The sequence below is a fragment of the Ochotona princeps genome, chromosome 17, assembly GCF_030435755.1.
Source record: "Ochotona princeps isolate mOchPri1 chromosome 17, mOchPri1.hap1, whole genome shotgun sequence".
NCBI classification, from domain to species: domain Eukaryota; kingdom Metazoa; phylum Chordata; class Mammalia; order Lagomorpha; family Ochotonidae; genus Ochotona; species Ochotona princeps.
The window spans coordinates 19,345,266-19,410,903 of record NC_080848.1 but is presented as its reverse complement, the minus strand read 5'-3'; the positions used below and the strand labels follow the sequence as shown (position 1 = coordinate 19,410,903).

Genomic DNA, 65,638 nt, shown 5'->3' with positions numbered 1-65,638 from the left:
GGGAGGACAGCCAAGTCCTCTGCCAGACCACCCTCTTCCAGCCTCCTTCCCTGATGGTCTGCTTTGTGTCCCCTCTCTTTGCCATGCACTGTTTGCCAGGGTGCTGGAAACCTTGCACCAGGTCAGAACTCTGGCCGTCATGAAAGTGGGGCTGTGTCCCTGCCGTGCAAGGGGCCCAGTGCCTTCTGAACCCCATGTTGGCATTCCCAGGTGCCTGAGCTTATGTGGAGCAGAGACCTCCACAGCCCTGTGCACATCAAGGTCCTCAGAGGGGTGTTCTGCTCCATCCCAGGGTGTGCTCATGGCAGGGCCAGGATCCTGGGAGGAAGAAGGGGAGCTGGGGTCCTGCAGGGTGGGCATGGAGGGGGCAGCGACAGGTGTCATCCAGAGAAAAGGAAGTAACATGGTGAAATCTGATAGGGGGCCGGATAAGAGGGTGGACGTTTACAGGGAGAGAAGTGGGGCTGGAGAGCCTGGTGAGGGGAGATGGTGGGAAATCCCTGGGTGCCCCGGGGAAGGATTGCAGCTTCACCCAGATGCCTGGGAGGCCATGGGGGATGGCAAGGGAGGCCATGGGGGATGGCAAGGGCTTAGGAATTCACACATGCATTACTGTTTTTTTTTTTTGTTTGTTTGTTTGTTTTTAATTCAGTGATACCAGAAAAACACCTGGAAAAACTTCTTCCTGGCCTAGAAAAAGGATTGTACCAGAGAACATGCAACCCAAAATGGCCAGATTAATACAGTACACGTGCCACAACCCTATTTCTTGAGAGGCCACATGCTGGCAGTCTGGATGATCAGGAGTTCTCAGGGGAGACTGTTGACTCTGATGCTGCAGGGAAACGCGACAGCAAAGGCACGAGAATCCCAGGTTCCGGCACGATAACCTAGTGGTCGAATCTTCGCCTTTCATGCACTGGGATCCCATATGGGCACCAGTTCGTGTCCCGGCTGCTGCACTTCCCATCAACTCCCTGCTTGTGGGCTGGGAAAGCAGTCAAGGAAAGCCCAAAGCCTTGGGACCCTGCACCCACATGTGGGAGACCCAGAAGCAACTCTTGGCTCCTGGCTTTGGATCAGCTCAGCTCTGGCTGTTGCAGCCACTTGGGGAGTGAACCAGCAGATGGAAGATCTTCCTCTCTCTGCCTCTCCTTCTCTCTGTAAATCTGCCTTTCCAATAAAAATAAAGAAGATGCAAGAATCCCACTCATCCCCCACCCTCCTTGCAGAGTTTGACACACCTGAGTCACGGGTTGTGTTCCTCAAACACAGGAGACAGCTGGGGCCAAGAGGCATGTTAGAGATCACTTCCTGTGAGGAGACCCAGAGGGAAGTAACATCAGGCAGAGGCGGGAGCCCAGCTGCCCCTGGGCCTGATGCAGCTTCCCTGGGGAAGTGACAGCACTGTTACTCCCCTAGCAATGGCCTACCCCAGTAGGGCATGCCCTCAGCAGAGGTGGCATCCGCAGCTGATGCCAACCTGGAAGGAGCTCAGGGATGAGCCAGACAGCAAGTTCTTCCTCGAAGGAAGGCCTGACCCATCTGGAAATCCAGACAGACAGTGGCCAAGTGGACCTCGACCTCCAGGGGACAGCTGCTGTCACCCCAGTATGCACACACACACACACACACACACACACACTGGAGGAGACCGGTAGGGGTCCCAGGGCGAGACCATCTGGAACCTGAGTGCCATCCAAGAGCAGAGGGAAGCCAGCTAGCCACATGCCAGGGCAGGATGCAATGTGAGCTCCAAAGAGGAGGGATGGGATGATGTGAGGAGGAGGGAAGGGGTGACACATCCCACACTCGCTCCGGAAGCCCCAGGCTCAGAACGCCAAGAAGGGGGCCTGGACGGTATCCCTGGCACCTCTTGAGGGACCCAGCCCTGCCACTTACTCCTTGGTTTTGACTCCCTGACAGTTGGATGGAATGTCTGCCCTCCCCCAGGACTGAGAGGAGGTGACTACTAAATTAATATTGGATATATCTGCATGTGTATATTGTCTGTATATATAGCATATATGATATATGTATATGCACACATACATATTTGATATACATATTATATATAATACACACACACATATATTTGTATTTATATAGGATTCTATTGGAAAGGCAGAGTTGCAGAGAGGGAGAGATAGATCTTCCATTTGCTGGTCCACTCCCCAAAGCCAGGCACCTGGAGCTTGGAGATCTCCCGCGTGGACACAGGCTCACAGGCGCTTAGGCCGCCTCTCTCAGGCATGCTAACAGGGAGCCTCATCAGAAATGAAACAGACAGGACTTGAATTGGCACCCTGACGTGGAATGCTGGCATCAGACATAGTGTTTTAACCCACTGTGCCCCAATGCCAGCCCCAGAATGCAACCTTTGCCTACCTCTGCCTATTTCCGGCTATGCTGGGGTCCCGCACCTGAGACCTGTCTTTGGCCTCACCTGCTTGTCCCCAGCAGTGCTGAGGGGAGCAGCTGCTCTTCTTTCCTTCCTGTTCCGAGAGGAATTTCACAGGAGCCTGGAGGGCAGCAACACGGGAAGGACGGATGGGATTTGTGACCCCATGGGTCCTGTGGCTGTCTCCCCCAAGACGACCCCCAGTCCCTGGGGCTCGCCTAAGTGAATGCTTTACAAGGACGGATTTATGAGGGTGTGTACAACCGCCTGTCTGCCGCCCTTGCATCTCACACTTAAATTTGTTGCAAGATGTCCTTCGGGTGAAAAATTTATAAAGCAGTAAAGTGCCTTGCGTGAGGGTGGGGAGGAATATTCATAGCTCACAGCCTTATCTTCAGCTCCTATCCCAACCCTGCTCCTCCCAGGGCCAGGAGATGGGTCTGACTTTCCAGATGGCTGAGGGGGTGGTGGGGGGGAGGGTGGAGTTGGAGTTGGGGTGATAGACTGGGGCATCCTGGTGGTGCTCAGGGAAGGGGGGGACAGCACAGAAGGACCCGGGGCTCCCGTGGTGTGGGGCTGGGAGGAGGGGCTTCTGCATTTCAGAGGCCAGAAAACAATACCTTCAGAACATACCCCTTCCAATACAGAGGGGAAAGGGGGACCTGGCCCCAAGTTCCTGCCCCCTCAGGCCCCTACGCTCCTCACCAGCCTTCTGCTCACTTTCCAATATCTGATCTGGGAGAAGTGGTTCACTCTTCTGGTGTCTTCTAATCCTGACACTAAGCAGACTGTGCCCTCTAAAAGGGACAGACCTTGGGACACTGGAGGCTGCCAACTCTGAGAAACAATGTCCTCCAGTTCGCCTTGGTCCTCAGCCAGGTGCTCCCCTAAGAGCAAGTTTCTGCAGCTAGACCCACAACAAGTCAGATAAATGGGTTTTCTCTCATAAATGGGTTTTACTCTTCCCTGCCTTGGGAAGAGTAAGACAGAGCAAGCAGCTGCGCTGAGAGCTCCCTGGAGGGGCAGGTGTTGTTGGAACACAGCATTGTGTATCGGAGTGCTTGGTTCAAATCCCCCGTCTGCTGCTTCACTCCCCAAATGGCCATAACAGCCCTGGCTGGGCCAGGCAGAAGCCAGGAACCCAAAACTCCATCTGGAGTCTTGCAGATGGGTAGCACGGACCCACATACTTGTTCCGTGGCCCACTTCCTTCCCAGGAACAGGAGCAGGAAGCTGGATCAGAAGCAGGCCAGTATGAATGTCAGTGTAACAGCAGTGACTTAACGTGCTGTGCCACAACATGGGCCTGTTTCTCTGTTTCTTGCTTACATTTTTAGACTTGTATTAAGCACTTGTCAGTCAGTCTGTGTCAATGCTGGGTGATTCTGTGCTCAAGGAGCTATAATTCCATAATCGAGGCAAAGTGGAGAATAGGTCATTATAATTCTATATGCATATGTGTATGCAAGTATATCTATATATACTTATCTACACACAATCATGGTAACTAATAATGTCTGAACAAAGGGTAGGAGTTGTAGCATAGTGGATAAAGCTGCTACCTGCAACATCATCAAATATGAGCACTGGTTTGTGTGCTGGCTGGTCCACTTTTTTCTTTTAGTTATTTTTTATTTTATTTTGATAATCTTTACATAGTTGATTAGGGCACAAAGTGTCAAGGGCTACAGGAAAGTGGGTAAGACCATTGTTTCCACATTATTATTATTTTTTTTCCTAGATCTGGGGTAAAGGGAGAGATAAAGGGAGAAGCCCCACCCAGCCTCCCACCCATCCCAGGTCCCGGATGTGGGCTATGCTCTGAGGGTCCTGCTCAAGTGGTTTTGATAATTCAATGGTTCTGAATTGCTGCCAATCTCACCATTCCATGCGCAATGAAATCTCTCCAGAATCCACTAGCTGACACAGTCTAACTTAGAGTCTCCATTAGCCCAGATGTTCACTTCTGATCTAGCGCTCTGCTCACGGCCTGGGAAAAGCAGCAGCAGATGACCTAAATGCTTGTACTCCTGTATCTACCTGAGAGACCCAGATGACGCCGCTGGCTCCTGGCTTTGACCTGACCCAGTGCTGGCCATTGTGACTAACTAGGGAGTGAACCACCAGATGGAGATCTTTCCTTCTGTCTCTATAATTCCAACTTTCAAAATAAATGAATAAACCTTAAGCCAATCAAAAAGAGGTATATGAGCTGGGGTCAGCGCCATGGCTCAACAGGCTGATCCTCCACCCTATGGCACATCCTTTTGTTTCTCCTTCTCTCAGGAAATCTGACTTTCAATATTGGAATTGGAATGGCCAGAGCTGAGCCAATCCAAAGCCAGGAGCCGGCAGCTTCTTCTGGATCTCCTACACAGGTGCAGGCTCCCAAGGCTTTGGGCCACCCTCTGCTGCTTCCCCAGGCTACAAGAAGAGAGATGGATGGGAAGCGGAGCAGCTGAGACACGAACTGGTGCCCATATGGAATGCCAGCGCTTGCAGGTAGAGGATTAGCCCATGGAGCCATCATGCCAGGTCCTGGTGTGTGTGTGTGTGTGTGTGTAAGAAGTATGACACTCTTAGAGGAAAAAGAAAATTCCTGGTGAAGTGGGAGGCACAATTCAGGTTTTGAGGAGTCTGTGTTTGGTTAGGGAGGCCATTTCCAGCAGGGAGCTCAGCCTGCCCTCCTTACCTCACCCTCTTAGGCAGCCTGGGCTCCCAGAAAGGCAGGCAAAGAGGGACCTTGTGTTCAGGAGGGTTAGGAGGGCCAAGTGGCCAGCAGAGGGAGGGCTGGGCCAAGTAATACGGGTCCCATCAAGGGCCCTGGGGGGCCTCTGAAGGGCTGTCCACCTAAGGACTCTCTCAGGGCAGAAACCTGAGGGGAGCAGGAACCCTAGTCATGCAAGACACGGGCCAGTAGAAGCCAGGGCTGCAAGTTGGGGGGCAGGCTTGAGGACTGGTTGTGAGCATTGACAATGTCACTTTCAGGGGGAGCCAGGGCAAAAGGGGTCCTCACATCTTTCTTCTCACCAGGACCCCCATCTTGCCTGGGAGGTGCACTTGCAGTCCCTGGGGGAAGGCAAGTGGCGGGGGCAAGCACGCTGGGCAGCACCCAGGGGCGCCAAATGTGCAGTTGCCCTTCTTCACATTACCCCTCTGCACAGTCATGCCCTTCAGAGTGAGGAGAAAGTGCAGGCCATGTGGGCTGCAAGACTTCCTTCTCCAAGGCTCAGAGCCGTGGGCAAGAATTGGCTTGGGCTGCTGGAGTGTTGGGCGCGAGCTGCAGGTCAGCTAGGACCATGCTCTCTGCTGTACCACGTGCCATCCAGCTCTTGTCTTCCTGCCTCCCCAGGGTCCCCCAGTTCTCCCTGTCCCCCTTAGAGCGTGCCCCAGTTTGCCCTGCTCTACCTTTCTCAAGAGACTGCTTTGTGGCTCTTCCCACGGAAGGCATCTCTGCTCTCACTTGTATACTTTAGCCCCGATATCAAGGATCCTGGGGGTCACCCTCAAGCAAGGAGGAGTAGGATGAGGGTGTTAGAGAGCCTGCAGGGCCACCCTTCAGGGCAGGAGAGAGCCCTAGCCCCTCAACTAACACCTGCCTCAGCTTTGAGTCTTTGGGGCAGGTGGAGCCTCTAGCCTGGGAACCGGTCTGCCAACCAGTTTAACCAGGACTGGTTTCGACTCAGGGCAGTTCAAAGGAAGCTGGGGTGCACCCGGTCTTGCCCAGCCCAGCAACGGGAGCAGCGGCCCTTAACCCTTTCTCCAGGAATGCCTTGGACAACCTAGGGGTGCTCAGTGCTGGAGCCCTATCTGAGCCTCTCGGAAGGTGAACTAAGTTGGGGGTGTTTCTGGCTACAGCCAAGGAGTGCAACCAGACACTCGAGAGTAGGAATACCCAGGAGAGAGGCACCCGTGCACCCCCTCCTTAGACATCCCTAGGGATTCTTTCCTCTGAGCCATGGGTCCCTGGAGTACCCTGGCTTCTGGGTGGATGAAGGGGCTCTGGGATTGGGTTTCCGGAGTCATGAATATTCATCAGCTTGAGCCAGCCTCTGCTTCTGTTTGCTTAGCCGGGAGGGGCTGGGTTTCAGGTTCACCTTGACTGCAGGAGCTGCCACAGTGCAGCAGGTACCTGCGCCTGCACCTGTTTCTCTGGCACCTGGCACGCAGCTGCTCCAACCCACCTCTGCCGACCTACGCCTGGCGCGGCACCCCGCAGGCACCCCGCCTCCCCGGGCTCTTGAACTCCTTCTCTAGGGAAGGTCTCGCCTTCTAGCCCCGGGATTACAGGTACAGGCAGTGGGCGGTGGGTGGGGAAACTGAGGCATGGGCCCCAGGCAGGGTGCCCAGTTCTGCATTCATGGTGGGAAGGAGAGCCCGGGCACTCTGTCTCCTGTCTACCTCACCTTTCTGGCCTCTTGGAGACCATCCAGGCCTCCCACCACGCTCCTGGGCAGCAAATTGGCCTCTAGACCACTTCCCGCTTCATTGTTTTGGATCATGGCCCACCCCATGACTGCCAGCATTTCTTCCTGCCCAGTGGGAACTTCTCCCTGTTCCTGCCCAGGGCACCTTGGTCTCAGCTATGGGTGAATGTCACTGGGGGCTCCCCAGCAGGATGGGGGAGGGGGCTCCGGGTTTTGTCTTCCACCACCACCACCACCACAGAAACTGACTTTCTCCCCCTGTACCTACACCTCCACCCGTCTGCCCCCGCCTCAGTCAATGGTTAACTTGTCCCAGCTCAGAAAGAGGCCTGGCCCAGTTTGGGCTATTCACAGAACCCAGCTGGGCTTAGGTGGTATGGGAGGGAGACTGTCCTGGGGCACCCAAATGTGTGCCACGGTCCTGACTGGCAAAGCTGTGGGGGGGTCTGGCTGTTCCCTTGGGCTCTCAAGCTGGGCAAACAGCAGGGGGGAGCTGACATCCTCAGGGGCTGATTTCCATGTCCCACGGATTACAGGGCCTGGGGGCAAGCACTCAGCCCTCAGCACGGCCAGTCTGTAGCCCTCCAGAAGCATAGGGCAGGGCCCACCACTGTCATCACTGCTGTGGCTAAATGCTGGGTTGATGCCAAATCCCAAGTTGCCTCCAGCCTTCTGTGCGCAGGCAGGGGCTTCTGGCTGTAAGAGATCCTGCTCTTTGCATTGATGGGTGTCTGGCAATGTCACAACAACCTCCTTTTGTGGAGTTCTGTAGATTTTGCTTTATTTTATAGGCTCACTGTTTAAGACTCCTACAGCTGGGTTAGTGTGTAAAGCTGAAGAATAGCCAGTGAGTTCCCCGTTCTGCCACGTCACATTTCCATATGTTGTGCTTCCCTAAAGAGGCTAACACTGGGGCTCTGATGTCCTCCCCGACGGGCAGGGAACATCCTGGAGACGCCAGGAGACAAAGGCCCCCTGGGAGGAGGCTCATGGACAAGGAACATAGGCTATTCTGACAAGTTCCTGGCAATCTGATCCATTACCCAAATGGAAAACCAGCCAGAGTCTTACTTGAGAGACATTGAAACAGGTGTATGATAAGCGGTACAGGGGCAGCCGTGGTCCTGTACAGGGCCGGGCATTGGATGGTTGGAGCAGGGAGCTGCCGGGCTGGAGCTTCTCTTCCTCCATCCCCAAGCCCATCGGCTGCGCCAGCTACGCAGTGATGGAGTAGAGTGCCTTGCCTCCGACCAGGCAAGCACCCGGGGCACCGCAGAACTCAGCTAGCCAGCACCTTCTCTTTCCCTACAACTCCTTCCAGAAGCCCATTCTGGAACACCAAGTTCTGTGCAAGGCTGTGCTAAGCTCAGGAGGGGCAGGCTGCCAAAGCAAACCTCTCAGGCCGCCCCAGGGCGCCCCCTTCGCCAGGGTGCTCGGGGATCTAGTTATCCAGCCACCCTCGCCCTCTCCTTCCCTCGCCAAGTACTGGCTGCCCAGGAGCGCCCCGGTTTCTTTGGCTGTTTGAGCTCAGATACAGGGATATAATGACTGGCCCCATGGGGTTTGCTTTCCCTGAAAAAGAGGTGAGCAGGAATCTAGGGTAGGGTGGACCCAGTAAATGCTGACATGCAACCTAGGCCTCTGTGTGTTGGTCTCCTCTCTTAAACACTTCATACTCATTATGACAATTCTGGAAGGCAGAAAACCAGGGTGGGCAGGAGACGTCCTGTCTGCCTCCTATATGAAGAAAACCTCTAAACATCACAGGGTCAGTTTGCTGCTGGGTGTTTTTACTGATTCTTTATTTATTTAGAAATATTTATTTGTTTTTATTGGAAAGTCAGATTTATAGAGAGAGAAAGAGAGACAGAAATATCTTTCATCCGTTGGTTCACTCCCCAAATAGCCACAATGGATAAAGCTGAACTGATCCAAAACCAGGAGCCAGGAGCTTCTTCTGGGTCTCCCATGTGGATACAAGGTCCCAAGGCTTTGGGCCTGCCTCGACTGCTTTCCCAGGCTACAGGCAGGGAACTAGATGGGAAGTGGAACAGGTGGGACACGAAGTGGTGCCCTTATGAGATCCCAGTGCAAGTAAGGCAAGGATTTAACCACTAGAGCCTCTGCTGGGTGTTTTTAGAAAACAGAGTGGGGACCACCAGTCCCTCCAGCAGTGATGGATTCATTTGCTGGTGCTGAGGCCAGCTGCCCACTCACCCAGCTACCTAATGCTCACTGCTGCTACAGGCTCCTCCCTAGAGCTGTCACAGCCACCCAACAGTCCTAGGAACTTGACTGTCAATCTCTCCAGGCCCCAAGTTGTCCTTATGGATCATCCCTCTGCCTGCTCCTTGCCTGATCTTAACCCTCAGCAGTCAGCTATGCCCAGCTCCTGCCTTTACCCGGCCAGCCCTCAGTGCCATCCAGGTACTGTCACCTCTCAGAGCTTCTGCTGGCTGAAATGACTCCTTGACAGGGTTCAGTGTGAGAGGGGGTTCTTAGAGTGGGCCACTCTGGGTTGGGGCACATGGCTCATGCGTGGAGAAGCCTGTGTGCCCTGATAGGAAGTGCAACCTGCATGCTACGGGGGCCACCGCCTCTACACTTCGCTCTAGGCCCGACCTCGCTCACTGTCTTGCAACTTCCCAGCTTCCTGTGAAACTTGTGACCTTGTGCAGCCTGTGTGGGGGAGGGTGCCATTTCTCAGGGGTCACTGCCATGCCCAGGAGCTCTGCTTGGTCAAGTGCGCCCACATGTCCGAGAACAGTGACTGACAGTGGAGCTAAATGATACACTGAGGCCTGGAGAAACCACCTGCCAAGAGGTCTCCAGGTTGCGACAGTGCCAGCCTGAGGTCCCCCTGACTTCCCATTTGAAAAAGCTCAGCACCCAACTTATTCTGCCGCCACCCCACCCCCCCACCCGAAAGTCTGTCTGGTATGGTGTTGTGGGTATCACAGATTCTGTTTAATTTTGTAATGGAGTCCAGGCAAAACCGCAGGATATGTCTGTCCGTGTGTGTGACTGCCTTTGCATTCCAGGCGGTGAGGCCTGACAGGGTAGTGGGGAGGACTCGGCTGCTGTGACTGTCAAAGGCCTTGATGCTGTGTGGCCTTGGGACAGCAGGTGCTCCCTCAGGCCCTACAACCCTGCTGTCTCTGTGGTGCGGCTGTCCCCCTGGTTCGGCAGATTCCCTGTCCGTGCTGCCCTTGGGGGCTCTTGCGCCAGACCCTTCTTTCTTCTTGCTCTCTCGAGAAATGTCCTGATTTTTGTTTTATTCATTTGAAAGGCAAAGTTTTAGAGAGAGGTGGGGAGAATCTTCTATTTACTGGTTTATTCCCAAATGACTGCAATGGCCAGGGCTGGGCCAGGTCAGTGCCAGCAGCCAGGGGTTTCCATGGGTCTCCCACGTGGGTGGCAGGGATCCAAATACTTGGGTCGCCCTCTGCAGTGTTCCCCAGGCTGTTAGCAAGGAGTTAGATGGGAAGTGGAGCAGCTGGGACATAAACTGGTGCCCATATGGGATGCCAGTGCTTGCAGGTGGTAACTTTATCTGGAATGTCATGGATTCAACCCCTTGTTTTCTTTATTTGAAAAGGATAGAGAGAGAGAGAGAGTAAGAGAGAGAGATATTGATTCTCCATCCATTGGTTTACTCCTCAAATTACTACAACAGCCAGGGCTGGGTTAGGCTAAAGCCTGGAGCCAGGGACTCCATCTGGGTCTCCCACACGGGTGGCACGGGCTCCTAGTATTTGGGCCATCCTTGTGGTTTCCCAGGTGCATCAGCAGGTAGGCTGAAAGTGGAGCAGCCGGGACTGGACCCAGTGCCCAGCTATGGGATGCTGGCATTACAGGCTGCGGTTGAACCCCCTGTGTGCCACAATGCCAGCACCCATTCTTCAGGATCCTGAGTCTACACAGGGCCTGCCCAGGTACCCTTCCCCTACTGACCCGTGTCTCCCCAACCTTGTTCAGCAGCAAAACCCTGCCTCCTCGGCTCTGGGAGCGCCATGACGGACGTCGGCTGGTGGAAACTGACCTTCCTCCGGAAAAAGAAGTCCACTCCCAAGGTGCTCTATGAGACTCCTGATGGCCTTGTGCAGACGGAGGGAAGCACTGAGCCGCCGCGGCCTGACGCGGACAGCCCCAGCAGTGACTTTAACAACCGCTTGGGGAAGATGGTGGACAAGAACACAAAGGGCAAACACGTCAAGGTCTCCAACTCGGGTCGTTTCAAGGAGAAGAAGAAGGTGCGTGCCACGCTGGCCGAGAACCCCAACCTTTTTGACGAACGGGAGGACAAAGGCCAATGACAGGGACAGGCGAGGATGCTGGCACCTCCCAGCCCCCTGCCATCAGCAGGTCTGAGGCAGGAGCTTGCCACGCTGGCCTCTGGGGTGGCGGTGGAAGCCTTTGGGGTGGTTGGTGCCTGCTAGCAGGAAAGTGTGCTGTTAGATTGGTGCTCCTGTACCCGAGCGCGTGCAAGGCCCAGGAGATCCCAACGTCTCCCCATCCTCCCCCTGACGATGACGACAATGCACAGTAGTATTCCAGTGCAAGGAGGCGGACCCCCCAACCCGGAAAGGAAGAGTCCACTTTAAACAAGTGGCAGGGCCCAACGTGGCCACAGCCCAGGGACTGGACAGCAGGAGCCAGCCAGACTCCGCCTTTTCCCCGGAGCACAGGGTCAAGGTTGAGTCTGAATTGCTGTTCCTTCTACCTTTTGTGCCCTGGACCAACCCTGAGCAGAAGCCACGTGATGGGGGCTGGTTTTCTTGGAGCCAGAGGTGGGAGGCGTTGAACTTGAGCTCACCTCCTAAGAGAAGTGGTGAACTTCCTGGAACTTTTCCCCAGGTGTGGAAGAATAGAGGATTCTGACACTCTGCAGGGGAGCTGCTGCAGAGCCACACCCCAGGCCCCATCTGTGACCCCACTGGAGCCCTCTGGTCACCACGCTGCAGGTGGCTGGTCATGCACCTGAGGTCCAGACCAGGGGGAGCAGTGGGGATGCTGTGGTAGGAACTAAAGCAGCCTGCCCAGGCCTCTCTTTCCCTTCCTTGTATTTAAGATGGATCAGCCCCAGAGATGAGTTCTGGAGCCTTGATTTTTGTTCTACAATAATGAATTGTAGGTTTCTCTCTTTATAATCAATGATGCTGCTGAAGCAGAGGCGCTTTATGCTTGCGTCTGGCACTATGGAGTTGTGTTTTGTGTCTATCCCTGCTTCCTGCAAGCGCACTGGGTCTCTGGGCTCAAACTGATTCCACAGATGTGACAGCAAAGCAACTGGGACACTAATTTGCCATCAGATTATGCCTGGGGGGGGGTGGGCAGGCAGAGGAAGGAGCCGGCTGCTTCTCAATGCCCAGTCCCCTCTGATTGGCAGAGAGGCCTTCAGGGGCTCCGAGAGAGTTGGGGAGCCCTTCAGTGAGTGACCCCAATGGCTCAGCTTGGCTTAAGATCAGGATTCAAATTCTGCCTCCACCCCTTAGGAGCTGGGTGCCTTTGGGGATTTTTTTTTTTAAGCAACTTTTCTATGTCTCGGTTCCTGGCGCTATGGCAAGGGCTTCACTGACTACTGTTTCACAGGGAGTGGGCAGTGGTAAGTGGCCCACAGGCAGCACCATAGCAGGTGCTCAGTGAAATGATGGCTGTCCCCCTTCTCTCACCAAAGGAACCCACTCAGTGAGGGAGGAGGATGCTCTCTCCCAAGATCTCCGCTCTGGTCTTTCTCAAGCCACAAGAGGCAGGAGGTAGAAGCAGCTGGCCACCTCTCTGGTGCCCGTGAGGGGAACACAGGGAGAGACCACGGTGGCCACCACACCCTGCAGTCCTGCAGCATTCACTCAGCTCCCAGTAGGCTCCGGGGCCTCTCCCAGGGAACTGTCGCTCAGGAACTCCATCACCAACACAAACAGGTGCACGCGCCTGACCCCTTGTTCGTGCCTCACCCAGGCTAGGCCTTCATTCAGAGGATCGGGAGGGGCAGAGGCCGTGTTCGTCTCCAGGTGGAGTGCTGAGGGTCTCATGAGTTATTTAATCCAGAAAAATCTGCTTGGAGGAGCCCAGCCTTCCCCCACACCAGCTACTCTGCCTGTGCTACTGGGCGCCATGGACCAAGCACTCCCAGGGCTCCTCATCCCATCATCTCAGCCCCTCCTGAGGCTCAGCCAGGTTTAATCATTTGCTCTAGGTGAGCCACTGGCAGTGGCAGAGACGGGACTAAAGCCAGAGCTGGTCTGTGCCTGTGGCCTCACTCTCCTGTCACACTGCAGAGTCTCACCTGCTGGGTGGTTGGGAGTGGGGGGACGGTCACCTGAGGCTGAGGCCACAGACACAGCAGGGGAGGTGGGGGGTGCTGCACCTGCTTCTCACATTTGGAGCCTGAGGAAATCTCACAGCCCCAAGGCTGGCTGTTCCCCAAGACCCCAGCCTGCAGAGAGCTCCCTCATCAGCTTGCCCTGGGATTCCCTCCCATAGGCCCTCGGCCACAGTGTCACATTCCTGCTAATACTGGCCCCACACTGCCACCTGCTCCCCTATTGCCATCGCTCCTGTGTGCCTTGTGTGCTGTTCCAGCTCACAGCCCAGAGTGATCCTCATAGGAATCTTCCAGGGACATTTCCCATATACCCATAAACAGGGTGCTGGGGAGGCTGCTGGCTGAGGTGCAGGCTAGACCCTAAAGGGAGGTCTGGCTGCCCAGGGAGTTGAAGCAAAGCAGCTACAAGTTTCCGGGAGATCCAAGGAGGAGGAGGAACCGGGAGAGGCTGCAGGTTATTGACCAGTTTCACTGGGAAACAACCCAAGTGGAGGGAGGGAGAAGGCAGAGGAGGCCAGCTACAACCGGCTTCTGCTGCCCAGGTGGGACGCAGCCTGGGCGGCGGGCTCCCCCTGCTGGACGCTAACCCTCGTGGCACCGAGAATAGAGGTGGGAGGAATTCTCTAATTCCCCTCCTTGGGATGGGGCGGGACCAGGCCAAGTAGCACATTCACGTCATACACAGTTGACAGGCTTTATTACTGATTTGGTACAGTGATTGACAGACAGAGGACTGAAAAGGAAGAGCTGAGATTAGGCTCAAGACTAGGGGGGCACATAGCCCCCAATGAGAGATAGGGGACACTTCACACACACAAGCACGAAACAGCCTGCAGCACAACCAGCAGGCAAAGTAAGGTGAGGACACCCAGGGGTAACTCTACGCTCAGAATACGGGGCTGCGTGGGGGGGACCCACAAAGGGGCTGTCCTAGGAGGAGCCCTTGTCAATGCCAATAAAACTCACGCCCAGTCAGTGGAAGGAAATAGTGGACAGAGCAGCAAGTTCAATGCCAACCAGCGCAAATAATAGTTTTCTGATCGTGGCTTAGTCATAGCAAACATTTGCCCAGCCTGGCTCCTCTCTGTAGCCAGCAGGCTTCTGCTCAAGAACAAATATCTAGGACAGCTCAGTGCAGGACTAAGCCAAGGGTTATGAGGTATCACCAGCAGGACAGGACGGGGTGTGCCACGGGCTTAGAAGCTGGGGAGCCTGGCAAATTAATTGCAGAATTGGGTTCGCAGGGGCCTGGCTGGGCCTGAGGCTCAGATGGACTCCCAAGAGCTGCTGTCGGAGCACCACACAACCAAGGACACACCACACACAGGTGCTCATGACCTTGGCTGCACAGAATCCCCCATGGCAGCCTGTAGCTCCCCCAGGAGCCAGGCTGCACTCAAGAGAGAGCAGGAAGACCCAGGCACCAAGAGTTCTAAAATGCCTGGGGGATCCCAGCGTGGGGGACAGCTGGGGACCCAAGGATGGTCACCAGCAGAGGTGGCAAGGAGGCTAAGGGGATATGGAGTGTGGGAGCAATTTGGAAAGCAAAATGTCTGCAATAATTCAGTTTCATATTTGAAAAGTTCAACATGTATACACACACATATGGAACTGGCTTGAGCAAACATGGACGGTAACACTTGATTAAATTCTTCCTGGGCTGTAGGTAACCAATACCCTTCCCCAGAGTTATCGACTAACCGGGATTGAGTGGCCCTAGTGACAGCGTCCTCCCTCCCTGACCACCAGCCTGTCCCCTCCCAGGCACTCCTGATGGCCTGCAGTCTTGTGCCATACTGAGATGATTCTCACCCTGAAATTCCCAACTCTGGGTCCCGGGGAGCGTGCAGCTGTGCTTCGGGGAACGGAAGGCAGCATCAGTGGGGCAAAGGCTGTAAGAGTGTCCCACCAAGAGGTGTGTCCAGGTTCTGTCCGTTGTAAACCCCAGAAATCAATTCTAGTTAAAGCACACACACAAAGGAACTGAGAGAAAAGAAACTGCACAGCCCCGGTGTGGGGGGGAAGGGCTCAAGGTGGTTCTGGGAATTTTTTTTTTTTGATGGATTCCCATGGCTTTGCGGGGCGGGGCCCTGTCTCTCCATTTCAAAAATCAAATTATTGGCAAGAAAATCTGATTGGCTGGACAGGTTCTAGAGCCTATGCTGGGGCCCATCAGCTTGAACCAGTGTGATTCAAGGATCTCTGGCGAGGCTGCTGGGGTACTGGGGTTCACCCAGTCACCCCAAAGGGAGTTGTGGCCACTGCCATCCCCGGGGGGAGCTGCTCCAAGAAATAAACCATAGGTGAGGTCAAGAAGGTTATTTGGATGTTGCCATTTCCCACCGGTCACCCTCTGTCATCCTCTGAGGCACTGTCACACTCACTCTAGCAGTTGACGGGGAGCCAGCAGAGGGCTGAGGCTTGGGTACCAGGGTGGGGAGGAGGGTCAGTTCCCAAGGGGCTCAGCTCCCTTCCCTCAGCCTCACCAGTGGCCAGCAGGGCTGCGATCAAGGTCAAGGGGCCAGTCTCTCATAAAGCCAGCCTTCCTCCCCCTTGTGGGTCATGGGCCCCAATGCCATCTCTCCCGTGGGCATACTGCGCCGAAAGACAATCCGGTCATGCAGGCGGTTGGTTTGGCCTTGCCAGAATTCTATCACTTGCGGGCACAGGATATAGCCACCCCTATGGAGAGAAGCAGAGGTTACAGTGTTGTGACTTGTCCGGCTGGTCACTCGCCTGTCCCCAGCCTTTGTCCCGGCTGGAAGCTGCTGGGTACACCTGCTGAGGGCGGCCTAGGAGATAGGCAGGCTTGGGCTTCTGTGAATGGCTTTGTCACTCACCAGTACTCAGGCTTGGGCACCTCTTGCTCCCGGTAGAGCTGCTCCAGTTCCTGGTTTTTCTTTCTTAGATACTGTGCAGGGGGTGCAGAGGAGAGAGGGGCAGCTGATTTAGTAACGACTCTGTGAGCATGAGCTCTGGGCCAGGGTGCTAGGGGATACAGGTGAGCAAGGTGGGCTAGCCTGGCCTCCAGCAGCATGCCATCAGTGGGTGGCTGTTCCCCTACTCCCCGAAGGGATATCTATGGGAGAGTGAGAGAGCCCTGGCATCCCGGGGACAGCCACAGAGGGGGCACACTCACATCTCGATTGGGGATCACAGAACTCTGCCGACTGACCACAGCTCCGATCTGGCTGCTCTTGGGGCGGGAATGGAAGTAGCTCTCGGCTTCCTCCTTGGGCAGCTTCTTCACGGTGCCCTCCACACGCACCTGCACAGGGGATGGCCTTGGCTGAGAGGCGGCCAATGCCACCTGCCCTCCTTGCCAACCCAGGTCAGCCTCCTTGCTGCTTTCCTACCATCTGCCCCCAGCACTCCTGGCTGCATCTACGTTAACTGACTGAGAGCTATGAGAGACACGGGGTGGGGGTGGGGGATGAGGTTAAGGCAGTTGGCTTGCCCAGTCTGGGATCCTTCACTAGGCTCCTCTAAAAACTCGGGCCCCTGCCAGCTGCACCCACCCTGGGCTGCCCTGGGAGTGCTCACTCACCTGGCGATTAAGGGGCTCCCAGTAGAAGACGAGAGATGCAAAGGGATTCGAGTTCTGAAAATGGGAGAGACTCCAGAGTGAGATGTCAGGACAGGGAGAGGAGGCATCCAGCCAGCTGCAGGGTTGTGGCGCGCTGGGGGTGTGCAGTGCCTAGGCTTCCATAAGATGTCCTTACTGTCATCTCCCTGCCTGCGGTCCCCAAGGTGGAAATGAGCTCAAAGAGGTTCAGCAATGTGCCTGAGCTGGGCTGAAGCCAGTCCAACTGCAGAGGGAAACTGTGGCTGCTTTCTCTCTCCTATGGAACTGTGTGTGTTGAGAAGTGTGCCTCTGGCTGGCAGCGACTCAGCACAGGCCACGTTCTGTGGGTTCATCGAATGCATAGAGTGCCAGGGATCTGTATCTGACACCAGGCAGTGCTAGGGGTACCATGATGAACACAAAACGCAGCCTCTGCTCCTACAGAGACGGCTGCTGAGTCCAAGGGACAGTAATGCAGAATTACAGGCCCAGGTGCCAGGTGGGCAAAGAAGAGATGGCAAAGCAACAAAGCCCTGGAGCCAGCAAGGCTTGGGAGCTGACTTGGCGTCCAAGCCCAGGAAGGTTTGCTGAGGGAGATAACGTTTGGGCTGAGATACGAAGAAATGGGCAAAGAGCAGGTGCCTGCTAGACAACACAAGTGGAGGTGGGGAGCACACTTGTTGCTCATTCGCTGCAGGCAGAAAGGGCGAAGGTCAGGAGGCGGGAGCAGCCAGGCTCTGCAACGACCAAGTGTGGAGCAGAACAGGGGCCCACAGTCCCGGGAGCGATGTTCAGGGACCCCTCACCAGTTCCTTCCCTTTGCGGCTCTCAAAGTTGGTGAAGAAGCGGAAGCCATCCTTGCCGAAGCCTTTCAGCAGCAGCATGCGGGCAGAGGGTTTCCCGTCCCTGGAGGCAAACAGCGGAGCAGCCGGGTCAGGGCCCACTTCCAGGGCCCAGCTTCTGTGCCCCTGCCCTGAGATGTCCCGGTACCACCTCCAGTAATGCCCACTGTGCACTCAGCCCAATTTAGCTCTTCCTCTCCCATGTGCTCTGAGCACTTGTCCTGGCATATACAAGTGGGACATCACTGTCCCCAGAAGCCATGTATTAAAGCCCAAGCAACATATTTGGAGATGGGCCCTGGAGGGAGGTCAGGAGGGTTAGATGCCAACATAGGGCTGGGGCCCCAGTCCAATAGGGCTGGTGTCTTATGGAAAGAGGAAGAAAACCAGCATATGAGAGGTTGTGGGAGGGCTTGGTGGAAAGCAGCCATCTGCATGCTACAAAGTAACCCACTGTGGGACTAGCATTGTCGGACAGCAAGTCAAGCCACCTTCTACAACGTTCAGGGCTCTGGGGGTGGTGCAGAGTCCTGCCTTCAAGGCCTGGCACAGCAGTGAGGGGGCAAAGAACAGAGAAAGGCAGGCAGGTGAAGCGTCTCTCTGGGTAGATGGTTGTACGTGGAATGACGCTCTTGAGCCCTGTGCATGCTGTCAGCAGAGGGACAGAGCTTTACGGAGGGATCCCGGGAGGAGAGCTCTTCTTATTGTTTGCAAAGATCAAGTTCATTGGTTTGAGAAGCAGTTGACACAGAGAGGGAGACACAGAGAGAAAGAGACCAAGAGACCTTTCATGTGCTGGTTCACTCCCCCACATGCCTACAATCGTCAGGCCCCAGCCAGCCCAGAAGCTGGGAGCTCCGTCCAGGGGCCCCAAGCACTTGACCCCTCCTCTTCTGCATTCCCAGCACCTTGGCAGGGAGCTGATCACAGGAAGCAGTCAGGAGTCAAACCAGCATCCCGATAAGGGATGCAGGCATGGCAGGTGGCTGCATGTTAACCTGCTGTTGACACAGCAGCCCCAGGAGGGATGGCTTGCAAAGCGCTAACGGAGCTGGGGAGATGCAAAGAGGTGGGAGGCAAGGAGTTGCACAGGGCACTGCATTTGATCACTGCAATGGGAGGCCATGCTCTGCTCTTTGGCTTCTAGGTGAGGACATGGAGGCCCAGAGAGGACAATTAACCTCCCCATGGTCACACAGCCTCCCTTCCCGCCCCCCCACTCGGAGCTCACACCCACGGACCTGAGATCCTCCTAAATTTGCCCATCTACCCCCAGGGGGCTTTGCAGCCATCCTCACCTGGTGCAGGTGGCCAGACACATGGCGTTGGCTTCCCCTATGTCAGGACACTGGACAGCCTCCTCAAACCAGATGGCAAACTGCTTCATGGGGTCCAGGGAGGCTAGTTGAGTCTCCTCAAAGGCCTGTGGAGGAATTTCCTGTGGTTTAATAAATATTACGACTATGGAGCTTCTAAGGGGCTTTGCAAACATGAACTCATGTGGTCCTCACAGCAACGATCTCACACAACACAGCAGCAGGAAGCAGGCTCTGTGCCCTGTTTCGGCCTGCAAGCCCCGGCCTGGGTTCCCTCCCCGTCCGTCCCCTGCCCGGGGCTAGCACCTCTTGGTCCCCTCGGTAACTCTTGCGCATGGGTCCCAGGTCCATGGCAGCACCGCGATCGCACAGGTGACGCAGGTAGGCCGGCCACTCAGCAGGTCGCCCCAGCTTGACTGAGACAATCCGCAGCCCGCACGTCATGGGAGGGGGGGCGCAGGTCACGTGACCGGGCGTCGCCAGGCGGGGGGCTGCGGGCTCCGCGAGGTTCGGAACCAATATCTCCCAGCGGGGGCGTCTCCGCTGGGAGAAGGAAGGATTTGTCAGAGGGCAAGACAAGTGAACGGGGCCCCACAGCCAATGGGAGCACAGAATCAGAAGGGAAAAGTCAGTGCGAAGAGGCCATTGGTTGGAGAGCCGTCATTAGAAAGGCAGTGGGCCAATGGGCTTCTCCGGGGGCGGGAGCAGAGAGAGACCAGGAAATGCTGTCGCCGGCGTTCAGACCCACGCGGAGGCTTGTTAAAGGTGCAGACTCCCCGTCTCTGGTGTAATCGGTTAGCGCGTTCGACTGTTAACTGTAAAGGTTGGTGGTTCGAACCCACCCTAGGAGGTTGGGAAAGGTATAGGAATTGCTGCAGCCCAAGTCCCGGGGAGCCGCGGAGCGGTCGGTATGCGGGGCCAGTGTGCAGTGGGGTGGACCATGGTAGGCGCCTGAAGAGGGGAAGGGGTGGGTGAGCTGGCTGCGGGTCCGTGGGGAGGGTCAGAAAATCCTGGGTAGGGTTAGAAGAACCCTGCTAAGTGGGACGGGGCCAGAGGGAAATTGGCGGGCAAGACATCACGGGCTTCTCCCTCACCAGGCACGAGGATTGTCGCCATCCGACTCTGGGTCTCTGCCTTCCAGGCCAAGCTTCCCACTTTATACATTTTGCCCTTTCTGGATAATAGATTAGTCCCCAGGTTAATGCCATTGATGGTGAGGGACAGGGGAGCAAGCAGCTGTGCAGAGCTGCTTCCAGGCTGTGTACATAGGGCTGAGTTTTCATTCAGCTTTTTTTAAAATTACTTTTTGGGCCCTGATGGCCCAGTGGTCTTGCATGCACCAGGATCCCATATGGGTGGTGGTTAATGTCCCAGCAGCCCCGCTTCCCATCCAGCTCCCTGTTTGTGGCCTGGGAAAGCAGTAGAGGACGGCCCAAAGCCTTGGGACCCTGTACTTGTGTGGGTGACCAGGAAGAAGCTCCTGGCTCCTGACTTCAGATCAGCTCAGCTCTGGCCACTGTGGCGGCTTGGGGAGTGAACCAACAGATGGAAGGTCTTTGTCTGTGTCTCTCCTCTCTGTAAATCTGCTTTTCCAATAAAAAAATCTTTTAAGAAATAGTACAAAAATTTTTTTTAATAATTATTTTTATTTGAAAGGTATAGTTACTGAAAGAAAGGGAACAGATGGGGAAAGAGAGAGATCTTTCATCCGCTGGTTCACTCCCCAAACAGCCGCACTGGCTGGAGGTGATGTATCTGAAGCCAGGAGCCAGGAGCTTCTTCTGGGTTTCTACATGGGTGCAGGGTCCCAAGGCCTTGGACCATCTTCTGCTGCCTTCGCAGGCACAGTAGCAGGAAGCTGGGTCGGAAGTTGAGCAGCCTCTGGTCAGAGCCTTGGAGTGAAGCTGAGCTCCACAAAGTCCCCCTCACCACCATTAGATGCCTTTGCCCTCATCCCTGATTATGCTTGAGGCACAAGGAACTTGAAGGACACGCGTGCTACGTCTGGAGGCTCAAAGGACACTGGTCTTTGAACTCTCCGGTTGCCATAGTCTGTGTCGCCATTGTTCCCGTCCCGCCCCCCATCAGCGTGTTGAGAGAATCCCCTGGGCTTGCTTTCTCCCCGGCTGCCCTGCCGGCCCCCAGCCTCTGCTGCTGAACTGTGTAAACTGGAATTAGAGGGGCCACATCCAATCTGGCCCCAGATCCTAGAGCAGCAAGACGAGGACTGGGCGAGTGATCCAAAGCTGTGTAGTTGCGTTGTCGTGTAGTTGTGTTGTAGGTATGCAGTTGTGTTGTTATATAGTTGTGTTATGTTGTTGTGCTGTAGTTGTGTTGTTGTAGATACACAACTTTGGATCTTGGCTTCCAAACCAAGAGCTGGGATAGACACGTTCATTTCATCTACACTTGAGAAACACTTCTGCACTGAGCTAGATGTGTTGACACAAAAGATGATGGTGACTGGGGTCCTGCCCCCAGGGGCTCATGGGCTGTTGGAGGAGGCAGATCTGCAGCTCGGGGGGCTGGCACTATGGTGGAAGAAGCTAATCTTCCACCTGCCAGAGCCAGCATGTTCTATCAGCACCAGTTCTAGTCACAGCTGCTCTACCTTTTTTTTTTTTAAAGATTTATTTTATTTTTATTACAAAGTCAGATATACTGAGAGGAGGAGAGATAGAGAGGAAGTGGAGCTGCTGGGATTAGAACCAGCAGCCATATGGGATCAAGGCGAGGACCTTAGCCACCAGGCCACACTGCCGAGCCCAGCTGCTCTACTTCTGATCCAGCTCCGTGTTTACAGCCTGGGAAAGCAGTGGAGGATGGCCCAAGTCCTTGGGCTTCTGCACCAATATGGGAGATGCAGATAAAGCTCCTGGCTCCTGGCTTCAGTTTAGCTTAGCTCAGGTCATTATGGCCATTTGGGGAGTGAACCAGCAGATGGAAGATCTCTCTTTCTTTGTAACTATCACTTTCCTAGTTAAAAAAAAATTTTTTTTGAGGGTTCTGGCATGGTAGTCTAGCAGCTGACATCCCCGCTTTGCAAGCTACAGGACCCCATGTGGGCACCGATTCTAAACTTGGTGGCCCCACTTCCCATCCAGCTCCCTTGCATGTGGCCTGGGAAGGCATTTGAGGATGGCCCAAACCCTGGGATCCTGCACCCACATGGGAGACCTGGAAGAGGCTCCGGGCTCCTGGCTTCAGATCAGTGCAGCTCCAGCCACTGCAGCCCCTTGAGTGAATCATCGGATGGAAGATCTTCCTCTCTGTCTCTCCTCCTCTTTGTATATCTGACTTTTCAATGACAATAAATAAATCTTTAAAAAGGGACGGGGGATCTGACAGGGAAGGTTTGATAAAGGGATTGGTACATAATGAATAGGTAGTCCCAAGAGAGGGGTGATGGTGGACTTTGAGAACTTAGAAGTTTAAGTCTACACTACAGGAGCCAGGTGGTGAGCAAGCAGGCTGGGCCAGCAGCAGGAACTCAGTGCTCCTAGTAGAGTTAACGTGCAGGGAGTAAAAGCCAGGCTTTGTTATTTACTTAAGATTTATTTTATTGGAGGTCCAGTGCTGGAGCACAGGGGATAAAAACCACAGCCTGCAGGGCCAGCATCCCATATGGCCATTGGTTCAAGTCCCAGTTGCTTGACTTCCAGTCCAACTCCCTAATACTAGACTGGGAAAACCACCAGAAGACGCCCCAAGTGTCTGGGCCCCTAACACCCACGTGGAAGAATCAGATGAAACCCCTGGCGCCTGGCTTCAGCCTGGCCCAGCCCTGGCTGTTGCAGCAGTTTGGGAAATGAAGCTGAATGAAAGTGCTTTCTCTCTCTCCCACCCCCTCTGAATTCTGCCTTTCAGTGCTGCTGGGGGAGGAGAGGAGTGTGGAGCCAGTGTGCCTGGGATGCACTGGGTGGGTCCAGCTAACTTGGTGGGCAGAAGCAAAAAGCAGATCCTCCCTCTTCCCAGCAGCAGGCCTGGGTCCCTGGAGGCTTTCTGGGGGGCTCCAGCCAGGGCCCCAGGGCACGTGCAGCAGTCAAGGCACCTTGCACGCTGTACCCCACCTCTGCGCAGTGGTCCCATCCCAGACTGGTCGGCTTTGAGAAGTCGGGGCTCCCGCCTTGGGAGACGCCTGTCACATCCATGCCTCTGAGCCCTTCGCCGTAATAGACACAGGAAGTGGAACTGCCAAGGTGCAGGTTTTGCAGGTTTTGCCTCAGGCAACTGAATTTATTAGCAAGAAAAAATTTAGGTCAGTCCAGCACTGACCAGCAAAGCACATCGTTAATAAAAGGATAACAAATCTGTCACTCAATTCATAAAACAGACCTCAAGCAGTTAACAACTAAAAATAAAGTTGGATTTCTGTTTAATTTAAAAGCCTCAAAAATAACAAGCAATATGTTTTTAAACATGTAGTAGACACGGTTGACTATGATACAATATACACTGTACACAGGGAGGCCTAGGGCAGGGCAGGAGGGGTGGTGGGAGGTTCGGGTGTTTGGATCTGGATCGGGTCTGGCCTGAAATGCTATGTCACTTAGGAAAGAGGATGGCTGGAGTGGAAAAAAAAAATTTCATATGCATGTCATTGCCCCCCAAAACCCTAAACTGAAAGCAGGCGTAGGGAGCTGAGTAACAAGAAAAGGAAGGAGGGAGCAATTAAATAAAACTTCTTGAAAGCACACACAATGCACAGTGTTCATCATCTGGAGTAGAGTATAAGGCAGCGTTCTCCATAGAAGGGGGGCGGGGTGCAGGAGTCCACGGCGGCTTGAATTTTAAATACAAAGTTGGAATGTGCTGCAGGGACGCTGGGCCAGCACTGGCCATGTGGAGCACAGGTGGCCTCCTGGCCTCTCCCGAGGTGGGTGCCAGCGGAGTGCTGGGGGCAGGGCCCCGGGTGGCACAGCAGAGGGGGGGGCCTGGCACTCGGGACTCCAGCAGTGTGGGGGAGGGGCGGGGCGGGGGCTCACTTTGCTCCTCGACGGAGTGAAATGCATGTTTTTCCTTTGGAAATAAGGGTTCCCACGCGTCCTGGTTCAGAACGTCTCATTGGGCATGACCAGTGTCCACGGTCTGGGCAGGCCAGGGGCTCACTGTGAGAGATCGGGCAGGGCCAAGGCAGAACCAAGGGGCTTCCTGGACAAGGAAGGGAAGGAGGAAGAGGGGACAGGAGCAGAGCCCATTCCTGTGGGCACAGTCGCAGGAGGGAGCTGATGGCAGGCCCAGGGCAGCGAGGGGCCCGCTCTGCCAGAGGCCCAGGCAGGACAGGCAGGGGGCTGTGGCTAGGGGCTGCCCACCTCAGCTGACCTTACAAGTTCTTTGTGACCAGGTGGGTCTTGTAATGCTTGGTGAGGTGGTCACTCCTCATGAAGCGCTTCTGACACTGGGCGCACTCGAAGCGTTTGTCCCCTGGGAGGAGAAGACACCTGTCACATCCATGCGCATACACCATCCCACTGGGCTCTGACCAAGTGCAGGAAGATCTCACCTGCTCACACACCGGCTCTGCGCCCTCCACCTACCAAGCTCTCCAAGCATACCACGCCTCGCTCTGCCCTCCCTCAGTCTGCCTTGTTCCTGCGCCTGTCCTTTGCCCCAGGAGGCTTGGCCCCTGCATCTTTGGTCTTGACTGCAGGGCAGCAGGCTGCCCCTCTGAGCTTGAGCCATCCAACTTTCAACCCTATCTCAAAGGAAAAGGAAAGCCCTACCAGCTCTCAGCCATGTCCTTTGTCCCAGCACTGTCACCTGGGACCTCTGCCAGGGTATGGCCTGTCCCTCCCACTGGTCAGCAGCTAGAACTTTGGGTCACATGTCACCAACTCCAGGCCTGGGACAGAGCTCTGCTCACCAGGACAGTCACTATAGCAGAGTGCGCCATGGAACAAGGAGATTTTGGGTGCAGGTGGATGAATGCTTCTCTCCGAGCTCTGCTTTTTGTTGCCATTTCATAGGAAGGTATCATTATGGTAGCAAATTTGTGGTATAAAAATATAACACTGTTAAGGACATAGATAAGGGCCTGGGGCATCCATAGTGTCCAGCAGGAAACAATCCAAGGAAAATCATGAGATAAGAAGAGAATACAGGGCTGCGTGAGGCAGTGGTAGAGAGCGTGGACCGAGAGCCTGAGGACCTCTGTGCCCATCACTAAGGCATGCTCTGGCCCCCTCTCATGCCTCTAGGAAATGGTGCCCTCCAAGACTGCCAGAGCCAGCTAAGGTCATCCAAGAGAGCTTGGGACACTGCCTGCCAAATTCCACCCACACCTGTCAAATGAACAAACACAAATGTGTGACAGAGGGCGGCATTGGCCGACAGCAGCTTGGGAAACCCTCTGATGAGGGAAGGACTTGGAGGGATTGCCTGGGGTTCCTGGGTCTGTGTGCAGCTCCGGCTCAGTGTGGCAAGTCCCCTGCATGGCCGGGAGTGTGGGTGCCGCCATGGGTGGCGAGTGGGGACTGACCTGTGTGAGTGCGGGCATGCCGCTGCAGCTCATCGCTCCGTGTGAACCGCTTTCCGCAGAAGAACCAGTTGCAGACGAAGGGCCGCTCGCCGGTGTGCAGGCGCACGTGGGCCCGCAGCAGGGAGGTCTTCCGGAAGGTCTTGCCGCAGTCAGGGATGTGGCACACATGTTTTTTCTTGCCCTGCTCTCCAGACCTGGAGGCAGGGACGTAGAGAGATGGGAAGAGAGAGGGAAAAGGAGCAGATGAGGTTGGCCCAGGGCGGAGCCAGGATGTGGGGTCCGACCAGAGTGCACAGGAAGGGCAGGAAGCAAGGCTGTGGACAGCATCCCAGGGATGGGTGCGGGGAAGCCAGCAGCCACCCCCTCTGGCCTTACCTCTTCTCCCCGTCCTTGCAGTTGGGACACGTGCAGGCCATGCGACGCCGCTTCTCCCCGGGCTGGGCCTCTCCCGCCAGGGCCTGCTCCATCTGCAGCTGGATCTGGGTGGGGCTCAGCCCACTGATGGTCAGATTGTTCCCGGACACGTTCTGCACTGTCAGCTGCTGCTGCCCTGTGGGGATGAGGGGGCCACAGCTCAGGACGGGGATGCCTGAAACTTCAGGCAGACATTAACCACCGCAGCCGATGGAGCTGAGAGCCTGCTGCGTGCCAGAAACCGCTGTGCAGACTTAGACATGGGGACGTTGGGAGGTTCACGGAAAAACGGAACTACAGGATCAAATTACCCTGCTGCAAAGAAAAAATGTACATCTATGTGTAGTTCTTTCCACAAGACACATCTTTCATGAACTTTCTGAGGTCGTCTCCTAGGCAAGGGTTTCAATTTTTTACCTTTTTAATTTCATTTTCCACAAACTTTCTAAAATACCCTTGGATTAACCCATTTGAATCTTCACAACCCCATGCAACAGGTACCACTGTCCCCACTTTACAGAGGAAGAAAACTGAGGCTCAGTGACATATCCAAGTCACACAGCTATTCCACTCCACATAGCTACAGCGGAGTGGGATCTGGCCCTAGCCAGCTGGCTCCGCAGTCAGCGCCTGAGCCACTATTTCCTGACTGGCCGGACTGGATGATCTGCAGCCACCCTGGAGGTGCTTGGATCCAGTCTCCAACACTCCGCACTCAGGAGCTGGGAGGCAGCAGGTGGCAGCCCCGGTCCTTGGGTCCCTGTCATCCACAGGGAGTTCCTAGCTCCTGGCTTCAGCCTGGTGTAGCTCTGGCTGTTGCAGGCATGTGTGGAGTCAATCAGAAAATGCGAGATATCTTTCCTTTTCCTGTTTCTCCTCTCTCAAATAAATAAACATCTGTTTTTGAAATTCTTTTTATTCAAATAAATAGATCTTAGAATTTTAAAAAAAGAGAGAGAAGCCATTGCCCGCGTGACGCTGGTTGTGAGGTGTCCTGTGTTGGAACACTGGCTTGGTTCTCCTCTGGTCACATGCAGCATGGGATCCTAGCATCCCATACTGGAGTGCCGGTTTGAGTCCCCATTGCTCTGCCTCTGATCCAGCTCCCGCTAACGAGCCTGGAAAGGCAGCAGCACACGGCCCCAGTACATGAGCATTGGCGACCCATGTGGGACACCAGAAAACAGCCGATGCCCAGCAGCTGAGAGACAAGGTGCAGGAAGTTCCTGGCTCCTGGCATTGGCCTGGTTCAGCCCTGTTTAGGCCACATGGAGAATGAACCAGAGGATAAGATTTCTGCCTCTTCCTCTCTGTCACTCTGCCTTTCAAATCAATCCTTAAAAAAAAAAAAAAAACAAACACGCCTAATTGGCAAGTTACTTAGAAAGTGTTCCTGAGTATATGCTGCAGCACGGTCAAGGTCTTTGGCTGTCAGCTGGGGACCACAGGGACCTCAGCCCACCTCACGGCACCGCAGTAAGCACCAAGTGGGAAGGTAGGTACCCCTGGACATACTCTTCAGTGCAAAGGGACCAGGCAGGTGGCAAGCAGCATCCTCAGTGTCGTTATTGGGCATCCCAGGGTTGGCCCCCAGGTTCCCCGGGCCAGGAACCCTCACCGCCGGTGTTGGTGATGGTCACAGGCACGCCCTGGACCTGGACCCCATTGATGTTGATGGTCTGCATGGCCTGGGCAGCTGCCGCCAGCTGGGCTGCATTCAAGCTGATGATGCTCCCGGCGGGGGCGATCTTTGGCAAGGGTCGCTCTTTTCGGAGAATCGCAGCCGAGTGCTTTTTGCTGGTCCCGCTCAGGTGGGAGGCTCGGGGCGCAGGGCTGCTGCAGGCCGTGGTAGCTGTGGTCGCAGCGGTCGCTGGGGGACTGTCCTGGACGAGGACTGTCTGCACCTCCCCAGAAGGTGTGCGGATGTAGACCTGGGAGGGGCGACAAAGACAATGTCAGTGGCCCAGCACATGCAGCTCTCCTTGCCCACGGGACCCTGGGAGCACCTTTGCCTGCCCAAGACTCTCCTTCAGGCAGCCCCAAATCATGCCTGCATACCCTGCCGTTCACATGCTGCTGATCTGAAATCAGCTAACTTGCATAGCATGGAAAACGTAACTTAACAGTCAGAAGTCAGTGTACCACCAGTGACTGTCAAACAAATGGAAACAGCTTCCTGTTAGTCCCCAAGAGCTTCACACAGCAGTGTGTGAGAGGACACACCCATTGGGACAACAAAAACATTAAAATCCTGAGGATGAGTTGCAACCCCTAAATAAAGGCAGAACCCGTGAATCCACAGTGACCTAGATAGACGGGGGAAAAAAGAGAATGACAGAATTGCGGAACTCTCGCCGCCACTAAGAGATAACTGTTCGCTAAGGCTGTGGCCAGGCAGACCCAGGAATGAGGTTCCAAGGCCCACTGCAACAGACAGACTCTGCAGACAGAGGCGAAGGGAAGAAGCAGGCCTCACCTGACCACTTCTACAAAATGCGTAGGACAGGCCAGAGAGTCAGAACAGACTAGTGCTTGACAGGGGAGGGATCATGAGGATAAAGTTTTTGGGAAGTGGTGAAAATATGCTGAAGTTATACAACTGTGGATATGCTGCAAACCACTGCATTGCACACTGTAAAGGGGGGAGGTTTAAGGCATATGAACATCATAGGAAAGCTGATTCCAACCATGGACATGTGACAAAGGGACACAGAAGCCAACCTAAGAGAGATGCCAATGGCCAAAGCTGGAACAGTTCGTGGATCAAACATCTGGCCAAGCAGTTAGGACTCCACCCAGAACCCCCTACCTCCCATCAGTGGCCAGGTACAAGGTGCCGGCACTGCTCCTGATCCTAGCTGCCGCCTGGATGCGCACGCACCCTCAGAGGCAGCAGGGGATGGTTCAAGTCCGTGGGTTCCTGCTCTCTGTGTGGCAGACCTGGATTGAGCCTCCAGCTCCTGGACTTCGCCTGATCTACCCTTAGCTCTTGGAGACATTTAGGGAATGAATCAGGGGACAGAAGATCTCTGTATCTCTCCAGTTAATCACAGAGCTGGGGAAGGGGCACTCACTTATCTAACCAAAGGTAGAAATCAAATACTCCCCCACTTACAGCCACATCCCCAACTCTGGGTCCAGATCCTCCCTCCCCAAGGGTCAGTCTCAGTCCTTCCTCCTGCAGCTGGTCTAGACTAAGATTCACTCCCAAACAAGACAAGAGAGGACAAGGCAGAGACTTGCAGGGAAGAAAGCTGGCAGACACCAAGGGTGACGGGCATTGGGGAGGTCCCCTCCCCTCTGCTGTGCGAGAGCAGGAGCATTTGCCTCTGGCATTCCCAGATCAGGTGACACTGCACAGGCTACCCCAGGAGAGACAGGACCGCGAAAACCAGCCAAGCTGGAGAAAGCAGCACAGGCAGGGAGGGCCAGGGAGTACAGATGGCTCAGTGTGCCGTAGGCTCTGCACTCCAGCTCAGGATACTAATGGACAGGAAGGCAAACGCTGGCAAAAATCCAAAATCAGACCTGCAAGATGTCTAACAAGGGGGGAAATTAGGAGACTCTCTGCATTACTTGTAACTTTTCTGTAAATATGAGAACGTATTATACAATCAAAAGTTGGGGGTTGGTGCTGTGGCTTAGTAGCACTTGCATCCTATATGGGTGCCAGTTTGTGTGCTGGCTGCTCCACTTCCCATTCAGCATACTGCTAATGTGGCTGGGAAAGCAATGGAAGACTGCCTAAGTTCTGCACCATGTAGGAGAACAGATGAAGCCCCAGGCTCTGGACAGGCCCAGCGCTGGCCACTGAGGTTCACTGGGGACATTTGGGAATGAACCAGCAGATAAAGACTTTTCTCTTTGCCTCTCCCTCTGCTTCTTTTTACTCTGCTTTTCAATAAAGAAAACGCTTCTTTTTTGAAGACAAAAAGAGATCTTCCATCTGCTGATTCATTCCCCAAATGGTCTCAGTGGTAGGAACTAAGCTGACCTGAAGCCAGATGCCAGGAGCTTCTTCTGGATCTCCAATGTAGGTACAGGGGCCCAAGCACTCCAGCCCTCTTCTGCTGCTTTCCCAGGTGCATTGGCAAGGAGCTAGATTTTAAGTGAAGCAGCAGGGCTTGAACCAGCACCACAGATAGTGGCTTTATCTGTTAGGCCATAGCACTGGCTCCAGTAAACAAAATTTTTTCCTTTTATTAAAATAAAGATTTATTTATTTATTTATGAAATAATTACTTTATTTTTATTGCAAAGTCAGATATACAGAGCTGGGGAGAGACAGAGAGGAAGATCTTCCATCTGTTCATTCACTCCCCAACTGGCTGCAACAGCCAGAGCTGAGCCAATCTGAAGCCAGGAGCTTCTTCTGGGTCTCCCATGCAGGTGCAGGATCCCAAGGCTTTGGGCCACCCTCGACTGCTTTCTCAGGCCACAGGCAGGGAGCTGCAGGGGAAGCGGGGTCACTGAGACATGACCTGCACCTATATGGGATCCCAACACATGCAAGGCAAGGACTTTAGCCACTAGGCTACCATGTAGGGTCCCACAAATATTTTTAAAAATAAAATAAATGAAAAGTTAAACAAAAATTGCAGTAAAAGTTACTAAAACAAGAGGGCAAAAGTTTAACAAGGAATGGGATAGGTAGTCTCAAAGAAGCTCCCTGAAAAGACGAATGACAAAGGGGGAAAGTAACGTGAAGGCGCGGAATGTGTCAGCTATCACTCGACTATCACCAGCATTAACAGCACAAGAGGCCATGGCTTAGGGCTGAGCTCCTCCGCTGGGCCCCAAAGCCCAGACTAATAATCAAGATGGAGTCGCTGACGCCCAGATTGCCCATCAGCAAGCTACTGAGAGCTCACGGGGAATCAGCATTCGAGGGACTACAGCACAGTTTCCCCAACAGCAGAGTGAAACTGCCCCTGCTTTAACCCTTACACGAGAAGGTGACCTGATGCCAGCCAATCCATCAGCCTCCTGCTCTGTCCCCTGTCCCTGCACTCAGAGAAAGGAATTCTGGGATGACCTGCCCACTTTTGCTTTTGCTTTCTTCAACCCTTTTCTATTTACAAAGTCAACCTCCTCTGCTTCCCAAAAACTTATTTTATGGAATCAAGCGTTGCCCAATTCTAGAATAAAAAATAAAACCAATTGGGATCGTTAAACCAAACTGTTCAAATTTGGGGGCCAGCACTGTGATACAGTGGGTAAAGCCACTGCCTGTGACACTGGATCCAATATGGATACAGACAATTTTTCTCTTCCTCTTTCCTTGTAACGCTGATTTTCAAGTAAATAAATAAAAATAAATCTGGGCCTGGTGTAGTAGCATAGCAGCTAAATCCTTGCCTTACATGCACCAGGATCCCATATGGCACCGGTTCGTATCTCAGCTGTTCCATTTCCCTTCCAGCTCCCTGCTTGTGGCCTGGGAAAGCAGCTGAGGACAGCCCAAAGCCTTAGGACCCTGCACCCACATGGAGACCTGGAGGAGGCCCCTAGCTCCTGGCTTCGGATTGGCTCAGCTGCAGCCGTTGCAGCCACTTGGGGAGTGAACCAGCAGATAGAAGACGGTTCTGTCTCTTCTCCCTGTAAATCTGTCTTGCCAATAAAAACAAATAAATTTTTAAATAATAAATCTTAAAAATAAGTAAGATAAAACATGCATTCCCATTTACCCACGCACTTATGGGAATCAGCTACAAGATTAGAAACAGCCCAGATACACATCGGCACTTTGGGGGCTAATTTACTGTGACCATTGGAGCACGTCATGGGTGTCCATCCTGCTTCCATCAGCCTGGAAGAGGTGAGGCACTGCTGTGGACGCGAACCTGGGCAGCATCCCCTCCACTCTCCACCCTGAAGCTAGGCCTGATCACAGGAACTCACAAATATTGTGACAAATCATTTCTTCTCAACACAGCTGCTGGTTTAAATCCCAGTTACTTCTTTTCTTTCATTTTTCTTTTTCCCCCTTAAGGTTTATTTATTTATTTGAAAAGCAAAGTTATACAGAGAGCTCTTCCATTCACTCCCCAAATGGCTGCTGCAACAGCCAGAGTGGAGCTGATCAGGAGCCAGGAGCTTCCTCTGGGTCTCCCACATGGACGCAGGGGCCCAAGTATTTGGGCCATCTCATCTGCTTTCTCAGGAGCATTGGTAAGGAGCTAGACTGGAAGTGGAGCAGCTAGGACTTTAACCAATGACCATAGACTTTAACCAATGACCATATGGGATGCTGGCACCATAGGTCAAGGCTCAACCTACATTATAGCATTGATCTCATAAATAATTTCTGGGGAAAAAAAATCACCTGGCCACATACGCCAGCAGGAAGGGAGCATCCTAAAGCAGCCCTCCGATTTCTTCCTGCATGGCTTCCACAGCCACAGCTCAAATTCAAGGGCAGTTCCTCTTCAGCCAAGCCCACTGTCACTCATTCAAGTGTGTCAATATCCAAATGTTTATACACTCATTACATGCATTCTTCAGCGGCAGGAGGTGTTTTGCTTTCTTAATACTAAACGCAAGACCAAAAATGTGACCCCTAATTTCAGTGGTCACATATGCCCACATAAAGTTAAGGTGGAAAAAGGGACCAAAGTGCTTGAAGTTCCTTGTTAATTTTCTATGGTTCTCGTTGGAATTTTTTCATTCTTGCTACTGTTCTAAGTATTTAATTCTGTAATAAAAAATTGAACTACTAACAAGTACCTATCTGTCCTTTACTCATCCCCAAAAAAGGACACCTATGAACAAAAAGGACCAGGGCCGGCACCATGGCCTAGCGGCTAAAGTCCTTGTCTTGAACACGCCGGGATCCCATATGGGCACCAGTTCTAATCCCGGCAGCCCTGCTTCCCATCCAGCTCCCTGCTTGTGGCCTGGGAAAGCAGTCAACAATGGCCCAAAGCCTTGCAACCCAGCACCCACATGGGAGTCCTGTAAGAGCTCCTGGCTCCTGGCTTTGGATCAGGGCAGCACCAGTCATTGCGGTCACTTGGGGAGTGAATCATCGGACGGAGGATCTTCCTCTCTGTCTCTCCTCCTCTCTCTATATATCTGACTTTGCAATTAAAAAAAATATATAAACCTAAAAAAAAAAAGAAAAAGAAAAGAAAAAACAAAAAGGACCAGAGTGTCCCCACTGTTTCATCCGATTTTTACAGACAAGCATCACTTACTTCTCAGGACAAGTGCTCTGAGAAGAAGGCAGCCCAGCTGTCAGGCAGGAATGACCACACACGGCCTGCCACAAAGGAATCTAGGAATACCCTCACGTTATATCTCGAGATGACCAGCAAGCCAAGGGGGACCCAAAGGAAGTGGAGGCAGGTGTGGAAAGCATGTGGTACCTGAGTAGGCGTCGACTCAGCCGTCTGGATCTGAAAGTTCTGGGAAGGCTTCTGGGGGACGGTGGGGAGTGTGGCAGATGCAGCCTGCACCACCCGCAGAGCCTGTTGGGGGATCTGCACCACCTGCTGCTCGGCCTTCGGGGGTACCACCTGCACCTGCTGGACCACGGCTGGCTGGCCCCCACTGGGGCTCTGAACAATGAGCAGGTTGCTGCCTGCCTGGATGATGTTGTCCGCAGTCGTCTCGATGAGCACCGTCTCCACCTGCTCGGCTACAGCCACGGGGGGCTGCGAGGCAGGCAGGCTCTTCTTCCTGGCTTTCCTGTTAGTCTTGGACACAGGGGCGGGGGGGCTTTCAGCGAGGAGCTGAGCAGGGGCCCCAGTGTCACTGGCATTCACAAGGCTGTTGACGGGCAGGGTAAGTGTCACGTTGCCACCCCCGCCCATCAGCTTCACCACACCGGCTCCGCTCTGCACCGGGGTGGTGGCGGCGCTGGACTTCTGGACAGGTGCTGGCTTGATGGGGACGGGCTTGTGACTGGATGGGGAGGGGTTGATGATGGCCTGGTTGGTACCTGGGATGAACTGGATCTGGTTGGTGAGACTAGGCTGCACCTGGATGGTCTGGGGGCTGCTCGCCTGCATGGGAGGCACCGCCTGGTACTGGACGTTGGCATTGGATCGGCTCCCCTTGTTGATGACGGTTGGATTTTGGATGGCAAATACCAACTGCCCTCCAGGATAGGAGGTGCTCAGCTGTGACCCCTGAATCTGAAGAATGTTTCCTTTGGAGGACAAGATCCCAAAGCTGTTCTTGCCGGGACTGAGGGGCAGAGGGGCGGGCTTGATGGGGACCAGTTTCCGGGGCGTGGGTTGTGGGGGAGCTGGAGGCGTCACCGCAGCTTCAACAGCAGGGGGACCGATCTTGCTACATGTTGCAGCAAGCAGAGCTAAGGGAGATGGCTGGGAGTCCTGCAAGAATCCAACAAAGAAGAATGAGAAAGGAAGGCTCCTTGCTCACAGTCCCTCTGCCCTTCACATGCTCTCCTCTGGGCAGCCCTCCATGGGGCCCTATCCCCCCTCTGGGACAGGTGCCTGCGACATTCCCTGTCTCCTGTCCTGCTGGTTTCTTGGCTAAGTCAGGCAGAAAAGGCGGGTGGCAGCAGTCTCCGGAGGGACCGGCACAGGCTGCCCACGGCTGCAGTGAGTCAGCAGCAAGAGTCGACTTCTCCCAGCCCTCGGCCTTGTGTCTAACGAGGGGTGGTGAGCTGTCCCCACATCTCTGATGAGAGTTCCACAACCCGACATGGATGACCTTGCATATAACAGGGAAAGTGAGCCGTGCCTGCCACATGGACTGAGCAATCCCTGAGGGATGACTGTGGAAGGGAGGGAGGGCCGCAGGAGGGGGGAACTCCCGGGCGGGGTTTTCCTTGGCACTGTGCATTTGGCTTTATGTATCGGGGAGAACTATTTTTCAGGGCTACAATGAGACAGCCTCGCAGGCGGCGTCTGGTGGAAGGTCCCCCGCCATCACCCGATACCCAACTATGGCACCTGATGGAAACAGCCATGGTTTCTGAGCCTGGAAAGCATGGGCAGCTGAGCCACCCCAGGCCTGTGTCCAGGGTTGTTTGAGGACCCCCACCACCAGAGAGTCCTACCCCCAGGGCCCACCCAGTGCACTCGCCTGGGTGGTGGAGGCGGCAGGCTGCAGGTAGTCACTGGGACTGACAGCGGCAGTAGCAGCCATGCTGGTCTGTGGATCTGTCGGAAGGAAAGATACAGCATGAGGCCCCCAAGCTCCCCCACCTCAGGTTGTAGCATGTTTATCACTGCTGTCCAACATAGGGCAGTGACCCTCCCCTCCACTCCCACCTCTAGGGCGGTGGAGTCCCGTGCCTCTGTCAGCGGATGACCCCCCTCCTCTTTCTTTCCCCAGCCTTCAGAGGTCTTCCCTGCCTTGTCCCCTCAGCCATCAGTCCAGAATAACTGCAAGATGCCCAGACTAGCAGAACTTCTCATCAGTCCCAAGCTGTGCCACTGGATGGCGCCCTCACTGCTGACTTGCTGTAAGCCCAGTAGGCAGAGTAGGTGCCCAGCTAGTTCTCCAGCCCTAACCTGGCTCCTGCTGGCTCCTGCTGCAGCCAGACACCAGCACAACACAAGGGTCCCAGGTACCAATACTTGGCCCCTGGGGGGTTTCTATGTGAACCTGAACTTTAACAGCAGAGATGGTACCAGGAGGAGTACCAAGACCAAGCAGAGTTAACAACCAAATATACAGAAATGGGTGAAAACAGAACCAATCTGCTTTTTTTTCTTTTTAAATGTATGCCTTTCATTTTTTAAAAAAGATTTATTTACATTAGAGAGGAGAGACAAACAGAAGTCTTCTGCACACTGGTTCACTCCCCAAGTGGCTGCAATGGACGGAGCTGAGTCAATCCAAAGCCAGGAGCCCGGAGCTACTTCTGGGTCTCCCATATAGGTGCAGGGTCCCAAGGCTTTGGCTCATCCTCTACTGCTTTCCCAGACCACAATCAGGAAGCTGGATGGGAAGTGCAGAAGTTGAGATATGAACCAGTGCCCACATGGGATCCTGGCACATGGGAGGATTTAGCCACCAGGTTATGGAACGGGGTCCACCACTCCCTTTCTTAAGTGAGAAAAGACAAAAAGAGGGGGCAGGAGGAACTGAAGGCCAGGATTAGTGATGGGCAAAGAAGGCACTCCAAGGTACTTGATGGCCACTCCCTGCCAGCTACGCTCCAGAGCAGGAACACTGTGGTCACTTGCACCGTGCGTGCATGTCCTGCAAAGATACACACAGCGGTCCTCAGCGACCCTCACAACCAATGACGGAACAGCTCCGCAGGTGCCAAGAAGGAAGGAGGGATCGCAATGAGCAGGCACCCGGTTGCAAAACCCCAGTCACATCAACCAAACCTTTCTGGACAAAGTTTTCAATGGACACCTCAGAATAGGATACATCAAAAAGGTACCTGGCTAAAATGTTCATGATATTCTTATGAACAAGAAGGGAAAACAGGTGGGTAGAATGGCAGTCTGGTCTGTGGGCCAAGCTGAACATGTCTCACCTAAGTACAACCGACATTACCTCAAATATTGGGGAGGTCGCAGGACCAGGGGCCACAAGCATCTCCTCAGAGGCCTATTTATTCTTTTTTTCTTGAATTTTCATTATTATAATTTTTTTTCTTTAAAGAGTCATTTATTTTTATTGGCAAGGCAGAGCTAGAGAAAAAGGAGAGAGACCTTCCATTCTGATTCACTCCCCCCTAGGTCCTCCCGACAGGTGAACCGATCTGAAGCCAGGGTCCAGAAGCTTCTTCTGGGTTGCCTATGCAGGTGCAGGAGCCCAATGACTTGGGCCAGGCTCTGCTGCTTTCCCAGGCCTTAAAGAAGGAGCTAGATCATTAGAGAAGCAGCCAGGACTCAAACTAGTGCCCACAGGCTGAGGTTTAGCCTGCATCAGCCCTGATACGCACCTCTGGCACAGTGGCACGTCAGGTGAAGTCACTTTTTGGGACACTTGCATCTGTATCAGAGTGTAGGTTCAAGTCCTGGCTGGCCTCATTTACAATCTGCTAACATGCTTAGGAAGGCAGCAGAGGATGGCTCAACATCTTGGCCACCTGCTACCCACCTGAGAGATCCAACTGCCGTTCAGGGCTCCTGCTCCAGCCTGGTGGCTAAATCCTCACCTAGCGGCTAAAGTCCTCGCCTTGCAGACACCAGGATATCATATGGATGCCAGTTCATGTCTAGACTGCTCCACGTCCCATCTAGCTCCCTGCCTGTTGCCTGGGAAGGCAGTAGAGGACAACCCAAAGCCTTGGGACCCTGCACCCACATGGGAGACCCAGAAGAAGCTCCTGGCCCTAGCTTTGCATCAACTTAGCTTGGCTGCTGCCGTCACTTGGGGAGTGAACCCATGGATGTAAAATCTTCCTGTCTATTTTTCTGTAAATCTGCCTTTCCAATAAAATACAAATCTTAACAACAACAACAAAAAACAGGGCCAGTGTTTCGGCACTGTAGGCTAAGCCACCACCTGTGAGGCTAGCCTCCCCTATGAGCACTGGTTCGAGCTCTGGTTGCTCCATTTCTAACCCAGCCCTCTGTTAATGCAGCTGGAAAAGCAGTGGAAGATGGCCCATCTTGAGCCTCTGCCATCCACGTACGACTCCCCAGACGGAGTGCTAGACTCCTGGCTTCAATAGGGCTACTGCCATTTGGGGAGTGAATCAGTGGACGGAGAGCTCTGCCTTTCAGATAACCAAAAGAAATATTTACATAAAATAAAAATAAAAAATGGGGGCAGGTGTCACAGTGGTAACCGGGACACCTACATCCTGCGCTGGAGTCCGAGAGCTCAACACCTGGCCCTTGGCTTCCCATCCAGCTTTCTGATAGGGTGCCCTCACAGCCGGGTCCCTGCCACCCACATGGGAGTCCTAGAGGGAGTTCCAGGCTTCTGCCTGTACCCTGAGCCAGCCCCAGGTCTTTTGGCCACTTTGATGGGTGAATTAGAAGTTGGAAGCTCTCTCTCCTTTTGTCTTTTTCAGCCACTCTCTCAAAAAACAAAAACAAGGGCCCGGTGGCGTGGCCTAGCGGCTAAAGTCCTCACCTTGAACGCCCCGGGATCCCATATGGGCGCCGGTTCTAATCCCGGCAGTCCACTCCCCATCCAGCTCCCTGCCTGTGGCCTGGGAAAGCAGTCGAGGACGGCCCAATGCATTGGGACCCTGCACCCGCGTGGGAGACCTGGAAGAGGTTCCAGGTTCCCGGCTTCGGATCGGCGTGCACCGGCCCGTTGCGGCTCACTTGGGGAGTGAATCATCGGACGGAAGACCTTCCTCTCTGTCTCTCCTCCTCTCTGTATATCTGACTTTGTAATAAAAAATAATAAATCTTAAAAAAAAAAAAAAAAAAAAAACAGCTGTCAGGGCGGGCATTTGGCCTAGCCATTAAGGCACCTTGCCTCTCACATCACAGGGTTCACACTTCAGCTCCAGCTTCCTGCTCACAAGGCTCACCCTGGAGGCAGCAGTGAAGGCTCTAGTAACTGGGCCCTTGCTTCACTGGTCTGCCACGAAGGAGAACACAGAGCTCCTGGTTTCCGGCCATGGCTTCAGCCTAGCCATTGGGAGCCATCTGTGGAGTGAACCAGCAAACAGGAGGTCTATTTCTGCACATCCCAAGCAAATGATCTATTATTTTTATTGAAAAATTATTTATTTATTTGAAAGAAAGAGGGAAAGAGTTTCCATCTGCTAGTTCACTGCCCATATGGCCAAAACAGCCAGTGCTGGGCCAGGCCAAAGCCAAGAGCCTAGAACACCACCCAGGTTTCCCACAGGAGTGGAAGAGGCCCAAGCACCTGGTCCTCTTCACTGCTTTTCTAAGTACATTAGCAGGGAGATGGACTGGGACTCACATCGAATGCCAGTGTCACAGGCAGCAGCTTAATGTGCTATATCACAATACTGGCCCCTAAGTAAATAAGACTAAAAGTAAGTAGATAAAAAAATACATATTTGAGGGGCCCACATTGTGACTCAGTGGGTTAAACTGCTGCTTATAGCGCCAACATCCATCCTGGGCCCTGGTTTAACTCCTAGGTGTTCCATTTTTGATCCAGCTCCCTAATACTGCACCTGGGAAAGCAGTGGAAGACAGTTCAACCCTGTCCCCTGTGAGAGACCCATATGAGTTCCAGGCTTCTGACAGCCTGGCCCAGCCCCAACCACTGTAGCCATTTGGGGAATGAACCAGCAGTTGGAAGATATTTCCTTCCCTCTCTCTGCAACTCTTTCAAATAACTAAGTCCACTTGGCCCAGGAAAACTTTAAAAACAAATAAACCTCATCATGTGTCATCTCACTGGATGCTCTTGGCTTGATAAGTATTGCACATCGTAGGGTCCGTGTGTGTTGAAAAGAGCACCCATACACCTGTGTGTGCTAACTAGGACGGTGTAGTCCTGCAGATCCGACTCCTGGTGTGTGCGCACAGAACGAAGCACGCTGTCTCTTCAGCAGTGGGAGGACTGTCCCCTGGCAGTAGTGTGCTGCAGGCGAGCTGCAGAACCCAGGGGCCTGGAGAAGCAGGTCTGCCTCTTCGCTTGTGCAGGAGGCAGCCATCTGTGTTCTATCAGACCCCATCCTCCCAGAGAGAGTACTGATTTAGACTTCATGGGCAATTTTTCTAGTCACTTGAAAATACTTTTCTTTCAATTGACTGAGATAATACTCTGCTAGCTCTGTCTTCAGACCAGAGAGGGTATACCTAAGAAGACGTTGAACTTGACTGGACAATAAGATGCTGGACTCTATGTTTGGTGTATGCTTGCAATGGGGGAATCTCAACTGAACTTGAGCTGTGGTTATGCAACAAGGTGGAGGAATCCACCATGGTGGGAGGGTTTGGGCAGGGGTGGGAGAACCCAAGTATCTATGTAACTGTGTCACATAATACAATGTAATTAATGAAGTTAAATAATAAAAAAAAAAAGACTAAAAAAAAAAAAAAAAAAAGAAAATACTTTTATTTATTTGAAAAGCAGAATGTCAGAGAGGGGTAGGGAGAGGAAAAAGAGGGAGAAGGAGAGAGAGGGAGGAGGGATAAGAGGGAGGGGAGCGATGGAGGGAGAGAGGGAGGGGTGAGATAACTCCCACCCATTGTTTTACTCCCCAAACAGCCACAGCAGCCAGGGCTGGGAAAGCCTGAGCCTGGAGCCAGGAACTCCATCCACGTCTCCCACATGGATGTCAGGGGCTCAATTACTTGGGCCTGCACATCTACTGTCTTCCCAGACACATGAACAGGAAGTTGGATCAGAAGCGGAGCAGCCAGGGCACCACCAGCACTCCAGTGTGGGATCCCAGCACTGGGAAGCACTGAGCTGCACCCCAGCGTTGGCCACCTGTTAACCCTGGCTCTAGGGCTAGGTGAATGAACTGACACACAAAAATCAAACTGTAACACTTTAAATGAATGTAATCTAAGTCAATTCAAAAGAATTCTCCTTTAAAGTCCAAACTATCTAGCCATGAGCTACAGTTACAAAAGTGACTTGTATCACGACTGCACTGACATGGGTGCTTACACCTACCCTGTCCTTGTCCAGGGCTCAGGCCACCGTTACCCTGAAACAAAAACATGCCCTCATTACACATGGTGGGCTCCGATATTCTTTCCACTCTACTTCAGCCTCCGTTGGTCCTGTGCCCTGCAGTCTTTGGAATCACCTTTCCGCAACTAAATCTGTGCAACAGTGCAAAGGCCTGAAAGCCAAGTTAAACTGACACCTGTCACAAAGCTGAGGAGGGTTAAAAACAATAAGGGTTGGGCCCGGTGCCATGGCCTAGTGGCTTAAGTCCTCGCCCTGAACGCACCAGGATACCATATGGGCGCCGGTTCTAATCCAGGCAGCTCCACTTCCCATCCAGCTCCCTGCTTGTGGCCTGGGAAAGCAGTTGAGGACGGCCCAAAGCCTTGGGTTCCTGCACCCTTGTGGGAGACCTGGAGGAGGTTCCAGGTTCATGGCTTCGGATCGGCGCAGCACCGGCCATTGCGGCTCACTTGGGGAGTGAATCATCGGATGGAAGATCTTCCTCTCTGTCTCTCCTCCTCTATATATATCCGCCTTTCCAATAAAAATAATAATAAATCTTTAAAAAAAAAAAAAACAAGGGTTTATTTGCATTCAAAGGACTTTTAAAATTAGCAAGTACAAAAGAGCCTGAGGCTCCAGACTGGAAGAGAATTCTGGAAGAGCCCTTCCCTAGTGAGGGAAGGGGAGCCACACCTCTCAGCCCCACTGTGCACGCTGAGTCCTGGCGCCCACACAGGCTTCTGGCAGACTTCCCTAGGTCCAGGAAGGTCTGCAGCTGAAGACCAGGCAGACAGTGGGGAACCAAGAAATGCATGGTGGCTGACAACTGAGTAAATCCTGCACTTGGGTTAAAAAGTCACAAGCAGAACAGGAAGACATGAGTTTGACAACTCTTGGAAAGCCTGCGGTTTTGACTCAAAAGCTACATGAGAGCAGCAGAATCTAGACAGCGCTCAACACAAGTTACAAAAGTGGCTTGTATCAAGACTGCACTCACATGGGTGCTTACAGTTTTATGCCACATCTGGAGCATCTGGTTCCATTCTGAAAGGGGAATTTTCAACTGGAAGATTTTCCCTCCAAGGAGATTGGCAATGGTTGTGGTCAGGGAGTCAGGGTGGCGATGTCCACCTGGGGATTTATTCCACCCTTGGCTCAAAGGAAGACACCAAGCCTTCCTTAAGGCTAAGTCAAGAGGGATTTCAGCGTAATAAAAAGAGAGAACTTCCAACAGGTGGGATCAGTTTCCACTGAGGTCATGTTCTCCCTTCTCTGGACTTATTTTGTCTCCACTGGAGCAAAAGGCCTTGGAGGGTTTCTACTTCTCAGACCACACTGCTGGCGGCGACAGGAGCTGTCAGCCGCTAGCTAACTGGCTGGGAAGGCAGGAAGGGGCTCTCCTGGTGGGCACCCCTGGAACCAGGATGGCTTAGCTACAACTGCCATGAGTGCCCTCAACACCCTCCACTGTGTCGGGGCCGCGCGACACAGGGCACACATGAAAAGAAATAAGCCGGAACCTGGCTGAGCACACCCTCATCATCCTCCTTGCTTTCTGGGCAGCTGCCTGGAGTTCGGGCCAGGCTCCAAGGGCGGCTTCTGCTGGGAACAGGGAGCAGAACCTGCCAGAGCAAGCGCACATGGCCATGCCAATGCGGCAGTTTCAGTTGGTTTTCCTTTCCTTCCTGACCTCAGGCCAGAGTTTGGGGGGGTCTCACCCAATGTCACCCTGAGCCTTATGGTTCCTGGCCTGAAGATTTGGGAGACCAAAACAGAGCAGCTCTCCATGCCCCTGCAGAATTACTTCCTGGGGCTAACCACCAAAGGGCAAATAGCAGTAGCTCAGCAGCCACTAGGAAACGCAAGACAGCTAGGTACCAATGGAGAGAAGTAGCTAACAAGGCTACAGGATGATCAAAGGTGCCTTAGAACCTCACTGATCTGGAACCTTCTCTTTAAAATATGTTATTTGGACCTAAGTTGCTCTTAACTTTTCCTTTATACCAGTCAGAGTGACGCTACACGGTACATGGAGATTGCAAAGGGATTCTTAGACACAGCTGTGTAATTGTTTTATACCACCACCACCATTTTAGTAGCACCATTGGCTTTTAAGAGCAACACCATTGGCTTTTAATTTGCTTTTTTTACTGAATTTTACTGAAACCTTTGTTTTTAGCAGCAGTGTAAGTAGGATTCCACACATTCTTGAAAAGCTACATTGCTTCCAAAGTTATGTCAGGCTTTCCATTCATGCAAGTTGGTTAAAATTTTCCCAGCAGTCCCTGGGCGTGGGTGATTTATGGCACAGAAAGAGTGCCTCTCTGAGGTGCCACAGACAGACCACATGGGGCATCCAACAAGGCTTGGACTGGCTGGGGCAGCAAAGCCAGGTGCCTGATGGGCTCACACCTGAGTGCCTTCGTACTGAAGTTGTATTCAAGCCCCAACTTGGCAGAGAAGCCCAGGGGTCTCCAGGCTCTTCGTCCTGTGCCCTCCAGCGCTGCCTTTCCTCCCCACACCTCCCCCCAAATCTGTCCATCCCGGATCTCTCTCACGGGGGCCTTCCTTTTGTGCTGGCCGCAGAGGTGCGGCTCAGACATCCTGGCATCACCTGCCTAGTGGGTTCCCAGCTTCTGCGCCCTCAGGTCCCACAGTCCTTCCTTCCTTCAGCTCCCTGAAGAGCCTCCCCCCTTGCATCTGCCTTGAGGTGAAGCAATGCTCTTTGTGGACACCCACCACCCTTTAAATCCCCAGAGAGCTAATGAAGGAGGTGGCTGGGGAAGAGCTCCCCAGGGTGGGCCGCGGCTGTTCTGTCAACTGCTGCAGTCTTTGGTTAAACCTCCCCAGGGAATCACTGAATCCTGAAGACCCTGAAGACTCTGGCCCCACCCACCATTTTCTCACCCTTCTTAGGATAGGATCTGGCCCAGGCCCTCTTATCCAACCTCCACAGTCTTTTAAAAGCCACCCCCACACCCTGATTAGCCCCCTCAATGATTTCCAGATGCTCTGAAGATAAGCTCACAGAAGCCAGAAAATGTGCCCCTCCCTGTCCCAACCCCTACCTCTGCTCCCACAGGGTCAAGCTCAGCCCTTTTCACTTCCAACACTTTTCTGGACTCTAAATCTGCCACATTCACTCACCTGTGGCCCCCACATGCTCACTCACGTTTGGCTAGCTTGACCCTTGGGAGTACACATACAGCTCACCCCTTCAGGGAGAACCTCGCTGGGCAGGTGCCCTTGCCATGTGCTGGTGCTACCCCAGCCCAGGGCAGGGACTGTGTCTGTCCCAGTGGTCTTTCTCTGACAGCTGACTTGAAGAGGGACCCTGAGCTCTTGGCCATCTTGCTGGAGGCCTAATACTGGTCACTGCACCCAAAACAGGACTGGGGAGACACAGGGAGTGAGGGAAGGGAACTCTGCGAGAGAACCTGGCAGACATTCCACATGCAGGCCTGGGAGCCACTGGGCTTCTGCTGGGGACTTTTTGCCTCTGCCTGAGCCCTATAACAGGGCTTTCTTGGCCCTTGGTTGTGGTACTTCCCCTAGAGGAATTTCACTCTGTGCAAACAGTCCTTCTCTTGGCTATTTTGGTCAGCTTAGCTGGGCCAAAGGCCAACAACGCAGTTTCTAAGCCCAGGCTTTCCCAGTTACCTAGCCTGGAAGAATTCATGGCTGCTGAGTGAAAAGTAAGCCGTGGCTGCTTTGAGAGAACAAAGCTGGACCTCGAAGGAAGCTGATGGGGGAACAGCACCCTGACTGTGAGACTCCAAACTGCACAGATCATTCAGAGAAGCAAACCTGTAGCAATCACAATAACCAGCACACAAGAGCCCAACAGCTGTAAAACACATTGCAGTGACTTTTTTTAAAGAGCGAGCAGGGTTGGGCAGCAACCTCTCAATAGGCCAAGAGGGAAGGCAAGACATGGAGGTTCTGTCTCTGCTCGCGTCCCCCTTGAGTCTCCTATCTTCCTGACTCCAAACTCATACCCCAGCCTCAGCCCATGACCCTTATCTGTGTCTGCAGCTTCCAGGTTTTTTGTTTTGTTTTAATGATTTTGGGCCGGCGTGGTGAGGGAAGCCGGTCCCAGATGATTGCTGGTTTGAGTCCCTGCTGCTCCACTTTCAATCCAGCTCTCTGCTGGTCGCCCGGGAAAGCAGCTGAGCCTCTGCAACCATTTGGGAGACACCAAGAAGGCTCCTGGTTCCTGGCTCTAACCTGGTTCAGCCCTGGCCGTTGCAGCCATTTGAGGAGTGAATCAGAAGATGGAAGAGCTCTGTTTCTCCTCTTTCTTTGTAACTCTGCCTTTCGAAACAAATAAATTGTGTGTGTGTGTATTCAAGGCACAGTGACATATAGGAAGAGACATACTCTGAGATTGATCTTCTATCACCCCGCAAATGCACCAAACAGCCAGGGTTGGACCAAGCCCAAGCCAGGAGCCAGGAACTCCATCCATGTTTCCTGTGTCAGTGGCAGCATCATCATTGCCTCCCAGGATGCATCAGCAGGATGCTGCATCAGAAGTGCATCAGCCAGGACTCAAAGCAGAACACCAATATGAGACGTGGGCACCCCAAGCTTCACCAGCTGTGCCACAATACACCCGAGGGGGGTGTCCATGATTCCCCAAGTTCCTTCATAGCTACACAGAACTCCTTGTAAGAGTGCCGCATGGCTGCTCTCCCTGGTTACTTTCGTGCCCTTCCTGAACCCAACCTCACCGCACTGCCTGCATCCCAGCCCTGCCCTGCCATCTAACGGTCAGACCCTCCTCTTCTGTGGAAGGTCTGACGGTGAACCAACTGCCCCCTTGAAACCCCTCCTTCCCTTGGCTTCAACGACACACTTGCCAGGCTGGCCGCCTGCTTCTCTATTTCTCAGTCTCCCTGGCTGCTTCTTTCTCTCCTTTCCAATTCTGATGGGGGTTTCATGGTTTAAAAACAAAAAGAAAAACATGTAAATTCTATGTAAGGATGACTCCCAAAATTCTGTCTGGGTTTGTATTTCTGATGGCCTGCTGCCGTCTCCACTGGTGTACTAACAGGTATCCCAATCAGTGGGCCTGGTGTCCCCCTAATTCTGTACCTCACCATGGGTGCTAGCCTTGCCTTCCCTTTCCCACACCATTCCCGACAGCCGGCAAACACGCTGGGTTATACCTTCAAATGTACTCTGAATCTGACTCCTTTCCCTCACCAGCGGGATCCAGGTTCCCACATTCCCTCACCCGGATAACCAACAAAGCCTTTTGGTTGGATATCTAACCTTGACCCCTGTCACCCTGGTCTCAACATGCATCCACATGCAACCCTTAAACTTCCTCCTCGCTCAGAGATGCCTGGACAGCGTCCCATCTCCCACTCAAAGAGCCAAAGTCCCCACCATGACACAGAAATCCCCTGTGTGACCCACCCTCCTGACTCACCCCCTGCCTGGGTCACCCGCAGTTGGGAGACCTTCCCTGGCCAGCCTGTCAACTGCCCCTCACTGCCCCCACCACACACTCTTCCTGTCCCTCTCATCTATGCTCCCGGTAGCACCTCGCAGCATCTAACAAATGTCTATTATCATCTCCCACTGAGAGATCAGCTCCCTAAAGGCAGGGACTTCTCTGTCTTTCTCAGTGCCTGGCAACCAGCAGATATTTGATACATTTTTGCTGAGCAAAGGAGGAAACCCTGAGCCAGTTGGGCAGGACCGTCTCGGAGGACACCAGCAGACCTGCATCTCTTGGCCCCGCGCAAGAATCCAAGCCGCAGGCAGCGCTAGGGATCCAGGCCCATGTGCACATCAGCCCACCAGGCCAGCGCCTGAGCAGGGGCCAGAGCAGTCCAGTCCTGCTCCTGGAGAGCCCCTTCGATGCACACACCTCAGGGTGGGGCACACGGGCAGGACGTGTCAGCGCGTCTCTCCATCGATGTGACTGAGATCCCAGGGCACCTGACTGCCTCCAGTCTCAGTTCCCTCTCTCCTGAACGGAACGCTGTCATCTGCTCGTCTGCGTCCTGCCTGGTCACACTCCACGGGGCTGCACTAGAAGGGATCCTAGAAGACGATGCCGGGCAGAGCATGAGTATGGGAGAACTCGACCCCCTGACCAAAGCAGTCCCAGAAAGTGCGCCAAAGCGTTTCATCCACAGTGCCTGTGGACAGCATGCCCAGATGCTCAGGGCAGGGAGGACAACCAGTTCATTGAGGCCTGCAGAGAACGTCTAGCACCACAGAAGGCAGAACAAACTGGACCACTCTCCCAGCCAACTTTGACAGCAACTATCTGAGCAAATGGAGACTCTAAGGTGGACTATGTCAGCCAGTGGACCTGGGAAGGATTTCCTCAGCCCTGTAGCAATAAAATCAATAGCATCTCAGAATTATCTAAGCCACTTAAGCAGTACCCCTGGAACACGCTCCACATTGGGGATCCTGGGGTAACATCGGCTCGGCGTCCCCCATTCCTCGGTACAGATGTGGTTGGGCTGCTGGGTTCCTTTTCTCCCCACTTTCCCCAAATACAGGAAGAAAAAAGAAGACCAGAAGCAGCTGTCCCATCCACTTTCCCCCATTCCTTGGCCCCTCCTGCCCCACTCAGTGCTCCATAGAGGCATGCAGCCCTCTCAACTATGTAAACATCATCAAAAATAAACTGAATTTACTATTAAAACAAAAACAAAAAACACTGCCTTACAGGGCGAGAAGGGTTCCCCCCACACACAGGATCTTCCTAGGCATGCACACGCTGCTCGCTCTCCTCTGCTCTGGCACAAGCACCTGTGAGTCACTCTCCACATTCACCCCGGGCTCGTCAGCTCCCAAAATGCCGGGTGACTTCATTTCCCCAGAGAGAAGAGGGTTGGCTGCTTCCCAGCGACTTCTCTGAGGCTTAGGAAATGTCTGGCTCTGGTTTTTTTCTAGGCTGACCTGAGATTGCCAACTAGACATCAACAATCCACTTCCGATCACATGGCCCTCCCTGCGGCTTTATTCCCTGCTTCCCATTTTTTCTCAGAGGCCACTCTGTGATGCCACCAAATCCCACGGGAGAGGTGATGACCACAAAGAGGAGGCCCATATCGAGCACGCTGATGGGCGCTGCTGTCTATACTTTCCAAGGTAGGAGAAAAATTGGCTTTCCCTTTTGGAACATGCCAGCTGGAACAAACCCACGAGGGCCACCATCTCCTCGGGGCATCCCCCAAGCGCTGTCCTCCAGCCTAACACCTTGTCCCTCAGTGCATGCCTTTCACTCGCTCTTCCAGCCTACTCCGACAGAGGACTGACAGAACCACAGGCCCCGAAGCCTCCTAGACAGCCCTGCTGCACGAGCCCAGCTCGGCTCTCCTCCAGGAAGCACACGCTAGACAGAAACTTTCAACCAAGCTTCAGAAGTACAAGGACCAAGTGTTGCCTCTACGGAGAAAGAAATAAAAAAGGGAAAAGGTTTTTTCCTTTTTCCTTCCTGCAACAGACCTAGAAGTCACACAAAGGCTTACATGCATATCCCAAATCAACAGCAAACAGAAACACCAGCACATGTATTCCCTAATGCAGTACACTTCAAGGTCCACAAATGGACAGACTTGGTCTGGCCCATGGGTAGACAAAGTGTTCCTAGTTTATATCATGCTGGGAACAAATTCTCAAATCCAGGTAACACTCCCATAAGCCCCACGAAAGGAAACACCCCAAAGAGGCCACCCCGATACATCCCTAAGAAAGTCAACGAGGTTTGGATGAGACCGCGTAACTCTTGCACAGTCAGAGGTGTGCACAGCCCACACCCCTAAACTTTCTAATGTGCTGCACACACTTCAGTGCAACACGTCTCCGTGGTCACTGTCCATCTCAGCTAGAAATAAACTTTTCAACCCATGGAGGCACAGGCTGAGTCCCGGCTGCTCCGCTTCTGACCCAGCTCCCTGTTAATGCACCTGGGAAAGCAGCAGAGGACGGCCCGAGGGCTTGGGCTCCTGCCACCCACACAGGAGATCCGGATGCAATTCCAGCTTCCTGACTTCTGCCTGGCCATTCTGGTCATCTGAGGAGTAAATGAGCAGGTAGAAGATCTTTCTCTCTCTGCAACTCTGCCTTTCAAATACAAAACAAATCTTAAAATAGGAAAAAAAAAGAGGTAAAAACAAAAACCCTGCTGCATTTCTATTACAGAAATGAAGGTGAGTTAGGTCTGGAAGTATGCTGAGCCCAAGCCAATACTGGCAGGCTGGCTGGCTGGCTGAAACCACCTTAAAATGTTTTTATTAGGACACTAGTTGGGTAATACTCAGTTAAAGTAAGCTTGGAAATTAATTGCTCACACATCTACAGCAAAGCACTGTTTGCTGCTTGGCGCCAGGAACCCTGCAACTTCTCCAAAAGGCTACTGTGAACCACTGGAACAGTCCAGAAGTCCAAGGCTGGGGCCGGCACTGTGTCACAGCCTGCAGCGTCGGCAACCCACACAGGCACCAGTTTTTGAGACCTGCTCAATTTCCGATCTAGATCCCGACTGGCACATCTAGGAAAAAGCAGCAGGGGATGGCCCAAGTGCTCGGGCCCCTGCGCCCACCGGGATACCCAGAGCAGCCTGGCCTGCTGCAGCCACTGGGGAGTCAACTGGCAGATGAAGGATCTCTACTTCTCTATAACTTTAAAAGGGGGGGGGGGGCGGCATGATAGCCTAGTGGCTGAAGTCCTCACCTTGCATGCGCCGGGATTCCATACAATTGCAGATTCATGTCCTGGCTGCTCCACTTCCCATCCAGCTCCCTGTTTGTGGCCTGGGAAAGCAGTAGAAGATGGCCCAAGGCCTTGGGATCCTGCACCTGCATGGGAGACCGGAAGAAACTCCTGGCTCCCAGCTTCAGTTTGGCTCAGCTCCGGCCTAGGAGGCCATTTAGGCAGTGAACCAGTGGATAGAAGATCTTTCTGTCTCTCCTTTCTGTAAATCTGACTTTCCAATAAAAAATAAATCTTTGAAAAAAAAAAAGTTCGCTAACATTCCAACATAACTATCCTATCTCACCTGCCAATTCCCACAAAGTTCTTCTACCAAGATATTTGACAAAATCTTCTAGAAGTTTCTCTGCCTGCATTCACAGGTCTCTAGGATCCAAACACTAACAAAGCTGACCATCCGTGTGCTGCTTACAGTGACGCCAAAGTTCTCCTGGGGCTAGTTGTCCCCGCCACGCAGTCAGACGACAACTGGGTCATGAACAAACCCTACATGGGTCTCCCTAGCAGAGGCTGTGCCTTCAGCAGCCCAGCTCTGGGGTCAGTCACTTCTTCCTATTGTCACTTTAAATCACAAGAGTTCAGCCAGCTAGGAACTAGAAATTAGAAAACTTGCCAAGCACCCAATTCCAACAGGTGTTAAAACCTGTCAGAAGCTAGGGGAACAATGACATCACCGGCCCAACTGACAGGTCTACCAGCTTTACCCCTTCATAACACCCAAGAATGTCAAAGACACTGCTGTGAGGCTCACCACTGCAGACAATGGGTTTCTTTGTTAGTTATCAAAAAGGACTGCTGTGCTGTGAAATAGCTCCTCAGCTCCACCTTCTAGCCCTAAAAACTCAGCCTGTCCCCAGCCTGCATCCCTTGAAGGTGCTGGATCAGGTCCCAGTGGCTTCACTTCTAATCCAGCTCCTCGTTTCTGCTCCCGGGAAGGCAGCAGAAAAAAATAAAAAATGGCCCAAGTGCTTGGCAGGCTCAGTTGAAGCTCCTGGCTCCAGCACTGGCCGGGCGCAGGCTGTCGTGGCCAGGGCACAGGCAATCAGTTCATGGAAGATTCTCCTACTCCGGCCTTTCAAATAGATAAGCCCTGCTCTAAGGGGTCACCGGGCCAATTCCTGATCTAAAGCACATCTACTGGCCCATGCCTTCCTCCAAGAACCTCGAGGGTCTAAACAAGGTAGGATCTCTGAATCAAAAATCAAAGAATGCCAGCAGCACAGATCGCCTGGTTGCCCACCAGTCTCTTTGGAGCCACAAGAAGTGCGGGGGCGCGGCTGAGCCCCAGCAGGCACTCTTGGGGCGAAGGTGGGGCGCACGAAGAACCCACTTTTATTTCTGGGATGGTGGGTGTTCCCTCTCCCCGCCTCCATCCACATCAGCCCATTCTCAAACTTGTCCTCCTCCTGCCTGGGATGGCAGATCCACGGTCCGAGGCCAGAGGACACCACCGCGACCCCCCCAGACCCGGACACGACGGCCACGAAGCCGTGTCGAAGGAGGACCCCCCCATCCCCTCCGGGCCCGAGTCGGTGCCAGGCTCGCCCCAGGTGCCCGCGGCTCTCGCCAGTCCCCGGAAGCGGCCGCCCTCCCGCCCAGCGGGCTCCGAGGGGGCGGGGAGTCGAACGCCCCCTTCCGGGTGCCTCCGCCCGGGCTGGCCAGCCCCGCTCCTCCTCCGGGCGGGAATCCTCCCTCCCCCGCCCCTCCCGCAGCCGGGCCCCGACGCCAGGCCCGGCCCCAGGGGGGCGCCCCCGCCGCCAACTCCCCGTCCCCGCGGCCTCTGCCCGTCTTCCCGACCCTTGGGGGCCGGAAAGACCCCGCCGGCAGCGGCCAGGACCCACCGCTCATTACGACATCTTCCTCCCTGGCCTCCGCCGCCTCCGCCGCCACCGAGAGCCTGACACCGCCCGCCTAGAGCCCGCCAATCCCGGAGCCCGCCACCGCCCGAGCGACGGCAGCGCCCACCAGTAAGCGTTGGGTTCATTGGGGACCGACAGCACGACGAGCCAATCTCCGAGAGGCATCTAGAGCGACGTTGGTTTGGCCAATAGCGCTGTGGAGTGTCACTGACGGACGGTAGCGCGCACCAACCGGAAACCTAAGGCCGAATGAACGACGTGTTCCTCGGCCAACTGGCGGGAGGCAAAGTCCCGCCTACTGGCTCGTTGATGGACAGCAACAGGAAGCTGGATGGGGTGGGGCTTAGCTGAAGAATGTTCCTGTATTGGTCGTGGTTGACCTTCCACCCACCTCTAACCCAGAAAGATGAGTGATCGATCTGCCCTAAAGCCAATCACAAGTCCTTAGGGTGAGGCCCTATAAATAGCATATGCATTTCGCCTTCAGTCTCGCCCAGGTGTGGCAGGGCTTGCTTCTGCTCTTCGGCCGCCGTCGCCCACTCTGCCCCAGGCCGGGGAGTGGAAGAGCCCCCCGTCGTCCCTTCAGTGCCTCGTCGCCTGGGGACAGGCCCCTTGGAACAGCTAGGCTTTCTGGCGCCCGCCACGGAGCTGCGTGACATTCCTGAAGGGATTTTTCCAACAGTCCAAGCCCCGGATTAATCTTCACCTGGACCTCCCCACCATCCCTGCAGACGCAGGGCTGGGGAGTGTGTGAAGCGCTTTCCGGAAGCGTTTTTGGGGCCGCCGGCCCTGCTCCGTTCTGTCTGCCTTTGGAGAGTGCCTGGGGTGGGGAGCAAGACTTGGGCTGTGCCCGCCGACACCCTGGGTGTGTGGGCGCTCCCGGTGGGCACTGTGCAGGTGCGCTTCTGGGGACCTGTGCGTGCGTTACCGAGCGGGAGCCGGGGTTAGAAACCCACCACCCACCCCGCTCTCCCTGGCTCCCACCCACACCCTGGGAGAGAAGTGTGTGTCGCACGCTGTCGTACCGGCACAACAGCCCCTGCACCAAGACACATTTCCTTTGCCATTCTATACATTTCTATTCTGCTCTGCCTTTCTTTTTATCGTAATTGTCAGGGTGGACAGCATCGTCAGAAAGGGGCAATATGTTAAAATCATACCCTGAACAGAAGGCCTAATACCCAGTAACTGATGAATGTGTGTTTTAAGATTTATTTGAAAGAGAGAGCTTCCATCTGCTGGTTTCACTCCCCAAATGGCAACAACTTTCCTTGGGTAGACTCGGCTTGAAGCCAGGAGCCAGCTTATGTCGGGTCTCCCACGCAGGTGCAGGGGCCCAAGGACTTACACATTCTCAACTGCTGTGTTAGCGAGGAGTCTGATCAGAAGTGGAGCAGCCGGGAGCCCAGCTGGTGTCCATGTGGGATGCTGGGGCTGCAGGCCACTCCTAACTCCCCTGCTGTGTCACAGCTCAGGTCCTAGGAATAAATGTTGATCTTCCAGGGCCAGTGCTGTGGCTCAACTGGCTAATCCTCCACCTGTTAGCACTGGTATCCCTTATGGGCGCTGGTTCATATCCCAGCTACTCCACTTCCCATTCAGCTCCCTGCGTGTATCCTGGGAAAGCAGTGGAGGACAGTGCCCAGGAAGAAGCTCCTGGCTCCTGGTTTTGGATCTGCTCAGCTCTGGCCGTTGTGGCCACATGGGGAATGAACCAGCAGATGGAAGATCTTCCTCTCTGTCTCTCCTCCTCTCTGTATATCTGACTTTCCAATAAAAATAAATTAATCTTTTAAGTACTCTCTCCCTGTCCACCCATCTTGACCTTTGACAGACCAGATGTGAGGTGGTATCGTTCTTGCAGAGCAGATCCTCCGCCCTGCGGGCCAGTGCCTGGCTCCTGTCAGCCTGTGCACATGCGGGTTCAGCCTCTCCTCCCCCTTCTTTCACTCCGTTTCCTTCCCACAGATTTTCCCTCCAGGAAAGACTAGCCGGTCCCTGAAGCCCTGGGCTTCTCTCCACTCATTCCTGCGCCACCGCACCCTTACTGTCTCCTGGTGAACTCTGATGCATCCTCCCTTTCAGACCCTGCCCAGAAGTCGCATAACCTCGTTCCCACCTGGCTGAAGCGTTCTGCCACCCTGGGCTGTTCTTGCCGCCTGCAGAGAGCTTCTATCACACTGTTCTTCACGCTCCTGTTTTCACTACTGACTCCTGCCCGTGTGGGAGCTGCGGTCGAAGCTGAGGCCAGTTTTTTTTTTTTTTTTTTTCCTGTAGGCAGAAAAAGAAGTCTTTATTGATTATAGAATAGGAATTAAAAAAGCAAGAACTTCCTCCAGAGCCAGATAGCTCCACAGGGCCAGAAACAGGACTATTTTGGAACTCCCGAGGACTTCTTCACTGGCTCTGCCAGTGAGGCCAAGACAGTCTTCTCAGGGTGGAGAAGAACAAGGACATGAGTTCCCAAAGGTGGAAAACAGTGAGCCAAGGGGTCTTTCAGCCTCTTGGAAGACTTAGTAGTGGGCAGGGACAGTGTCCAGGGCTTCCGCAGGTTCCCGGGTGACATCCACATTCTCAGGCTTCTCCCGGTGTGTGTTCACAGCCTCTACGTTCAGGTAGACTCCACTTTGCAGCCATAAGCCACGGGTGTGAGTTTGAGCACCGTGTGCAGAGGGCATTTGAGATAGGGAAGCTCATCTGAACTTTTATCCAGGAAGTAGGCCAAGAGGCACCGCATGACAGCCTGGTGGCAGATCACCAGCACATTCTCCTGCCGCTCCAGCTCCATTATGACTGGCTCCAGACGCTGAACAAGATCCTCATAGGACTCTCCTTTGGGATAACGGTAGCGGTATTTATCCTGGTCTCGTAGTGCAAACTCTTCAGGATAGTGCTCCTGGATTTCTTCATAGGTCATCTCCTCACAGACGCCCGCATCAATTTCATTCAAGGCCTTCCACTGCTCATATGGGACACCGAGAGCTTCTGCTGTCTGGATCGTCCTCTTTATGTGGCTCGTCCACACCTTCAGGGAGCTGATGCTTTGGGACCGAATGAAGTTGGCCAAAGCATAGGCATACTGCTTGCCCCGAGCTGAGAGGCCAGAGTCTCCTCCGATGCGGCCCCTGAGGTTGAGCTCACTCTCGCCATGCCGGCACAGGTAGATGGAGCGGGGTGTGACATGGATGTTCATGAGGTAGTAGACTGTGTGACTCTGGATGTGGTCCTGCACTCGGTTCACCATGTAGCGTGTGCTGTGATGTAGCCTGTGACGCCAGCATCCCATGTGGGCACTGGTTTGTGTCCCAGCTGTTTTAGTTCCGATCCAGTTCCCTCCCTGCTAATGGCAGCTGGGATAAGGACAGCTCAAGTCCTTGGGCCCCTGTACTCACACAGGAGACTCTGAGTGGGAGACTCTGAAGAAGCTCCTGGCTCTGGCCTGACCCAGCACTGGCCATTGTGGCCATGTAGGGAGTGAACCAGCAGATAGGTTCCAGTGGATGGTATCTCTTTCTCTTTGTGCATTTCTTTCAAGGTAAATAGATAAATCTTTTTCGGAAAAAAAAAAAAAAAACAGTAAGAAGGATTGAGGCCAGTGTGGGGAGGATGGTTAGGAAAGTATGCCGAGTTAAAGAATGAAGATTTGCATATATTACATCTACACGTGGTTGGGAACATACATTCTGTTCCCAGGCCAGCTTTCCAGTTCAGATTGCCTCACTGCCTCGGCCGGCTGGGCTCCACCCAACCTCAGTGACTCAGCCCTGCTGGGGTGCAGGGGTGCTAGGGCAGGTGGGGGAGGCATCCTGCTGGGCCACTGCCAGGCCTCCTGTGGGGACAGAAGCTGCAAGAAGCCAGGCTGCTGCTGCCCTCCAGGCTGTGGCACCAGACCCTGGATGTGTAAGGGAGAGCGTGCGTACATATGGAGGCGTTAAGGAGGTGATACCCCCATACCCGGTATGGACCAGCCAGGGCCTCAAGCCTCCCCCGGACACCACCACACTCTCACCTTCCAAGATGGCCCCGTTGGTCTCAGCAGACAGCGAGACCAGACTGAACATCTGCTGTGTCCCTGGCCATGCTTGACACGAGAACTTGCAGTACGTTCCAAAACCTGCCTTGCAGTCGTGGGAAATCGGTCTCGGGGAGGGGAGGGCTCCCCGCACTCACTCCCACACGCCCCCTTCTGATCGCTCCCCCTACCTGCTGGGTCCTCCTGCAGCCAGGGCTGTGGGTGCTTCCAGCCGGATCCCTGCTGTGGCCAGGTGTGCCCCGCTTGCTTCTCTCCCATGCCGGTCCTTCTGCGCTGCCGCTGCTCTGTGTCCTGTCCCATCTCTGGTCTGCAGAGCCCCTCATTTCTGCTACTCACCCCTCCTCTCTGTGTTTGCCTCACCCACCCTTACAGCAGCTGCACAACGGGCTTGTTGAGTGACTAAGTGACCGACTCCTCAGAAAGCCACTCACAGTTGTACCGCCTTCTCTCAGGCCTTCTTGCCCACTACCCCCACTTCATTTCTCTCCCTGCCTGTGTCCTGTCCTCTTCAGCACATGGCTGCCCCTGTCTACCCCCTGGGGTGGGCATGAAGGTCTCTCCCACTGGGGTGCTGAGGGCACTGGAGAGAGAAGGCAGTAGAAACCCAGAGCCATTGCCTCTGGGGTTTCCTGGGGGAGGAACTGCAAGGCGCTGCTGGTGCTGTCGGGGCCGCCACTGCCAGGCCAGCCCTGACCACAGCCCCTTGCTTCTGGCGGCCACCCAGGCTGCCTGGCAGACAGGCTGGGAAGACTGCAGGGTGTCCCCCTAGTCTCTGCCAACACCCCTCCCCTCCCCGACGATTTTCTGCCTCCTCGTCTCTTCGCTTCCCACCCACGGGCATGTCAGGGTCACAGACTTCAGCAAGGCATCCCTGACTATTACTAAGCAGAGCCAGGGAATGAGGACGCTGTGGGGACAGCCACCGAGGAGGTGAGTCCATCCACGGTCCAGCTCAGCCCCCCTCAGCTGTGAGTGTAAAGCACGAGTGAAGGTCAGCAGACATATTTCCCTGGCACTCCCCAGTACCAGGGCACATCACTGCCCTCCACCCCCGTCCCCAGCCTCCACTGCCCAGGGAACTGGGTCCTGAGCCACAGCTTGGCTCACCTACTCCTCCGCCCCTGGTGCCCAGCCCAGCCCAAGCCAGTAGTGGCTGTCCACCAACTGCCATGGAATCTTCCAGCACGACATTCCCCCCCGTCCTTCCCCCTCACAGTGTTCTTATTTCTTCCCTGGTTCTCCCTATCCCAGTTCCCTTGGGCTAGGGTCTGTGAGCCGAGGGAAAATGAGGCTGCAGGGGTGAAGGCACAGCTCTCTTCAGCTTTCCTGGTCACCACCAGGGGGCGCCCACGGCATTCCCAGGAGCAGCTGCCCAACGTTTTCACCACACTGCCCCGGACCGCTTAAGTGGAGGTTCCTTTACGAAGCAGGTGCCTGCTGTGGGCTGGGCCTGTTCACCACTTCCTCTGTGGATGGTGAATACCTTTAGGCCTCTGCAGAGTGACTCCTTGCCATTGCAGGGACTACCATGTGGCCTAGGACTTCAGCTGCCTCTTCAAATACCTGCAGTGCACATCTGAGAGCCTGGAGCCAGTCCCACCTCCACTTCTTATTCCAACTTCCTGCTAACGCAGCCTGGGAGGCAACCAGCCGCGGCTCAAGTACTCAGGTCTCTGACACCCATGTGGGAGAACCAATTTTGAGTCCCAAGCTCATGGCTTTAGTCTGGCCCAGCCCCAGCTATTGGGCATTTGGAGAATGAACTAGTAGTTAGATCTCCCTCTCTGCCTCAAAAATAAAATTAAAGATTGGGCCCGGTGTGATGGCTCAATGGCTAAATCCTTACTTTGTACAAGTTCAGTCTAGGTCTGCCTTTCCAATGGCTGCAGGGGCCCAAATACTTGGGCCGTCCTTTGCTGTGTGTCCCAGGCCATTAGCAGGGAGCTGGACAGGAAGTTGGAGCAGCCAGGATACGAACTAGTGCTCACTACTCCAAGACGCCAGCCCCTAAATAAACTTTTTTTTTTTAAACACAGCCACATCACTAATCTCCCAGGGGGCTTACCAGAGACCCTGGATGTTGAAGGGTGGGCCATAGGAAGCCATGGCTGGCTAATGCCAACCCAGGATCTTCACCTGGGAGCATGGACGCAGCTGGCAGAGACTCAGGAAGTGGGCGATGAAGGCGATAACAATAACACTAATCAAATTAATAACAACATTGGAGCCCACAAAACGGCTGTGTGATGCCTCTAATGATCCCCTGTATTTGTGGGTCTTTCTCTGCCCAGGCGCTTCAGAGTCCCTACCCAGTAGCCCTCCTGGCCTCCCTGGCAGGGACAGTGAACCCATATCTTATGGCAGGAGAGAGAAAGCAAGATTCAGGCAAGGGGGTGGAGTGGCCATCGTGGCATGGTGCCCTGGTGAGTGGCACTCAGCTGCCTTTCCGTCGTATCTAGGCCCGCTGAGGCATGTCTGCCTGCAGACACACGCACACGTCTGTGCTCCGTAGGTCCCAACTCTGCCAGTGACCTCAGGAACCGGCAGTGGGCAAAGAGAGCACAGAGCAGCAGGGAAGTCCTCATTGTCACCAGGAGCTTCTCTGAGGCTTGGCTGGCAAATCGAGGCTCGGGGGACTTTCTCAGTTCTGTCGGACACCTCATGACTTGGCAGAGCGTGGGTCCCAACCATGCCTCTCCATCCAGCCTGCAGGACTCCTGGCCTGGGAGGTGGGGGGAGGGGGGAGGAAAGGCGAGGCATGGGAAAGAAATCCCCAAAGGAAGGAAACTTCTCAGGGTGGGAAAGGAATCCCCCAACAGTGTGTTTGACCTTGGTTGCAAGAGCATCCCTCACAGTACCAGAAACCTGGGTGGCACCTCCCTAGCCCCTGCGGTGCCACCACACTGGAGACAGTGGTGAGGGACTTCCTAGCAGGAGATGTGCCTGTGTCAGGGTGGTGTTCCTCTGATTCCCCTCCCTGACAACACCAGAACAGGGTAAGAGAGAAGGGGGTGCTTCCGGGGCATGATCCTAGACTTCCTCTTCAATTTTTCATTAGGAAAGTGCTCCAAGGCAGATGGGGGAGGTGGAAGTCTGCGAGGAGGAGTCACAGCTGAGAACTTCTGCTTGTACAAAGTAAGGCTCTGGAGGGAGCAGGTGTCTGAGGGGGCAGAGAGCTGAGGAGGGGGTTGGGAAGTTGGGCAGCAACAGTGCCCACCAAGGCAGTGTAGACTGGTGCGTGTGCACCTCTGGGTCTCTGGTTCTAGCTTGGCCCACCGGCTCCACACCCGGCTCTGGTTTCCATCTGCCCCCTGACCTCTGACCCCTACAGCCAGCCTGCCCTGGGATGGTCCCACCCCCAGCTCCTGGTTTCACCTCTGAAACTCTGCGGCTCCACATTGCTGAGATTTTACTAGGGCGCCCAGCTGGGTTCCACCTTTGATCTGGCTTCAAAAACTAAAAAAAAAAGCAGGACCGGGAGAGTAATTCTCCTCCACCACCATCACCAACCTGCTGGGGAAGGAAGGCAGGCTGGGGGCAGGTCCTGACCAGCCCTACCCACTCCGAGCCCGGAGTCAGAAGCCAGAGGCAGGGGCAAGGCCCTGGGTCCTCTTTGCCTTCCAGGCCACAGACCTGCCCCATCTTTCCTTGCCGGTCAGCAAGCCAAGGGCCCTTACAGCTGCTGGCTAGACCCCTCCTCACCCATACCACCCCAGAGGCAGCTTTGTCCTCTGTCCCCTCCCCACAGTTCCCAGTCTGCCCCTTGGGGAGTACCGATGGGCCACTCTGGATAGAGCCTGCCAGTGGCAAGTTGGTGCCCACCTGGCTGAGCAGCGGACACATTACTCAGTTGGCTGTCTCTGTGGGAGACGGGACTGGAGGGGGCTTTTGTGGAGTCCGTGCCCCAGCCCTTTCCACAGGAGCTGTGGGAGCTGTGAGTCCCGGCCCAGAATTGCCATCTTCCAGGCGGGTAGCAACAGCCTCACCCCCTTCCAGTTCAAAGGCTCTGGCTGCTCACCTGTTCTGCATACTGTACCTGGCCCTTTTAAGTGGTTAGCCATGCACCCCGCCCCCCTCCTGGCTGAGGTTGAGGCTCCTCCAAGTGGGCAGGGAACCAGCGTGATGGGGTGTGGAGTCCAGAGTCTAACCCTAATCTTTAGTCATCTGGGTTGCCCCCATGGTACAGGGCAGCTACCCTAAAGCCACCTTCGCAGGGGCAAGGAAGGAGCCAGAGGTCCAGCTCTCAGGCAGATACACAGCCCAGCCCCATGAGGGTGGGCGGCAGCTGCAGGGAGGAGTGGGACGGGGGCTCACAGCTCCCAGTCACGAGACCCCCAGCACAGACTTGGGGCTTCCTGGCTGCAACGAGAGGTGATCACCAAGCCCCAGGGACTCTACTTCTTGTCCTCATCCAGTCATCCATGTCCCCACTCCCCATACACACTCTGAAACTATCCCCAGAGGATTAGGGCTGTCCCAGAATTGGCCCTCCGCCCCAGCCCGCCCCCTGCCCCACTTCCAGGCCAGTGGGCTCATCCAGGGCCGTGTCCCTGCTGCCTTCACCTTTGGCAGAGAAATGGGGGCACAGAGACTTGAGTCTGCTTTGGGGGTGAGAGAGGACTGGAAGGTGACCCCTGGCTCCCCTTCCTCCCTCAGATGCCTCCCCTTGACCTGAGGGGCAAAGAGGAGAGAGTTGGGGGAGGTGGAGGAAGTCAGGAGTAACTGAGCCTCCCAGTGGGGCGGGGTCCCACTGTGATAACCATCTTCCTGGCAGCTCCAACCTGTTCTATTGGTGAGTAATTTTTTTTTTTTCCTAGAGGAGAAAGGTAAAGGCCTTGGCGGGGAGTTATTCTGGCTCCGGAGTGTCCTGGCAGCTCCGGGCCTCCAGGCCTTGTGCAAGAGCTGTAAATCTTTCACCCCCACAGCCTGGGGCTGCGCTGCCACTTTCATGTTAGGATGTCAGAGAGGTTTTCTCCCTTGCTCCTCTGTTGGCTCCATAGCTCCTGCCTGGGGCCTCTCGCAGTCCCATAAATCTCCCTGCCCCCCTCCCAGGGACCAAGGAGTTCCCTCCTACTCCCCCTTACACACATACCCCCAAACTCACAGACATACACACACTTATAAGCAAGTCCCTGGCCAAGCAGTGGCAGGGAAGGGGATAAGGACTCCTTCGAGATAGTCAGGGGTGGGTGAGGGACTTCCTGGGATCTCCTGCTGCCTTCCTATTCAGCTGGCGTCTGCCACAGCCTTGCTGGTGGGGACCCCATAACTGAATGGTGTGTTTCCACCCTCCAGTGCCCAAGGGGGTCTCTGGAGGGGAGGTCCTTGGCCTCCGCTGTCTGCCTGCTTCCACCTGAGCCTCCGGAGACAGGTGGCTGTGTGTTTGCCAAACCCCCAGGTGCAGTTGGAGGTGGCAGCCAGCCCAGTGAGCACAGCGGTTTCCTGGATCCCAGCAGGGAAGCCACGGGATGGGAAGAGGGGGGCCAGGCATGGCTGAGACCACAGGGTCCCTGGTAACCCATCCATCCGGTCCAGTGAGTTGAATGATGAAACACGGTTCTAACTTCCCAGCCTGATGGTCATCAGGAAGGGGGTCAGGCAGCAAGTGCTGGAGTGGACCTCAGGCCTGGGGCTCAGGCCTGGCGATGTCCTGCTGAAGGAAGCAGGATAGGACCCACTGGGGAGGGCAGAAATGGTGACTGTCACAGAGCAAGTCTCCTGCCAGGGATGTGTGGCGGGGGTGGGGGGGCAACGTATGTGCTTCGAGACACTCCCTGTGCTCAGCAGATGTGACCTAGGTGTGGGTCCAGGAAGGCGAGGGGCTGCACCGTGCAGGGGCTTGTGTGGGGGTGCAGGCTCTCAGGCAGGGAGCTTGCGCACCAAGCCTACACCCACTTTCCTGGCTCTTGGGGTCCTTGCTGCTAGAAGAGAGGAGAGGGTACTGGAAAAACCAGGGCCTGTGAGGCAGGGGTCGTCTCAGTCGGCGTCCCCCACCCAGGCATGTGCAGGTGCAGCAGCCCCACATCCCACCTACAAATCAGGGCCGTACCAGTGGCACCGAGCAGGTGCCACACAGTCATGCTCCAGGTGTTCTACAGGCATCGACCCCATTCCAACCTATTTGCCCCGTAGGGTAGCTGCCATAACTACCCCCACTTTACAAATGAGTAGACCAAGGCACGGCAAGCTCAAGTAGCTTGCTAGACATCACACAGCTGACAAATGGCACAGTCAGAATCCCAGACAGCCCGGCTCCAGAGTCTTTATCTTCTCTTATTGTTGTTTACAAATTTATTTGTTTTTATTTGAAAGGCAGAATCACACAGAAAGTGGGGCAGAAATCTTCCATCTGCTGGTTTACTCCCATACTCCCCAAATGGAGTAAACCAGCAGAGCTGATCTGATCTGAAATCAGGAGCCTGGAGCTTCTGCTGGGCCTCCTACAGTGGTGCAGGAGCCCTCGGACTTGAACCATCTTCCGCTGCTTCTCGAAGCCAAAAGCAGCAAACTGGATCAGAAGTGGAACAGCCAGGATATGAACCAATGCTCACATGGGCTGTTGGCACCACAGATGAAAGATTAGCCTGCCATACCACTGCATAAGAACCCCTGTTTTAATTTTCATTTTATTTGAAAGGCAGAGACAGAGAAGTTTCCCAACTAACTGCTAGTCCATTCCTTAAGCCCTCCATAGCCAAGGCTGGATCAAGGTGAAAGAAAATCAGGAGTTTCCAACTGCATGTGGATCTTCCCTTGTGAGCCATAGGGACCCAAGCACCTGAGCCATCACTTCCTGCCTCCCAGGCACATCAGCGGGAAGCTGGAAGGGAAGTGCAGGGCAGCAGGCACCCCCCAACAGGATGCCGGCATCTCAATCAGCAGCTGAACCTGCCTGCCATAATACCTGCATCATTTTTTTAAGATTTATTTATTTTTATTGGAAAGTCAGATATAGAGGAAGAGAGACAGAGAGGAAGAGCTTCCGTCCGATGATTCACTCCCCAAGTGACTGCAAAAACCAGTGCTGTGCACGAAGCCAGGAGCCAGGAACTTCTTCCAGGTCTCCCACACGGGTGCAGGGTCCCAAGACTTTGGGTCATCCTCGACTGTTTTCCCAGGTCACAGGAAGGGAGCTGGATGGGAAGTGTAGTTGCCAGGATTAGAACCGGTGCCCATATAGGATCCTAGGCGCATTCAGGGCGAGGACTTTAGCCGCTAGGCCGCGGCACGGGGCCCAGCACCTGCATCTTAACCAAGCTCCAAATGCCACCCGAGTGTCCTCTGCTGCTGCAGCAGGACAACGTTGCGCCATGGAGGCTAGGGGGTAAGGACCTCTCCCACTCCTACAGGGGCCAGTGGGTAGAAGTCTGCCACTTGGCCTTTAGCCTCACCATTAACCCCCACCCGGGAGCCCTTCACATCCCAGGAGATGCCCACCTGCGGAGCAGGCTCAAGACAGACTGCTGACTCCCACCAAACCCTGCGCTTCCGCTAGACCGGCAACCACGGGGAAACTGGGCAATAGCAAAAGTGAAACTGACTCAGCCGGTTTCCCGCCCCCGCGGAGGGAAACGGGGGAACAGCCTCCTCCTTGGCTGGACAACAACCAATTAGGCACTTTTTATTGCCCACGCTGTCATAATCCTGGGAGTTTGGCTGGGACGAAGAGGCGGAAATGGGAGAGGTTGGGAATCCCAAGATACCTCCTGTGGCTCCCAGCCGTCTTCCTGCTTCCGGGTCAGCAGGGTATGGGGGGGATCAGGTTCCTGTGTCTATCCCTCCAAAAAGAACGCAAGGACAGCAGTGGTGGGGGATGCGGGGTCGTGGAGGCATTTAGTGCCACATTAGATGTTGGCATCAGGGATCCAGGAATTACTGATTTTCCAAGTGCAACGTGACACCTTGCTCAGACAAGAAATTCCCAGAGTATGATGGTCTTGTTGCCCCCACCAGGCTGGAACCGCACCTAGAAAGGTGTCTTCCCAGGAGAGAGGGAGGTTAAGCTTTGCCTATCCCTTGCCTTTATCCTAAATCCTCTAGGGTAGAGCATTGTCCATAAGTGACTCCTGGCTGGTCACAGAAAAATTACTGTGACTGTGCTCCCCCACAAGCCACAGCTTGTCCCACATTCACTCGTCTGTAAAAGGAAGTGATAATAGGACCCACCTTGGGTTGTGAGGATTGAAAAGAAAACATGCAGGGCCCAGCGCAATGGCTCAGTAGCTAAATGCTCTCCTTTGCACACACTGGGATCCCCAATGGACGCTGGTTCGTGTCCCAGCTGCTCCACTTCCCTTCCAACTCCCTGCCTGTGGTCTGGAAAAGCGGTAGACAGCCCAAAACCTTGGGACCCTAGACCCATGTGAGAAACCCAGAAGAAGCTCCTGGCTGCTGGCTTTGGATCGGCTCAGCTCCAGCTGTTGAGGCCACGTGGGAAGTGAACCAGTGGATGGAAGATCTTTCTATGTCTCCTCTCTGTAAATCTGCCTTTCCAATATAAATAAATTAAATTAAATAAATAAAAAAGAAAATACGTGCAGGTGTGTTCCTTAGGAAGGTCTCACTCCACATGGGAAAGCTCTGGTGAGCTTTTGAGAGAAAAGAAGTCCTCCCAGCCCCCACATCTCCCCTCCCGTTAGCAGCTGCTTTGCCTATCAGAAACCTGGACGGAGGCTGGCATGTGGCATAGGGGTTAAACTACTACCAGGGGCATCCAATTCTGCACCTTGGAAAGCCTTGGAGCCCCAGCTCTGCTTCCTGCTGATTTGTGCCCACAGGGCCAGCGCAAGTGGCTGGGAGACCCTGATGGAGTCTGACTCCTGGCTTCAGCCTGGTCCATCCGGCTATTGTGAGCATTTGGGGAGTGAGCCAGTAGATGAGAGAGTTCCCTTTCTTTCTTTCAGTAAAGACATTTTTAAGACCTTAGACCATTAGATCATAAAATTAGACCAATAGACATGAAAACCACTTTTTTTGTGTGTGTAAGAAACTGAGGTTAGGGGATCTAGCAGGCCATAGCCAGAGGGGTAGCCTTCCAGCCTGGTGGGAATGAGCTGTGACCCATGTGGACAGGTGAAGTCCACTCTCTGTAGAAGATGGCAGGGGGAGCTGCGACAGGTGAGGGTAGTCTGAGCCATACAGCAGAGGGGCTGGATGGGGAGAAAGGGGCCCAGCACGGTGGCTTAATTGGCTAATCCCCCACCTTCACCCCATATAGGTGTTGTTTTGTGTCCTGGCTGCTCCACTTCCCATCCAACTCTGTGCTTGTGGCCCGGGAAAACAGAAGAAGAAGGCCCAAAGCCTTGGAATCCTGCACCCACATGGGAGACCTGAAAGAAGCTTCTGGCTCCTGACTGTGAATTGGCTCAGCTCTAGTTGCTGCACTCATTTGGGAAGTGAACCAGTGGACAGAAGATCTTTGTCTCCTTTTCTCTGTAAATCTGACTTTCCAATAAAATTTTTTTAATCTTTTTTTTTATTTTAAAGATTTATTTTATTTTTATTGGAAAGTCAGATATACAGAGGGGAGGACAGAGAGGAAGATCTTTTCCTTTGTTGATTCACTCCTCAAGCGCCCACAGCCGCAGGGCGTAGGAGGGATGGTCTCTAACCTGATGGAGTGGCTCACCCAGCAGGTGGTGTGGTTGGGGGTTGCAGCCTCTCCCAGAATCACCTGAAGGGGCAGGAGTGGACAGGTGGAAGTGAAAATACAGCCACACTGAACACACAGCCACTGCCTGCCCCAAGTAGAAACACGTGCGTGGCATCCAAGTGGTCCCCAAGCCACTCTGACAAGTATCGAAACTGCCCTCTCTGGACAGCGCGATGCTGGAAGCTGGTGGCTGTGCCTGGGAAGAGGCCTGCTTCCCATCCTGGCTGTGTCCTGAGCACAGACCCCAGGTGGGGCCATGGGGGTTGACACTTGGTGGGCAGGGTGCCCAGGCAGGAGTGGAAGGGAGCGGGGCAGGAAGGACTCTGGAGCTGTTGGGGACACCACTTTTTTTCTGTTTTGTCTTTTCAACTGCAACTTAGAAATCACCTCTAGTTAGGAATATATGCAATTATAATTTATCAATTAAGATAAATCGGGGACCTGGGATGGGAGGGAGGCTGTGTGGGGCTTTTCCCTTTATTTATGCCCTGACCCCAGACACAGGGGAAAAAATGATGATATTAGTGTGAAAACAATGGTATCACCCACTTTCCTGTAGCCTTTGACCCTTTGTACCCTAAGTAACTAAGTAAGATTATCAAAAATAAATAAAAAATAAAGTAAAATGAAAAGAAAGAAAGAAAATAGAATAAAAGATGGGCCCACCATGGTGGCCTAGTGGTTAAATCCTCACCTTGCATGTGCCAGGATTCAGTATGGGTGCTGGTTCATGTCCTGGTTGCTCCACTTTCCATCCAACTTCCTGCTTGTGGCCTGGGACAGCAGTGGAGGACGGCCCAATGCCTTGGGACCCTGCACCCGCGTGGGAGACCTGGAAGAGGCTCCTGGCTTTGGATCAGCCCAGCTCCAGATCAGTAAATCAGCTCAGCTGGTTTACTCTCCAAGTGGTGAGGCCACTTGAAGAGTAAACCAGCAGATGGAAGATCTTTCTATCTCCTTTCTGTCAATCTGACTTTCCAATAAAAATAAACAAATCTTAATTTTAAAAAGACAGAAAACTAACTCCATCAAAAAGTCTTCCCCTGCTGCTCCCATGACGTTCTGGCTTC

The 65,638-nt window shown here is 54.1% G+C and overlaps 4 protein-coding genes across 11 annotated transcripts; 1 reads left to right on the top strand and 3 right to left on the bottom strand.

The window, feature by feature from the left end:
- Positions 1-6,492: 6,492 nt before the first annotated feature.
- On the top strand, positions 6,493-11,641 carry PRR15L (proline rich 15 like). Of its 2 annotated transcripts, none has more exons than XM_058676362.1 (2): positions 6,493-6,691; positions 10,810-11,641. In XM_058676362.1, the coding sequence occupies exon 2, from the start codon at positions 10,842-10,844 to the stop codon at positions 11,142-11,144; it is 303 nt and encodes a 100-aa protein (XP_058532345.1). In that variant the 5' UTR covers positions 6,493-6,691; positions 10,810-10,841; the 3' UTR covers positions 11,145-11,641. The 2 variants fall into 2 exon arrangements, with proteins under 2 accessions (XP_058532345.1, XP_058532344.1); XM_058676361.1 differs by having other exon boundaries at positions 6,494-6,691; positions 10,807-11,641.
- Positions 11,642-15,457: 3,816 nt separating this feature from the next.
- PNPO (pyridoxamine 5'-phosphate oxidase) lies at positions 15,458-19,398 on the bottom strand. Its single transcript, XM_004591111.4, has 7 exons — positions 19,183-19,398; positions 18,859-18,983; positions 17,525-17,624; positions 16,701-16,754; positions 16,293-16,421; positions 15,994-16,064; positions 15,458-15,835 (listed from the first exon to the last, which is right to left on the bottom strand). Exons 1-7 carry the CDS (start codon positions 19,318-19,320, stop codon positions 15,667-15,669), a joined length of 786 nt encoding a protein of 261 aa, XP_004591168.2. The 5' UTR covers positions 19,321-19,398; the 3' UTR covers positions 15,458-15,666.
- A 3,836-nt stretch (positions 19,399-23,234) lies between these two features.
- On the bottom strand, positions 23,235-55,358 carry SP2 (Sp2 transcription factor). Of its 7 annotated transcripts, none has more exons than XM_058675505.1 (9): positions 55,087-55,358; positions 50,866-51,122; positions 48,986-49,065; positions 34,826-34,902; positions 33,136-34,107; positions 27,387-27,699; positions 25,730-25,904; positions 25,355-25,548; positions 23,235-24,300 (listed from the first exon to the last, which is right to left on the bottom strand). In XM_058675505.1, exons 3-9 carry the CDS (start codon positions 49,005-49,007, stop codon positions 24,200-24,202), a joined length of 1,854 nt encoding a protein of 617 aa, XP_058531488.1. In that variant the 5' UTR covers positions 49,008-49,065; positions 50,866-51,122; positions 55,087-55,358; the 3' UTR covers positions 23,235-24,199. The 7 variants fall into 7 exon arrangements, with proteins under 7 accessions (XP_058531488.1, XP_058531490.1, XP_058531487.1 ...); XM_058675507.1 differs by lacking the exon at positions 55,087-55,358 and adding an exon at positions 48,220-48,326 and having other exon boundaries at positions 50,866-51,577; XM_058675504.1 differs by lacking the exon at positions 55,087-55,358 and having other exon boundaries at positions 50,866-51,577.
- Positions 53,383-54,127, bottom strand: LOC131482325 (6-phosphofructo-2-kinase/fructose-2,6-bisphosphatase 1-like). The gene has a single exon (XM_058675509.1). It carries the CDS (start codon positions 54,125-54,127, stop codon positions 53,495-53,497), a length of 633 nt encoding a protein of 210 aa, XP_058531492.1. The 3' UTR covers positions 53,383-53,494.
- Positions 55,359-65,638: the final 10,280 nt, after the last annotated feature.

What these genes read in the sequence shown, in the direction of transcription:
- LOC131482325 (XM_058675509.1), bottom strand. Translation starts at nt 54,127, where the DNA reads ATGGTGAACCGAGTGCAGGACCACATCCAGAGTCACACAGTCTACTAC.
- PNPO (XM_004591111.4), bottom strand. Translation starts at nt 19,320, where the DNA reads ATGACGTGCGGGCTGCGGATTGTCTCAGTCAAGCTGGGGCGACCTGCT. An exon ending in GGGAGCCCCTTAATCGCCAG is followed by an intron (nt 16,422 to 16,700) that starts GTGAGTGAGCAC and finishes TCCCCTGTGCAG; the next exon opens with GTGCGTGTGGAGGGCACCGT. An exon ending in GTGCCCAAGCCTGAGTACTG is followed by an intron (nt 15,836 to 15,993) that starts GTGAGTGACAAA and finishes TTCTCTCCATAG; the next exon opens with GGGTGGCTATATCCTGTGCC.
- SP2 (XM_058675502.1), bottom strand. Translation starts at nt 55,216, where the DNA reads ATGGGACAGGACACAGAGCAGCGGCAGCGCAGAAGGACCGGCATGGGA. An exon ending in CTGCCGCCTCCACCACCCAG is followed by an intron (nt 34,108 to 34,825) that starts GCGAGTGCACTG and finishes GGATTCTTGCAG; the next exon opens with GACTCCCAGCCATCTCCCTT. An exon ending in GACCATCACCAACACCGGCG is followed by an intron (nt 25,905 to 27,386) that starts GTGAGGGTTCCT and finishes TCATCCCCACAG; the next exon opens with GGCAGCAGCAGCTGACAGTG.
- PRR15L (XM_058676362.1), top strand. Translation starts at nt 10,842, where the DNA reads ATGACGGACGTCGGCTGGTGGAAACTGACCTTCCTCCGGAAAAAGAAG.